This window comes from Cupressus sempervirens, chromosome 9 (assembly GCF_028749045.1).
Source record: "Cupressus sempervirens isolate cs-2001-9-10 chromosome 9, ASM2874904v1, whole genome shotgun sequence".
Classification (NCBI taxonomy): Eukaryota; Viridiplantae; Streptophyta; class Pinopsida; order Cupressales; family Cupressaceae; genus Cupressus; species Cupressus sempervirens.
The window spans coordinates 563,170,238-563,242,326 of NC_143126.1; positions in this window are offsets into that span (position 1 = coordinate 563,170,238).

Sequence of the window (72,089 nt, forward strand, 5' to 3'; positions counted from 1 at the left end):
AGAGATGCTCAAGTACTGGACACCAATGGAACTAAATTGTTCTAGTACTTTTACAAGAATAGGGTGCACAAGGTTTCCATCTCACTTCCATGGACGAAGAACCTAGGGAAGTTGATAATTCTAGAGGTATACATGGATGTTGACCTTATCAAGGCACTGGTAAATGCATATAATCCAAACACTTGGTCCTTTCATAGAAAGGATATGAGCATTCTTTGTACATTAAGTAAGGATGCTTTTGCTAAAGCATTTGATTTGCAAGGTCCCATGTTAATTCCTATTGACTTGCAAAAATTAGAAAAATTGGAAGCAACATTTTAGAGATAGAAAGGTTTCTATACAAAATAGACAATGTTGTGACGTATCTCGAGGGAAAACAAGATGAAAGGAGAATTTTCGAAAAAGGTTATTGATTTTATACCCTTGTCATATTTATGTTCATACTTATAGAAAATAGTTTTTGAGTTGAACAAAGTATTGGGATTAGATGGATCCATGGATGCCTCCCCAACATTATATGTGATAGCTCTAGACATTCATGACCAACATACTAATGTGGGGTATGGTTTTGGAACATTCATTGCTAATAGTATTCATCAGGAGATGGTGACAGCTCAGCAAGGTGAGCTTGGCAATTTCAAATTTCTACATTACTCATTGCTTATGCATCTCATCCTCTTCTATAATGTGGGCCATGTGGATTCCAATTTCATTGAAGCTTTGGATGAATTTGGAGAGGCATTTCCTATTCAAAGATGGACAAGATTAATGGTAGAGATTCTACTCTTTTTCTAATTCCCTCTCTTTTTATAATGATTTTGTTGCAACTATTCATAGAATGTTAGGTTTAGAATTGGAAAGATTAACTAGATTAATCAGGAAGATTGTTAGACCAACTATGTGTTTTGATGATGAGGGACCAATTGATTATGATTGGGGTAGTTCCTTTTTGTTAGAAAAATGTACATTGATTAGAATTTTTAGTTGTTCCCAATCCCCTCATTTCTTGCCAAGATATGTACCAAAGAGGGTGGGTGTAGTGGACATTTTCTGGCAATTGTTATCCATGAATAGAGAATATCTAGGGCCAACCATCAAAAAGGGGTCTTTTCTATGTAGAAATTTCAAAGTAGGGGATTTTGAAATTGGTAAAGAGGCCATTGAGGAAGTTGATGCCTTCCTAAGAGAGTTAAATTTCCCCACTACTCCCACTAGGGTTTATGACCCATATAACATTGTTAGAAGTGCTCTTAAACAAATGAGGGGTTATAATGTGGTTATTGGAAGGAAAATTTTGGAAGAGGATGTCATTAGGGATAAATTGGATGAAGATGTTTGTGCTGATAGGATGCAAAAGTGGAGGGAAATCATCTTAGTAGAGGAAGAAATGAAGAAAGTAGACACTAATTTCCAGGGATTCTATTATGATTTACCCTATTTTTAAAAAATTGATAAGTGTATTGAGGAGTTTGATAACATTATGGCTCAAGTTCCTCAAAATGCTAGAGATAGGGTAAATCCTTCTTCTCTAGAGGCAAATGCTGTATTGGAAATCAATGATGAAGAATATCAACTTGGCCCTTCAGATTGGGATAAAAGGGGCATGAAGAAACAAAAATTGATTAAGGTTCTAGAAAAGGCTAGAGAGAAATCCTTACAAGTGCTTCCAAAAGGAACTGGGTATTTTGATGATGCCAAAAAAAAGTTATTAATTGATCAAGCTACTCAAGAGGAGAGGAGACCCAATAGATTAGAACTATAGTCCATGATGCTGGATGATAGAATTATACAGGCTCAGGAATTCATGAAGGATGATGATTTTATCAAGACTAAAGAATTCAAAAGTTTTTTGTATAAACTCAAACAAAATGAATTTTTTTGCATGTAAAACTTGGAGAAACAAATGAAAAAGTGTCTAAAATCGTGTAGAAGCCCCAAGCCTATGATCCTAATAGTGAAAGCCTCACTATAGAGGAGGCTAGGGAATTGGTACAATGGAGTGGTATGATAGTTTTCCTAGGATGGAATATTAGTTCATGATTCCTACTTGATCAAATGAGGAGACAAGAAAAATCAATCTCTTATGAGGAGATTAATCCATTTGGTCAGTTGCAAGGGGTAGGATTTAATATAGATAATAAGACAATGGCTATTTGGTGTATATCTCTTGAATCATAGAATCCTACCTTGATGGAAATTAAAGAAACACTAGTAGATAATGCAATTTTCTAGAATGCACACTCAACTTCTTCAAATCAAATTTACAACCTCCAAACCACTATTGCTATTCTAGGCAAGAACACGATTGATATTCTTCAAGAACAACTCGTGCAGACATATGAAAAGTACCTTGATGCCAAGAAGAAGTATGAAGAGGAAATGAAAAGAACATATGTTCTATAGCAAGCTTTGGAGGAATAAAAAAAGGAGAATGGAGATTTGAAAAGAGAAGAAAGGTCAGTAAGGGAGGTACAAGACCGAAATATTCAAACTGACTAGATAGTAGAAGAACCACATCCAGAAACACATATGGATGTGGATGAGTTTGAGATTAGCTAGGATGTAGAGATCAGGATAGTGAAATAGTTTTTGATTCATAGAATCACCACTTTAAAGAGAGCCTCTATAAATGTACATAGTATGTACAATACTTTGCAAAGTAATGAATACCAATGCTCTGAGGCATTATCAATATTATCTCCATTATTTTCCCAATGGGGGCCATACATTCAATTATTTGATAGGTTAGTTCCTTTACTCACATAGAAAAAGGAACTACCTAAGGAGATCATTGTTCTTATAAGGAAAATGATAAATCAAGTTAAAGAATTGAATTCATTCTTCAATGGTAAGATCCAAGCAGTAAGGGGAAAATTCAAAAGCATATCATTGGGTATCGTAGATTACATTCCAACAATTTTGAATAAGGGTATGTCAAATCTTGGCAAGAGTGGTCTGAATCTTTTGATATAATATTAGACCATCCAAGATTTCTAGCATTTTCAAGGGGTGAATCAAGTGCTCAAGTTGTATATGATATGATCGATATCACATACAAAATTGAAGCAAATATGAAAAAAATTAATAGAGAGGGTAAAGCCATCATAGATGCAAAATGGACTAAAAACATCAATGAATTAGAGGTAGTTAGAAATACAGTGCGGCCTATTGTGGATATAGATATTGCCATCTGGGAGGTTATAGCAAATATCAAGGCAATCCCTTCAGTAGAAGATGATTAGCAGAAAAGATGGTGGCCCTGGGGAATCAATTGGAGGACAAGTGTTGCAAAAGAGTATCAAAGAGAATTTTTTCATCATAACAGATTACCTTGCCTTTTCAAAACATTCACTCTGAGTAATGCTATAGTTAGAACTGGAAGACGGGCTTAATGATCATTTGCCACTTGTCACAGTTTGTAATTGTTTCCCCTTTTTCTGTTAAAAGATGTTACAAAATGTTTCAAAAAATTGTAATGATTATCTTAATTGTTGTTATCTTTTTTCTTTTGTAATGATGTAACCTTTCTAAGCCTGAAGCTTGTTGCAACTCAATTGATATAAATATGAATTCCCAAGGCTTAGAAATGGTCTGATCTGTTGTTATTTTTTAGATTAAGTATAATTTTCTTTAAGCACACAGATCATTCCAACTCTGTGTATTTCCATTATGTTTTGTAGTTCTTTGTGATGTTAATGTAGATGAAAAGTTTCATATTCTAAGCTGATATTATGGCCTTTACACACATCTCTATTATCTCTTTTTTTATTATCAAACAGCTAAATCAAGAGAAAGATACAGTGCCCAACTATTTATGGAAATCATTCACCCAATGCCCTCATCTCACTACCAAAATTATAGTCAAAACCAGGGAGTAAAATTTTCTCAAGCCAATTACAAATGAGGTGTTCTCAACAAAATTTAAGATAACCATACCATGGGCTGGAGTGAAATTAATTAATAGCTTACACTTACTTTCCAAATAAACAAGCATTCCATAATCCACATAGAGGGAACTCCCATCCCCCAACCTATATACATTTGATCTGTTGAAGCAGTTTAATGTCAATAATTGCAAACCATAAGCTACCATAAGATACTCCTTAAAGTTGAAATTTTTTTTTTCTTTCAACAATAGATTAACAAAAATCTTGAACTCAATTTTTGTAAATTGTAATTGCAATATGAGTGAATATGGAAGAACTGAAGTAGAGTATAGCTATAAATTCCTTAAAACTAAATGCTACATTGCTAAATCACTTCATTGACTCAGTCTCAAATGTGATGCTTCTATATCCCATATGGAATCCATATCCTAAAATTGACTAGTACTAATAGGTTCCTCTTCATTTTTAATCGGGTATTCAAAATTTGTAAATCTTAATCTTCATTCTAACTTTGAGACCTAAATTCATCATTTATGTTGGAATAAGTAGTAGTGCCACCATATTTTGAAGTGTTTCAAAGGCCTCATCTTTCACACATGGAATTCCAAATGGCTGATGACCTATCATAAGGAAAATCTCTAACATTGTATTGAGTTACAAACAACCTCAAGCAAGTTTCCAAATTTTTGTCTAGTTTGTTTCTAACCTTTGATTTCAAAAACCCCAATGCACTGAAAACTCTCTCATCTTCTACTGACCCTAATATCATTGTTTGACATAAATCAAAAAGTTTGAAATATTCTGATATTGAAGTACACAATACTTTACTCTGACTTATCCCTTTCCAAAGCCTTTTTATTGCACTAGGATCGAATAGATTCTCAAAGTTTTCCATCTAGTGCTTCATACACAATGTCAAAATTTTACATTGTTTTTTAAGATTACTTGAATCTAAGATTCCTTATATTAGTTGTCCATTGCAATTTGTATGCTTTGAAAATTGTGTTATCAATTTGTTACGTTTATTATGAAATAACTTTGCATCACTTGGATTATGTCCAAAGTGTTTCCAAAATTGAGGAACTACACAACTCATGGCTTTAAGAATTTCTTCTCGAGGGAATCTTTCATGAATCTCACTTGAAAGTTGGTAGGAAAGAGACTTCACATTTTCACTAATAGATTTAATAATCTTGTCAAAATCATCCTTTCTAACTGGTAGTACTCTGCCTCTCTTGGTTGTTTTAGATTGGTGCATTGACATTTCAAATCCTTTCACAAACACACATAGCTCATTTTTTCCATTGAATCATAAAAAATTCTTGGCATGATTCAAATTTGTAATTATCTCTCACCTTGAAAAAAGTGGGCTATGATGTATGAGATTTGAATACAAAGAATCCAAAGCCATGCATGTGATTTTATGTAAATCACTATACTCATGAATATACATAGTTCTATATTGGGCTTTCTTAACAAGTTTGTTCATGAAATCTAGCATGGGGAGAAGACTAGCTAAAGTTAATAGGCTCTCTATATCACTTAACTTATTTAACAAATTAGTAGTTTTCTCTACTGTAACGCATTGCTCATATATAACTTCAATCAAGCATTGATATTCTGCTAGAACTTGTTCTGCTAGTCCATTCAAAGATATCCATTTGGTCTCAACATCCTTAAGAATCTTATTTCCTATTGTTACTCCCTTAGAAAAAATCTTAAATTATGTAAAGTGTTTAGGACTTCTGCAAAAGTAGGAGTGGAGCTCATGGATTAGATCTTAAACTTTTGACATTGTAGGAAAACTACTTACAATCTTATATACTAAATTCATTTAGTGGTCCATGCAATGTATGCCAAGCATGTAAGGTGCAATACTGGTATGTAATCTTGCACAAAGACCAATCCTTTTCCCTTGCATTACTACAACTCCATCAGCTTCGACACACACTAACTTGTTTGCAATTGTCAAGTCATCCATACCAGCAATTTCATTCAAAGCTTTCTTAACTTCTAAATATAAATTTTCTATAGTTGAATTGGCCCTCATTTTACAAGCACAAGGTAGATTAGCTTGACGAACATGTTCTTTTATAGTGTATACATGCATACAGACCCAAGTAGTGTTATCTACCATAGTGACTTCATCCAAGGATAATGAAATGAACTTGGATTCTTTTACTCTCATGTACATTTTTCTTTTCCAACTTATCAAGGTAGCTTGCCATTTCCCATCCAGCATATATTGACCAGTGTGACATAGAATAGTGAGGAACTCTCAAAAAAGATAATGAATTACTATATTCTAAAAAGTCTCTCATAGGATGCCCTCTAGATGGAATATGAAAAATAGAACTCATCTAAATGGTCTTTGCCAAGTTTGCATCATTGGTTGCATGTTGAAGCCAATCCTTGATTGGATTGCCACTACTATCACTACCAATTACCACTATTTTCTTGAAATGCTCTTCATATTCAATGGCATACTTAACATAAAGGCATTCTTCCTTTGATTTCCATCTCACTACCACTACTTCCTTTCCATCTATGATTTTTTTTCATAAACCTTACCAATATGTTTTTCTATAGTGTCGAGCTTTAGCTACAACTTTTTCTCTCTTTTAGGTTTCTAGGGACAAACCGTACACCTGCATTCTGTTGGTGGTTTATCATTTTTTGTGACTGGTTTAATAAACTAGTACTTTGCTACCCAATCAACCTAGAAAGTCCTTTTCATTTCCCACTCCCACCCCATTTTTACATTCATTTTTCTTTTCTTCCTACCAACATCAATATTATCTTTTGTTACAACATCTTCTGTTGTTCGAACATTGTTATCCTCATTTGATGCATTTTGATTTAATTGAATAACAACTCAATCTTCTAGTGGTGGTGAGCTATTGTGATTTCATTCTGCACTTGTAGTTGCACAAGTTGGTGGACTAGAAACATTGTCAATTCCAAAGAAATCCTTTATGGTAGTATCTCTAAGTTTTGGGCATTTTGATGTAAGATTAATCCCTTCACTACCCTTGGGGATCTTACCCTTGTCAACATGTAGCCTTCCATTGACAACCCCTTCAATTTCACTTCCTTGAGACTAAGTAATATTAGTTAGAGACTCACCCTCTCTTGACATCTCAATCCACTAACAATCCATTTACTTCCCTTAGAATAAACTGTATTAGTTTTAGACTAGGAATTGAAACTTAAAGAGAAAAAGGCAAATTTCAAATCTGATTTTCAATAGTTGTTGAATTGACATTCCACAACAAAGGAAATAAAGGTGGTCAATATCCATACATGCAAGCTTTAAAAACCATTAACATTGCCACCAACTTGCAATATTGCATCCACCTTTTGAAGAATTTCTAATGAAAATGAGATACGAAAGGAAATTGTAGATAAGCTTCTTATTAAATTAAACTAGATAAGCTTAAGGAGAGTATTTTATAGCACATACCACCACTTGTGGAAGCTATCTCTGGAGTTTGAGTCATGCCTGTGATGCGTCCTATGCTGCTTTGAAGGAGTGCTAGTGGTATTTAGTGAATGTCTCATTGCTTGGGTGAATTCAGATTTATACAAACCAATTACCAATTTACACACGAAATGAGCTAACTCCTCCACAGAAAATGAAAGTGTGTTGGCAAAATTAGTTGACTCCTCCACTTTCCATAAGGCAAAATGAGCTGGCTCCTCCATGATAAAATGAAAGTGTGTTGGAAAATTCCCCCATACTGCATGAAATGAAAACTTGAGACTTGGTGAACATTACTCGATTAGCATTACTTGGTCGGCTATGTGAAAGGTGAATACCACTAGAAAAAACTCAAATGTAAAGTTTTCCTTGGTGATTACTAAACTTGAAAATGCTACACAACCAAGTAAACTCGACAAAGCTTGGAAACTAGGGAAACCATGGAAGGGCTCACAAATCGCCAAAAATAACACCAGTAAAACCTCAAATTCGCCAAAATATGAAAATTTTCCACTATATTATAACTTGGTCGAAGCCTCATCATTTGTTCAAGGTGTCATGTTTTCACAAGTAGTATTGCATCGTGTTGATAGTATTTGGTCTCTCTACCAAGAATATCTAACATCAACAAGTCCATGTTCTTTCCCTGATATGTTTCAAAGGTGAGATCACAAGCTCTGCACATAAAAATATATAAACAAGAAGTCACTATTCTAAATATTAAAGGTAACCCTGCACTTGTAATTATTCAAGATTATTGGCTTAAATGGTGGAAAGCTCAAAGCTTTGAGCCATGATCATTCAACTAAAAGACTCTAAACCATACATATACAAATGGATGCAAAAAGAATGAGATTGTCATCAAATTGCCCAATAGTAAGTAGTGTCTCTTGCTTGATGCTTGATGCTTGATGATTCTCCATATCCAAACCCATGGAGTCAAAGCTCATGACATTTAGATAGGAAGGTGGCTATAATTCTTGACAAGAGATCACAGTCTAATGGATATCAGGTGACCTCAATTGAGAGAGAATTCATGCATAATAACAAGACAAATGAGAAACCACATATATGCTTGAAGATTGGTAGTGACAGTGATGTTGGATCACATATGAACTGATGTAGAATTCAAGGAAATGACATTCATAGGATGATATTATGTTGATGTCATGGCATGTCAAGAGTTAGAGCTCTCGAGAGCATGAGATAAGAAAGGTTTGATCAAAACAAGAATTTTTCATTCAATCAAATCACCCAATCTTGAATGGTAGATGTCTGTGGTTCCACATTCAAGCCACTACATACAACCTTGAGAGAGCCCATGCCACAAACTAGTATGTAGAACACATGAATTATTTGAGAGCCTAATGGAGTATTGGTATGGCAATGGAAGCATTGTGTGACTGTGACATTGGATGAACATTATAGAACCCACATTTAGTATTTGAAAAATGATTGATATGGGCTTTCTCCACATTGGGAATTAACAACAACAAACCAAGAAACAACTAAATCCTTCAACATCCTAAAAGATTCCATGTATACAAATGGAGAGTCATCAATGCCACCTTAGTAATTTTGAAGATGATGTATGTTCAAAAGGTGAGAAGAATTTTAGTAAAGGGATTTAATCATAAAAGAGAGAAAATGTGAAATCAATTTGCAAATGTTAGGGGAACATCTCTATTTGAGGAGGTTGATGAATAAAAAAGGAAGGAAATAACTAAAAGAGTTCCAAGAAATGGTTATGGGAACTGAAAAACAATCTAGAAACATTATTTATTGCAAGAGTTTGGATGTATGAGGGTTCCACTACTTTTGATAGATTGTATGCTGCATGATAGGGGAAAGGGCAGATTTTTTGTTGTGTAGTAGATTGTATAGGTTAGCAGTTTTTGATTGTTATCATTCTATAGACTTTAAAGTTAGTATCTCTATAAGTATTTTGAATGTTTAGTAGTATATTTTGTTCAAATGGATTTTGAATGAATGAAAATCTTCATATCTTATTCCAAGGTTGCATACCTTGAATCCTTTTTTGTGGTTTATATTTGAATCAAGCTTAGATTATGGGGTCATCTTATATTGTTGGATCTATATATTGGTTAGAGTTCTTGTTCATTTAATCATTTTTCAATCTTTCTGAATGCATGTGTAGAAGGAATGTATATTTCCATTACCATATGTGGAATTTGTTTCATTTTATTTATGTTTTAATTATTCGGCCCCTATCCAAGAATAGTGAGTCTGGACTTCAATTTCAAGTTAAAAGGATCTATTAAACCCATTCCTTGTATATCTAATCGAGGAGTTATACCATATAAAATTTAGAGGGCATTTGCACAACCTCATTGCAATGTGACCCAACTTATTGGTAGCTTTTTGTGTCTTTATTTGTGGGAAAATAAGGGTTATTTTGGAAGTTTTATGTGAAGATTTTTTTTTTCCAACACCAATCAACAAAAAAATAACCTTAGATGCCTCCTTAAATAAGAAATTATGATCATTTTCCACTTAAACATCACTTTTGATCTTAGGGTTAGGTCAGATTCATCAAATTCATCCATCTTTTTGATCTCCTTCTCCTTCTAGAAACTTATGATCAAATCCTTTCCTTTGATCACATAAAAAACTTTCCTCATGCATTAAATATGTCATATTATCAGTCCTTATCTTCCACACACTTTGTAAAAATCAAAACTTCAATTATTTTGGCCTCAAAATCAATTCTTTCTAAAAAACAACTTTTGGTTTCACTTGGCAATCACTATGTTCTTCTTGTCAATCATCACTATGTAGCTAGGAATACACTATACTATCATGCTCAACATCAACATGATCACTTAGTCATTACTATTCTTATTTGCTACTAACACTTCTTCATACATTTTCTTGCCAATAACTAATTCTCAACTTGAACTATTTTTTTTTGGCTTCTACACAAGTTCATTAATCTTCTCCTTCAACCCCTTGATTGACCAACTAACATTGATACCTAGTCAATCTTATCAGTATGAATTTTTGCAACTCTAAGCTTCATCCAATTATCTTCTTCACTTCATGTATTTATTGAGAAAAAAATTACCTTGTCAAGGACTAACTTGTCAAGTACCCATTCTATTCCATGATAATTTTCTTCTTATCACTCATCAATACTCGTTAGCTCACCTTATTATCACTTTTTTTCAAATCCTCTTCATAAATCAAATGATATGGCACTCTAAATTGTTAGTAAATATCTCTCTAGTAGGTTTTACACTCTATCTTATGAATAGGTTTGACATCAATGACAGCATAGTGTTTTTTCCAATTATAGTTTCCAACAATCTCCCTCTTTGGCATTGGTGGCAACACTTCACTAGTTACCATGCAATCCAAAATCTTCAATACTTGTACTGTCAACTCCCTCTTTGTTTGTGTCCTCTCTTTCTTAGTTGTACTTTGATACTCATCCAATGCAGTGTCTATAGAAATACCTTAACATATACTCTTTCTCTTTTCAATAACATTTACTCCATATAGAATCTCCCTCTTACTAATAGGAATGGTAAGTACCATACCTCTACACTAACTTGGTCACACTCTCCCTCTTTATCTAGTAGCTTATTGGTAACTTGATAACCTTCTCCCTCTTTAATAACAATGCCAAAGACATCATTCATGTGCATCATCATGTCACTAATCTTACTAATATAGAAATATCATTTCATCATCCTTGTAGCTTCATCTACTCATAGTGCAGTATCTTTCTTTTTACACCTTTAGGAAGATCCTAAAGTGTAACCTCCTACATCAATGTATATGATATACTGATTCCCAAATGTTTTCTATAATACAACATCTCTTGTTAGTTTTCTTTAGGTAGGGGATAACCCCTAACTTACCTCTTAGAAACTCAAAAGCAACAGTAGGTAGTGCCTTAGTGAATATGTTAACTAACTTCTCCTTTGTGTTTACATATTCAAATCTTACTTCTTTGTCTTGTACCAAATCTTGCAAGTAATAATACTTGATCTCAACATGCTTTGTCTTTTTATACATCACATGATTCTTTGATATGTTTATAGCACTTATGTTATCACAATATATCACAATAGGTTCAATGATCTCTTCTCTCATTCCTTTCAAAAACTACTTGATCTATACAATAATTGAACAATTCACTATTATAGGAACATATTTAGCCTCTTTTATAGATTGTGAAATATAGTTTTTCTTCTTTCTTGTCCATGAAATCACTCATCTTCCTAAAAAGAAATCCCCTTCACTTGTTTTTCTTCTTCTTTCATTTATTTTCAAATTAGCATCTATATAAACCTTCAACTCAAATTTGTCACTTTTCTTGTACCATAGTCCATAGTCTTATGTTACTTTCAAGTATCGTAGTATCCTTTTCACTACCATCAAATTATTTTCTCTAGGATTAGTAAAGAACTAGCAAAAATTCCAATAGCTAATGCAATGCTAGGCCTTCTATGTATAATATATTGTATTTTTCCAATCATTAGCTTGTATAATGTTTGATTCACCTCAAAATAATCATCATTCTTTGACAATTTGTGTCCACATACCATAGGTGTTCCAACTAGTCTTGAATCTCCCATACCAAAAGTCTTTAAATTCTCTTTGATATACTTGGATTGAGTAATGAAAATACCATTATTCATCTGATAAATTTGCAATCCAATAAATAATTTAAGCTCTCCAAACATTGACATTTCAAATTCCTTTTTTAGTTCATCAGCAAAAGATTTTCTCAATGAATATTTTCCTCCAAATATAATATCATCAAAAAATATTTCAGCTAGAAATATCTTATCTTCATATTGACTTTTTAGATACAATTTTCTATTGTCACTAATTCTTTCAAAACTAATTTTCACCAAATATTTGTGTAACCTTTCATACCATGCTCTAGGGGATTTCTTCAAACCATACAAAACTTTATGTAACTTACATACCATATTCTTTTTTCTTGGATCAAAAAATCCGTTAAGTTGTTCAATGTATACTTCTTCCTCAAGAATTCCATTCAAACATGAAAATTTAACATCCATATGGTACACTTTGAATCCTTTGAAAGTAGCATATGCAAGAAAAGTTATCACTCCTTCCAACTTTGCAACTATGGAAAAAATTTCACCATAGTCAACTCCTTCCTCTTATGCACATCCATTACAAACTAGTCTTTCCTTGTTCCTTGTGACTTCACCTTTCTCATTCAACTTATTTCTAAATACCCACTTAGTTCCAATAACATTCTTATCCTTTGGTCTGGTTACCAATGTCCAAGTCTTTTTTTTTCTATATTTGTTCAATTTCATCATTCATTACTTCCTTCCAATATTCAATCTCCAAAGCATCTTTGATATATTTAGGCTCAAACTCACTTAATAGGCATGTATCATTCATCAATATTCTTCTTTTCATGACTCATGAATTTTTATTTCCACCGATTTGATCTGGTGCATGATGTCTTATCATACTTTTCCAATACATGTTCAGGTCTTGTTTCTTCTTTCTATTGTGTTGGTGTTTTGAAATGTTATGATTTCAAATTACCCCAATGAGAATAGAATACATCTAGGGACAACTACTTCCCATCTACAACATATCCTTTTAGACACCATACCAACTATAAGGCTAGACCCTTCTTCTACTTTAGGCTCTGCAAAACCTAGGTAGATGGATCTATTAGATTCTTCATATGGTACCAACATTAAAAGCATACACTAAATCTAAAATAAAGTAGATAAAAACCCTTATATCTTCTATAATTATGCAAAGATCATAGACATGAAATAGGTAATGACATGACCTAAGAAATTGATAAGCTAAGTGAGGCAATCCTTTCAGCTCTTAAATGGAAAGGGAAATGAATGATTATAATTTTGATTTCAAACAATCCCCAAATATGCAATAGTAAAAACAAATTGATGCTATAGTTAATCAATGCCTTATCTATTAGGCAATTCCATAAACCACACACATACATTTATGATACCAGTGACATACTCCATACATCAAGATATTGGATCTATCTCAGCACTTTGTGAATCAGACATCGATGTTCTTAAAGACCTCATTCTCTTGAAATATCCTTCTCAATAACCAACAACCCTATCAAATACATCAAGCATTTACTTGGCTCTTCATTCCAACAACAAAACATCTTAGACATACAACCTTAAGGGGATGCAAATGGGTCTATTTATATTAGCTTAACTACTACTATTCATACAAGAGAGAAAATATGCTGAAGAGAATGGTATCATAGTAATGAAAACACATTGAAATTGGAACCCTGGTCTCATAATACTGAGAATACTCTCAAGAATGGAACCTCTACAATGAATTAGAAAGAGAAAGATATAGGAAAAGAATAAAATCCTAAATCTGATATGGAAGTGACATGTGTCCACTTGAATCTTCATTCCTTGCTATTGTAAAGAATCTCTCATCTTTCTATAATTGAAATCTAATATGATCTTCATCATTATTCTATAATAAACTTGGAAATATCTCTTCCTTAATGATGAAAACCCTTATTTTTGCAAATATCAGATAAGCATTTGAAATGCTAGTAAAATATTTATCTAAGTGACTTGGAAATGAGAAAAACTTCTTTGAACTACATTCTAACTATCTTTGGCACACATTCAGTCCATTATATTGCTAGAAATCAAATCTAAACTATTATACTTGAATGAAACTAAAAAATGGATACCTAAGACAAAATCTTGAATAGATTGAACTAGTGGCTTCTTGTGCAAAAAATACTCCAAAAATGGAAAGTTCATTCTCTCCTAGTTTTGGTAGTATATAATAATGCTATATTTTCTTACCGAAAATGCCTAGAATCTCAAAATGAAAAATAGGCTCCTATTATGGCTCTTTAGATTGCATTTTAGCAATATTTAAAACTATTTGAAAGTTTAAACTATAGGTTATATACTATTTTGATTTAAAACTAATTGCACATTCAGGAAAATAAAAATAAAAAAAAGGTATCAAACTCAACATGTGTCATTCGTTGATTTGTTGGCCTTCTACATAGTCATCTAACACCTACCACCCAGGCACCATGTGTCATACTACTACTTGTCCTCATTTTTCCATGCGGTGGCCTTTGATTGGGTCACCATGTTGCAATGCTTATCCTCCTTACATATTTCCTTAGCGACATGGCAACAACTATCTGATCTGCCACGTGGTGTGATCTAGTTCATTTAATCTACTCACTGCCACATGTCACATTGTGCTTGTGTCACCATGTCACTATGCCATCTCAAAACTGCCATGACACTAGCAACATAATGGCCTTGCACCACGTGTCACTGTCTGCCATGTCACTACCTTGATTTTTGTGCAACATTTGTAGTCCTCTACCATGTATTACATTTCAGTTTGTTAGGAGGATCCACATCATTTGCCACATCATCATCCTGTTATGCATATCCATTCAAAATTTCCTCCTAGTCAGCCATGGGCTCCACACAAAGAGTTGCTTTGGCTTCAAAAGCCATGTCTCAAAGATAACTTAGGGTGAGAGTACTTTAGTATTTAAACACATGAATATGAAGCTGCCCACCCAATGTGGGATTAAAACAATTATATTTTCATTTACTGGTCTTGCACCTCCTTCTCATGGCATCTCCTGAGATAATGCACAGACCCATTAGGGATGGAGTGGAAAAAATGGGAGAAGGCCTCATATGGGATGGAGCTATGATTCTCTCCAACCATGGATGCCCTAAAAGTCTTCAAATGTAGGTGTTCTTCTCCTTAACATCGATTGTCCTATTCATGGATTTCTCCCCTCTTGCGTGGACATTGCCTTTGCTATAGATGCTTGTCGTCTCCCTTCACTTGCCATTCTAGCACTTTAATGTGGGTTATTTTATTTATTTATGTGAATGCTCTATTCCTTTCCATCCATGCCCAACATGGACCTTGCTCCACTAGTCATCTCCTTCATGTGTAGGGCTTCACTCCTCTTCTCATGCCATCAGAGTGCTTCTACTTTGTTCTTGTTGCGTGGGTGTCCTATAGATCTCCCATGGGCAACTCTATGATGGTGTCTCTAGCTATGGGCTCCTCTCATGGATTAGTACACTAGAACCCCCTCTTTCTTTGCATGGATGACTCTAAAAATGAATGAAAAAACTCCATACAAAGTCCTTCTATTTAAGTTGTAAATGTCCATCTTTGTTGATGTTGCTAGTTACTGAGAAACAATTTGGGGAATGGTTTCTTCTTGTGTCATGGTCATTCATATACTAGTGGATGTTATTCCATGGCATCCTAGTATATTGGATTTGAGATTACGAGCATGAGCTTCCATATTTTATTTATCACCTTCCTCTATCTTTCTTCTCAAGATAACATCCAACTAGCATGGGAATTTGTATTTGTTTATACACAAAATGTCTCCCACTTGCCAACAATGACATGGGTATCTATTTGATCAAAGGTGAATGCCAATCTCAAGAACAAATGTAGGGTAAGTGCACCAAATTGTGGTGCCAAAAGGGAGGTATAATTGGACTCATTTTTTATGAAATCAAAAATTTTTGAACTTTGGCAAGAATTTGAAGATAGTTATGCTCAAAATTTTAAGATATGACAAAAACAAAAGTAGTAGTACTTTGAATCTAGTTTCTAAACTACTAATTTTTTTCACAAGGTTTAGTTTTCGGTCCTCAGAAAAAACATAACATAGTACAAAGTGTTCCCCCCCTAAAATATTAACTTTTTTTTTGAAATTCTTTAATTGCTTTGGTCAAAAGTTACCTAACACTATGTAGTTTATCCCAAATTTTTTGGGTAATTTTATAATGTGTATTTTTTTAATGAATTTTTTAATTGGACACATCCAAAAAACATTAAATATCTGTGCTCCTAGAAATGATTAAAAACTAATCTAAAATCAATTTTTTTTTTCAAAGCATGCACAATGGAGTCTAGTTTCTAAAAAACTAAGTTGTTTCATAATTTGATGAATGAGCTAAAATCAACAACCCAATTAATACATGTTGGTTTTTTGATAGAAAGTGGACATACATTTAAAAGAAATTATAGTTGAAAGGCTTGAAATAGTTCAAATAAAAAATAAGTTATATGTTTATATAGCTAACACAAAGACCTACAATGTCATGTAACTTGATTTTATCGATGCTCAACCACTAGGAAACTTGAAGGAGAGCACAGAAGAAAAATCAATCATTTTTTGTAAGTTTGCAGCAAAACATGTCTCAGACCAGTTTAGAGACTCCAAACCTTTAGGTTGGATCCCAAAGGCAAAACCAAGCCTTAGGCTTGGTAGAATATAAAGCTTTAAATAGCATGTGCATGCTATAGCATGTACACATTATTTCAAGATTTTTTAAATCTAGGCCTTAATAATACGTATGCACTGTAGTGCACACACACTTGAGAAGCCTAAATTTCAATAGAGAGGGAAGGAGAGAGGTAGAAAGAGTAGAGAATGAGAGAGATTAGAGGATGGGAAGAGAGTAGGAGGTGGGATAGGGAGAGAGTAAGGGATGGGAGAGGAAGTAGGGGGTGGGGGAGACAGAGATAGAGAGAGAGTAGGGGATGTGAGAGAGAGTAGGGTATGTATGAGAGAGAGTGGGTATTGGGAGAGGGAGAGAGAGGGAGAGAGAGAGAGTAGAGGATGGGAGAGAGAGTGAGAGAGAGATAGAAAGTAGGGGATGTGAGAGAAAGAGTAGGTAGTGGGAGAGGGAGTGGGGGAGGGAGAGTGAGCAAGAGAGGGGATGGGAGAGAGAGAGAATGAGATAGAGAGTAGGGGGTGGGAGAGAGTAGGGGATGGGAGAGAGAGAGTAGGGGGTGGGAGAATGAGAGAGAGAGTAGGGGATGGGAGAGAGAATGAGAGAGAGTAGGTGGTGGGAGAGGGAGTGGTAAAGTGAGAGTGAGAGAGAGAGGAGAGGAGGGATGGGAGTGTGTGTGTGTGTGAGAGAGAGAGTAGGGGATGAGAGAGGGGAGAGAGGGGGATGGGAGTGTGTGTGTCTATGAAAGAGAGAGCATGGGATGGGAGATAGAGTGTGGGAGAGAGTAGGTAGTGGGAGAGGGAGTGGAAGAGGGAGAGATGGAGAGAGAGAGAGGGGCAATGGGAGTGTGTAAGAGAGAGAGTAGAGAATGAGAGAGAGTGTGTGAGAGAGAGTAGTGGGTGACAAAGAGAGTAGGGGATAGGAGATAGAGTGAGAGTAAGGAATGGGGGAGAGAGAGATAGAGTAATGGATGTTAGAGATAGTAGGTAGTGAGAGAGGGAGTGGGAGAGGGAGAGTGAGGGAGAAAGAGAGAAGGGATGAGAGAGAGAGTAGGGGATGTGTGAGAGAGTAGGGGGTGGGAGAGAGAGTAGGGGATAGGGGAGAGAGTGAGTGAGAGAGAGAGAGTAGACATTGGGAGAGGGAGTGGGAGAGTGAGAGCAAGAGAGAGAGGAGAAGGGGGATGAGAGTGTGAGAGAGAGAGTAGAGGATGGGAGAGGGGAGAGAGAGTGAGAGAGAGTAGGGGATGAGAGATAGAGATAGTAGGTAGTGAGAGAGATAAGGGGATGGGAGAGAGAGTGTGTGAGTGAGAAAGAGAGTAGGCCGTGGGAGAGGGAGAGGGAGAGTAGGGGGATGGTAGTGTGTGTATAAGAGAGAGAGTAGGGGATGGGAGAGAGAGTGAGAGATAGTAGGTGGTCAAAGAATGAGAGAAAGAGAGAGTGAGAGAGAGTAGAGAGGGGGGAAGAGAGAGTAGGTGGTGGGAGAGGGAGATGGAGAGAGAGGGGGGGATGGGAGAGTGTGTGTATGAGAGAGAGTAGGGGATGGGAGAGGAGAGAGAGAGTATGGGATGAGAGAGAGTAGGAAGTGGGAGAGGGAGTGGGAGAGATGGAGAGATAGAGAGAGAGGGGGGATGGGAGTGTGTGTAAGAGAGAGCAAGGGAAGGGAGATGAGAGAGAGTAGGGGATGGGAGAGAGTATGTGAGTGAGAGAGATAGAGTAGATGGTGGGAGAGGGAGAGCAAGATAGAGAGAGGGGGAAAGAGAGTGAGGGGATGGGAGTGTGTGTGAGAGAGAGAGTAGGGGGTGGGAGAGAGAGTAGGGGATGGGAGAGAGAGAGAGAGTAGGGGTGGGAGAATGAGAGAGAGTAGGGGATGGGAGACAAAGAGAGTGAGAGAGAGTAGAGAGGGAGAGAGAGAGTAGAGGGTGGGAGAGGGAGTGGGAGAGTGAGAGCAAGAGAGATAGAGAGAAGAGGAAGGATGGGAGTGTATGTGTGAGAGAGAGTGAGAGTAGAGGATGGGAGAGGAGGGAGAGAGTGAGAGAGAGAGAGTAGGGTATGGGAGAGAGAGAGTGTGTGAGTGAGAGAGAGTAGGTAGTGGGAGAGGGAGTGAGAGAGGGAGAGTGAGCTAGAGAGAGAGGGAGAGAGAGTGAGGGAATGGGAGTCTATGAGAGAGAGAGTAGGGGGTGGGAGAGAGAGAGGAAGAGAGAGAGAGAGTAGGGGATGGGGGAGAGAGAGAGAGAGAGAGTAGGGGATGGGGGAGAGCTTGAGAGAGAGAGTAGGTGGTAGGAGAGGGAGTGGGAGAGGGAGATAGAGAGAGTAGCATGAGAGAGAGATTAGGGAATGGGAGAGGAGAGAGAGTGAGAGAGAGTAGGGGATGGGAGAGAGAGAAAGAGAGAGAGTAGGTGGTGGGAGGAGTGGTAGAGGGAGAGTGAGAGAGAGAGTGAGGGGATGAGAGTGTGTGTGAGAGAGAGAGAGTAGGGGACGAGAGAGGAGAGAGAGAGAGGGGATGGGAGTGTGTGTGTGAAAGAGAGAGAGAGTAGGGGATGGGAGAGAAGAGAGAGTATCCCAAGAGAGAGAGAATGGGATGGAAGAGGGAGAGGGAGAGAGAGAGGGGATGAGAGTGAGAGAGAGAGAGAGAGAGAGAGTAGGGAATGGGAGAGAGAGAGAGAGAGAGAGAGAGAGAGAGAGAGAGAGAGTGAGAGTAGGGGATGAAGGATGGTAGGATAGGGAAAGATTATTTTTCACATAGTGCGTATGCACTATAGTGCGCATGTGCTTCATAGTATTTATGTGCTATAGTGTGTATGCACTATATGAAAACACCAAAAAAAAGTCATAATGAAAGTAGGGGTTCCTACTGATCCATATTCTATTTTTTTGTCTACTGTGTATTCTATTTCTCTGATAGAAAACACGGGTTTCATACTATTGGAAGTTAGTAAACACTATATTCAATCATTGGATACACTATTTGAAAGCTTTTTGAACATTCTTTCATTCTATTTGAAGCTAGCAAACACCAAATTCAATCTTTGGATACACTATTTAAAGGCTTTTATAATATTCTTTCTATAGAATAGGTTAGTGTAGTCTTTTTTAAATATTCTTTGTTATTATATAAAGACAAATTTGATTATAATTTGACAAGTTGTTTAATATATAGTGAATTCATTGAAATTTGTATGTTTGAATGAATTGTTATTTGGAAATGGTTGGAAATTTGACAAGTTGTTTAGTATATATTGTGTATTCATTGAAATAATTATAATTTGTATATGTATTTGAATGGTTTGTAATTTACAAATTGTAAGTAATTCAGATGTTTTAATAATTTGACATATAAAAATCATCATCATGCCAAGGAAGAAACCAAAAACTAAAACAATGGAAGAGAGGGAGAGAGATTTGGCAATTAAAAGAGATAAAATTAAACTACTACATGAACAAAAAAAATTGCAAAGAAATAATGAAGAATTGTCTCTCGAAGAGGAACAAGAACCATCGATACAAAGAAACAAAGAGGAAGAATTGGAAAGAAAATGATAATGAATGAGACTGTTATGCTCAAGAAGACAATTGAATTGTGAAGCTACACAATCTTCCAATGTTGAAGTCATATCATCATCTCATGTTGAAGAGAGGATAATTTGTACATCTGAAAATGTACACACTCCATCATGTTATGTTGAAGGCACAACATCAACATATCAAGTAGGTGATATTCCATCTTTTGCATCTTATTGCAAAGGAACATCATCTTCGGTTCATGGTATGCAAAAACACTCAACCTTATGTTGATGTTCAAAATGTTTAGGGAATGGAAGAGATTATAAAACATTCTAGAATTCATTTTAGAAGATCAAAATATTTGATTGATATTGATACTAACATTTTGGAATCAATGCCTAACAAGATTAGCAAGCATACTCGTCAAAGAAAATTTAATCGTATGTGGGGATTATTCTTTGAAGAATTAAATATTGCAAGTCAATTCCAATTAATTTTTGAAATGATGATGAATTTGAAATGTAAGCCTATCATGAAGATTAAGAATGATGGATGATTCAAATGAAAAGAGCATTGTAAAGAATCTAATGAGTGCTTATGACAAAGTGGGTTCTAAATTGCACGCCAAAGATAGTAATATCAAAAGACCAGTACTTACATCAATAATAGTAAATACCTAAATGAAGAAAGTTTGACTCATGAGAAAGACAAGTAAAACATTGAAAATCGATAGAGGTACTCTAAGGAGAGCCCTGCTAAGGTGTGAGAGATTGGAAGATCCAACAAAAAATGAGTTATGGACATTTAGCGGTAGACTATCGCGAAAGTATAAAGAAATAAGTGAAGCTTTGAAATCATTGATCAAATATTTTTTGACAAATAACACATGTGTTTTCCCTAATCAAAGAGATGTTTTAAGAAGGAGGCTTGGTAGCCAAAATCATGACCCACATGCAAAACATTTTTTAGACTCAACTCAGACACAATTTTTTGCAAAATTTATTGGTATGTATCCTCAAATTTGAATTAGTCAAAGATTTTTTGAGATAGGTAAACCTTTTTATGTGAAGATAAATCACACATACACCACTTTTTGTAGGATACATATTGAATTTTCTAACCATTTTGATGTTATTAGGCATATATGTGTGTTTTTGCATTCTAAGTTTGTTTTGCAGGATTATGCCATGAATGAGCTACCTAGATCTTCAAGGGAATTCATATCCAATATTTTATGTGAAATAGGGGATGACCAAAATTTTTAGAAGACATCATGCTTGGATGGTACATGCTTATTTTTTGGTTCTTTGCAACTTTTAACAACTAGTGAACATATGGATAGTACACATGTAATTGGAAATGAAATAGTATATTATGAAAAAATATAAAATAGTGACATGTGCTCTAAAAGACAAGAAAAAGGGTAAAAGATGTGACTTAGTCATTGAAAAGATTCCAATGTATGAGTTCATGAAGATTTTTCATGAAAAGATTATTTACAAGTGTGCAAGGCATACACATAGAGCTTGATGGCTAGATTTGGAATTCAAGTTGTGCAAGGCTATGTTTCCACTAGATACCATTGTTTCAGCTGTAGATTTCATAGAGAACAACACACAACAACCACAAAATGAGGTGCAAGAAAAGTATTATACTTCTCAAAAAGTTTCCATATTTGTTCACATAACATTCATTTATTCACCTACAAGTACAAAGGATGAATGAAAGATTATGAGGGAGTACCATTTTTACATCAGTGATGATCGATCATATTCTATGGAGCTTGTACATGGTTGTTTTCAACTATTTTATGGAGATTTAGCTAATAGGGGCATACCATATTGTCAACACATTATTTGGTTAGACAATTGTGCATCTCAATTCAAGAATGCACAAATATTCTATTAATTGAGCAAGATGCATAGGTTTTCTAGAATTCAATATATGTGAAATTTCATAGAGGTTGGCCATGAAAAGGGAGAGCACAATGGTGTAGGCACATGCATCAAAAGAGCCTTAGCTCATGAAGAACTAAAGTACAAAGATGGAGCAATATTGATAGATGCAAAATCCATCATCCAATGGTGTAACACTACAACAAGTCTAGGTAAGGAAGGTGAGTCTACGGTTTATAGATTTTTTTGGTTGATAGATAATACTAACATTGCACCATATGAGAATTGTTGCACACTAATAGGATCAAGTGAGCTGCACTCTTTTAGAAGTGTTGATGCACGTTCATGGAGTATCCACACATGAAAAATGGCATGCTATTGTCCATCATGTGTAGAGGAAAATTGGGATGAGTGTGAGTCGACTAAATGGGTGGACAAATGGGATATATAGGTTTTGGACCTAATTGACACCTACCATCTGCCACAAGCACTAGAAATGGTAGAGATGGATTTGTCCATTGACTTTGACTGCTTGTTTGATCTAGTGCAACCTGGTAATATATATATCTTGTAATTTTAATATGTAACTTTATACATTTTACCTAAGTATTTTTTGAATTAATGACTGCATTTTGTACATTTATCACTGCATGGCATGTTTTTTTTGTTATTGCACCAGAAGAAAATAAATAAGGGACAAATTATTATTTTTCGTTGTGTCCAAGCCAAAAAAAAATTAGATCACTTGGTTATAGATGGTGAAGGTTTAGAGTACCATATCGGTGGGGTGGTTGTAACTAGCACATGGCTTAGATGATATTCTATGAAGAACCCTAACTTGTGGTTATTCTAGGATTGGCAAATAGAGAGGAAGATTCTTCATTATTCAAACCTTTTTGTCAAATCAAATGTCCACTTGATAAAATATGGTGGAAAACCACATAATAAGATTCTTTTAAAAGTTCGCGAGTCAGACCATGAGGGAATACTTGATACATTAATATGTAGAGCAGATCTAGTTGGTTGATTAGATTGAATAGAGAGAGAGAGAGAGAGAGAGAGAGAGAGAGAGAGAGAGAGAGAGAGAGAGAGAGAGAGAGAGAGAGAGAGAGAGAGAGCTTGAATCATAGAGCCCTCACCTTTTCATTTTTGTTGTGTTATGATCCAAGTGAGCCTTGTAAGTAGAATAAGGGTGTGGTAGTTAGGGTATTGGATGTCATTTAATGTCTGTAGAAAAGTCAATATTTTGGCCTAAAAATCAAGGCATACCTTGCCATAGGGCAATGAGTAACCTAAGGGATGAGTCATTAGCTTAGAGAAGGGTCCCTAGCATAAAATTTCTAAGGGATAGCCTAAATAACAAGTTAGTGTTAAGAAGAGCAAGCAAGAAAAATTGCAAAAGTTGCTATATTGTAATTTTGCAATTTTTGCAAAATGTTGATTTTACAAGAAATTTTGGATTTTCCTTTTAAAACTTGAAGGAGGCTGATGCAAACCATAAGGATGAAGGGAAATAGCTATGAGGAGATATAGATACTTTCTAAACCCTAAAATGAAAGAATTTAATATCACTATGTATGGTCAACATGCTATAGCATGATATTTGAAGGTAAAATTACTAAGTTTATGAGTTTTAAGGAATTTTTGACATTGTTTTTGTAGATTGTACTAGTTTCCATGGTCGATTAGGTTGTTTAGAACAAGTTTGTTTTAGGAAGTTTGGTTTGATTGTCTTTCTTTTTATAGTTTTAAAAATCTTTCTCTTTTCACCAGTTTGTTGTCCTATTTTCAACAACTTGTATAAATAATGGTGTAACTCACTATCCCATTGTTGGATTTGTATGAACTCTTGGGGATTGTGAGCATACACAATGTAATATATTGTGGAAAAATTAGGGCCCTTCAAAAAGTTGGCAAGTAATTTTAACCTCTTGCCCTAGGAAAGCTAGAACATGTTCGACAAGTGCATCCAATAAAGAAAAGGAACATCATAATCTCCATTACAACAACATGGAAGCTTTGTGATTTTAATATTTATATTCTTTAATCCCAAAAATGGATATTATAAATATTTCTCACTAATCCTTTACAATAGAATTTTCTTGCAAAAAATGGCATGTACTTGTATGAGGACATTATATATATTATAGAAATCCCACACTGAAGTAGCTAGCTAGCCGCTCAAAAAATAATGACTAAATATAAATAGGATCATAAGGATACCTTAATAAACTAGTATCCCATTTATTCAAGCAAAATCTTGGCCATTGATGCAGTAGTAGAAGTCTTTAGACAATAAGGAATGGTAGAAGTTCTCAAATTCCCTCGACACCCAAGGTGAAGGGTCCTAGTGCCAAATACCTATCATAGGTATGGAGATGGGCTTACAAGAAGGCTACCACAACCCCACAACAAAATCTAACCTAATCACTAGGTCTACCAAAGTTCTAACCACCAAAAGCTCAAAATGCACTAGTGGATTCCCTTAGCCAAAGAGGGATCAAATCCCAAAAATTGGATACAAAGACTAGGGGTGGCCTACAATCACTGATATGGCATATTCAAGTCCTAACCAACATGAATCAGTGATTCATTTCATCAAAGACAACTTGTAGCATCAAGTTTCTTTGAAAACCAATTAATTGGCTTATAGCCCTCCTAGAATGAGAATGAGGCATAAGTTTGAATTCTTCAAAACAACATGGTGACTTGACTAAGCATTTGGATAACCTTTTGGGTTTTATAAAACACACCAAAGTGCCCAAGGACTATTGCAATGTTAGAAAAAATTCTTAGGCTTGATTAGGGCTCTATTTACTCTACAAGTGCATTTTCTACAAAGGATAAACTAAATCCAACTATTAGGATATGGGGGGGCATGCAAAAGAAACAATAATCCAAGGTTTTAGCCTTTGATGAGTCCAAACCAAACTAGAAGGGACTATTACAAATGTTGTATGATGTACTCATGGTGATGCAAACCTAGGGTATGGTGGCAAACTCAACTCCTTGCCCGTCCTAGAAAACAACTTGCATAATTTGAAAGCACAATGTTACACCTTGCATTCCACCAAAGGGCATCAATTTACCATGGTTGAATGTGTCAAAATGACCCAGTCCTAGCAAAGTGCTAATTTCTAGGCTAAATCCTATGCAACAAGAAAGTAAATTTGATAACTTTAAACCTATGAAGAATTAGAACATGAGATTTGATGCAAAATGAACTCTCCAACTTCTAGATCCACTAGCACATTCCATTTCATCTATACAGTTCTATACAAGGGTCTAGAACACATGTTTTGCAAGAAAAAATGTTGATTTGTATTGATTTTAATGCCAAATTATGGTTGTGCTTCCTATCATCAGCCTATAAGGCTTTATAGGAATTCTCTAATGTTTACATGGTTAGTTCAAACTACCTAGCCATTGGAGGAAAGGATTTGAAAGTATTTGACACTTTTTTACAAAGTTTCTCAAAAATTACTAACTTGGTCCAGACATAAAGTAGGTGATGCAACATGGATCTAGTTATTAAAAATAATTAAAAATCTAGAATCCTATTCATTTTTTAGGCATATTGATCATATTTGGTCGTACTTACCCAGGGCTCATATTTATGCCTAATCTTGGAACTAGGTCTTACAACTAGATCAATGTGCCAACCTATCCTAAATGAACTATCTAGGATCCTTAGGTACCTTCTTTGATGAGTCTAGTGTGGGTGCTCCTACACGAGTCATCTACTTGACTGGGACATGTTTGGGAATTGACAATCTCCATTTGAACTCAAGTCTCCATTTAAAGGTGACAATGAGTTTTTTGTTGTTCTATTAAGATCATTAATATATTTTGATAAGAATTTTGAGGGATCATGCCCAAGTTGAGTATCTTGACTTCCCAAGTCTTGTAAATGCAAGGCCATTGATGAATAGGCATTTCTAATTGAAACATATATGGTTTTGGAATGAAGTGTGTGACCAGATTCTTTGCCTACTCATGAGCCAGTTTGAGGCCTCACTTCACATTGCTCTATGGATAATTCTATAGTACTTGTTACTTCTTTATCTAAAAATTGTGTCTATGTACATGTGTACTCTTTCCTAATAGTTTTAGGTTTTTTCACTTCATCCTAAGTAATTGGCATACCCTGGATGGTACTAAGATGAACCCATTTGACCTAAATATGTAAAGAGCAAAAGTTGCTTAGAAGTTGCAATGTTGTTCAAAAAGTTTCTTGATCAACTTTTGCAATTTTTGCAAAAAATTTGCAAATGGAAGTTTGGGAAGTTGTAATTATCCATGCTTGGTTATATGAGCATGGGAAACATATTTTTGAAAATTAGAAGGTTTCCAGTCAGATTTGCATTTTAAAACAACTTTTACAACTTTTGCAATTTTGCACAAGAAGTTCAACTTATGCAAAGTTCACTAGATTTCACTTCTAGGACTTGGAAGAGGTTCTAAACTATTAAAAAACAACTAAAAAAACCTAATCATAGGCTATCTTGACCAAAAACTCAAAAAGACACAATTTTTTCTAATTAGCATTTTTTGCTCATATCTTGCACAAAGTGGCCTAGGCATACATATCTTGCTGATATCTCTCTCACCATTCATCGTGGGATCAAACTATCTATTTTGTTAGCTCTAGGTGGCCAGGTAACCCTTAGCAAAAAGCTTTCATATCCTGTTGAGCACTTGAACGTTCTTAGGAATGCCAAACCAAATCGTCCCTAAGAGTCACTAAGTGCCATAGGAATATGATCTTTGATGGGGCATAGCTTGGAGCTCGTGCAAGGTATGGATGTGATTATAGGTACTATAGGACCATGTTGTGGAGACTTGCAATAACCGCTCTCACTTTTTGGAGATCTTATTCCATTTTGATTTTGCAACCCCATCTCAGGTGATGCTGAAACTTGTAGTATTGGCCAGTACAAAGTTGCCAGCTACCAAATCTCCCACACCGTTCATCATGGGATTGAACTATCTATTCTATTATCTTTTAGTATCTAGGTAACATCAAGCCCCAAGCTCATCCTATCCCACTAAGCATTTGAACATTCTCAGGCACACCAAACCAAAACATCCCTAAGAGTCACTAAAAACCATAGGGCGACAATATTTGATGGGGCATAACTTAGAGGTCGTGCAAGGTATGGATGAAATTTTAGGTGCTACAAGACCATGTTGTGAAAACCTACAATAACCTCTCTCACCTTTTGGAGATCTTATTCTCTTTTAATTTTGTGACCCCATCTCAGGTAATGTTGAAACTTGTAGTGTTGGCCAATACAAAGTTTTCAACTGCCAAATCTCTTACCGCTCATCATGGGATCAAACTATTTATTTTGTTAGCTCTAAGTGGTTGGGTAAAACCTAGCCCTAAGCTCCTCCCATCCTATTGAGTGCTCGAACATTCTTGGGCATGCTAAACCAAATCGTCCCTAAGAGTTACTAAGTGCCATAGGCCAATGATATTTGATAGGGCATATCTCAGAGCTACTATGAGGTATGGATGTGATTCTAGATGTTATAGGACCATATTGTGAAGACCTATAATAACCTCTCTTTCTTTTTGGAGATCTTATTCCATTTTTATTTTGGGACCCCATCTTGGGTGATGCTAAAACTTGTAGTGTTGGCCAGTACAAAGTTGCCAACTACTAAATCTCCCTCACCATTTGTCATGAAATCAAACTATATATTCCATTAGCTCTAGGTGGATAGGTAAACCCTAGCCCCAAGCTCATCCCATCCCATTGAGCTCTTGAACGTTCTCGGGCACACCAAACTGAAAGATCTTTAAGAGTCACTAAATGCCATAGGGCAGTGATCTTTGATGGGGCATATCTCAAAGCTCGTGTGAGATATGGATGTGATTTAGGGTTCTATAGGACCATTTTGTAGAGATTTACAATAACCTCTCTCACTTTTTAGAGATCTTATTTCATTTTGATTTTTCAACCCCATCTCGTATGATGTTGAAACTTGTAGTGTTGGTTGGTATAAAGTTGCGAACTGCTAAATCTCCTTCACTATTCGTCATGGGATTGAACTATATTTTTGTTACCTCTAGGTAAACCCTAGCCCCAAGCTTTTCCTATCCCATTGAGTGCTTGAATTTTCTCAAGCATGCCAAATTGAAACATTCCTAAGAGTCACTAAATGCCATAGGGTAGCAATATTTGACGGAGCATATCTTGGAGCTCGTGTGAGGTATGGGTGCAATTTTGGGTGCTACAGGACCATGTTGAAGAGACCTACAATAATCTCTCTCACTTTTTTGAAATCTTATCCCATTTTGATTTTGCAACCCCATCTCAGGTGATGTTAAAAATTGTAGTGTTGGCCAGTACAAAGTTGCCAATTGTTGAATCTCCCTCACTGCTCATCGTGGGATTGAACTATCTATTCCATTAGCTCTAGCTAGTTGAGTAAACTCTAGCCCCAAGCTCCTCTCATCTTGTATAGCACTCAAGAATTCTCAGGCACACCCAACCAAATCATCCCTAAGAGTCACTAAATGCCCTAGGGCAATGATCTTTGATGGGGCATATCTCAGAGCTCATGGAAGGTATGGATGTGATTCTCGGTGCTATAGGACCATGTTGTGGAGACATAAAATAATCTCTCTCCTAATTCCATTTTGATTTTGTAGCCCCATCTTGGTTGATGCCAAAACTTTTAGTGTTGGCTAGTACAGAGTTTCCAATTGCTGAATCTCTCTCACCATTTGTCATGGGATCAAACTATCTATTCCATTAGCTTTGGGTGGTTGGGTAAACCCTAGATCCAAGATTGTCCTATCTCGTTGAGCACTTGAATCTCTTAGGTATGCTAAACTGAAATGTCCCTAAGAGTCACTAAATGCCATAGGGTAGCTATCTTTGATGGGGTATATTTTAGAGCTTGTGCAAGGTATGAATGTGATTCTAAGTGCTATAGGATCATGTTGCAAAGACCTACAATAACCTCTCTCATTTTTTGGAGATCTCGGGTGATGCTAAAACTTGTAGTGTTGGCTATACAAAGTTGCCAACTACCAAATCTCCCTCACCGCTTGTCATGAGATCAAACTATCTATTTTGTTAGCTCTAGGTGGCTAGGTAAACACTAGCCTCAAGCTCCTTCTATCTTGTTGAGTGCTCAAACATTCTTAGGCACACTGAACCAAATTGTCCCTAAGAGTCACTAAATGCCATAGGGCAACGATCTTTGACAGCGCATATCTCAGAGCTCATGTGAGGTATTATGTGATTTTGGGTGCTATACAATCTTTTTGTAGAGACCTACAATAACCTCTCTTTCCTTTTGAAGATCTTATTCATTTTTGATTTTGCAACCACATCTCAAGTGATGTTGAAACTTGTAGTGTTGGCTAGTACAAAGTTTCCAACTATTAAATCTCTCTCACCAGTTTTCATGGGATCAAATTATCTATTTAGTTAGCTCCAGGTGGTTGGGTAAAACCTAGCCCCAAGCTTGTCCTATCCCATTGAGTGCTTGAATGTTCTCAGGCATGCCAAACCAAAACATCTCTAAGAGTCACTAAATGCCATAGGGTAGTGATATTGGATGGGGCATATCTCTAAGCTTGTGCAAGGTATGGATGCAATTCTAGGTGATACAAGACTGTGTTATGGAGACCTATAATAGCCTCTCTCATTTATTTGAGACCTTATTCTATTTTTAATTGGCGACCCCATCTTGGGCTATGTTGAAACTTGTAGTGTTGGCTAGCAAAAAGTTACCAATTGTTGAATCTCCTCACCACTCATTATAGGATCATACTATCTATTCTGTTAGCTCTAGGTGGCTAGGTAAACCCTAACCCCAAGCTCATTCCATCCTGTTAAGCACTCAAATGTTCTTAGGCATGCCAAACCGAATCATCCCTAAGAGTCACTAAATGCCATAGGGTAGCAATATTTGACAAGGAATATCTTGAAGCTCATGCATAGTATGGATGTAATTCTAGGTAATATAGGAAAATGTTGCATAGACCTACAATAACCTCTCTCACTTTTTGGAGATAGCATTATTTTTTAATTTTGTAACCCCATCTTGGGTGATGCTGAAACTTGTAGTGTTGGCTAGTACAAAGTTGCCAACAATCGAATCTCCCTCACCATTCATTGTAGGATCTAACTGTCTATTCTATTAGCTCAAGGTGGCTAGGTAAACCCTATCCCTAAGCTTCTCCCATTTTGTTGAGTGCTTGAACATTCTCAGGCATGCCGAACTGAATCATCCCTAAGAGTCACTAAATGCCATAGGGCAATAATCTTTGATGGTGACAACTAGATATGTCCTCTCATCCAATGATGGAGACTCATGATAGAAGGTAAAGGGGTAATCATACACCTCATTTTGAACATGTTACTTTTTATGGTAATAAGATAATCCTTGTTCGTAAGGTCAAGTAACTTGAGGTCACCTATAAACCCAAGTTGCCTTAGTCCTAACAACTTTTCTTTTTTTGTTATTTTTGTTAATAAGTTGACTTAATAAGTGTTTTGAGAGTCATTACACCTTATATAGGTCCAAAGTTGGTGCAAAAATTGCATTTTACAATAAAAGTTTCTGATAACTCTTTGGTAGTTTTAGCAATTTTTTGGAAAACCTTGAAATTAACCTTGTAACCAATCAAACCAATTGGCAATTAGCTGGAATGGATGTCAAATAATGAAAATACCCTCTATGAATTTAGAGGAGGCATAAGGTATTGGTGATTATTAAGTTTTTTTATATGGAAAGGAATCACTACTGATGTTAAACTTGTATATAGGATCATTGAGTTATTGTCAAATATCATTACTTCCTATTTGGAACAACAAACTCATACTTGGTCAGAATGAAACACTACTTTAGCTACATGTTATCACTGAATGGAGTTAGTGGAAGATGTTAAGGATCTTCTTGGTTGTCTTAATAGGCATTTCATGGGTTTGAAACATAATCACTTCCCTTTGTGAACAGTTGTCCGAAAAGTAGCAAATTACATGTTGTTGCAAAGAAAATAGTCATAGGATGTTGGAAGATTGTTTTCACTCATAGGATGTTGAAGAATCTTTTGGAAGGATGGAATAGATGATAGAATAAAGTTTGTGAGATAGTTATTAGGTGTTCTTTGAAGTGTCTAAGGTGTTAGTTTGAAGCAAGAAGTTGATTATTATCCATTTCTCAAATTTGCTCATTTTTTCCTTATTACTTCCCAAGTCTTGAATAGGAAAAATGATCATGTAGTTTTCCTTAAAAGTGTTCTTGTTGGGAATCCACTAGCTTTTGGTGGGAGCACTTTGCATCATTTTGGACAGAATTTACATTAAAATGAAATACATGAAATGTACTTAAAATATAAACAAGAAAAACAAGATATATATTATGATAACCAATAATGCCATACATGAACAAACATATAATATATAATGATAACCAATAATGTCATTCATGAACGAACATATAATATATTATGACAATAAATAATGTAATACATTAATAAATATATAATATATTATGATAAACAATAATGTCATACATTAACAAACATATAATATATTATGATAACCAATAATGTGATACATGAACAAACATATCATATATTAACCAATAATGTCATAAGTCTAATAATTTCATGTAACAAATATATGTCATACATCAAATATAAAATGTCATATATACATCAAATGTATATCAAATATGTAAACTAACATAAAATACAACATATATGTCCAATAATGCCTATACATGTGTGGCTATCAACTATATCTTTTCCTTCCCATGAGGGCAAGGAAACAAATCCCTACAGGTCTTCAGTCATTGTGTGGAGGGAGATAATGGGGATGATGGGGTCTTCCTCACACGCTTGCTTATCCTCTTGTTCAATCTCTTTTCTAACTCAAGCCGATACAAACAAAGTAGATATGAATCAATAATTATTATACATTGAAATCAAATACATGTACACAAAAAATCAATTATTTTCTTAACACCACCAAATAGTCACTCTGTACGTTGACTTCAAAGGCTCATAGATGATCGAGTGTAATAATGCCCTAAAACAATTAAATCAATATAATCACCTATAAATATCATTTGAAATTTTGATACTAACTATTATAAACAACAACTACGACTAATAAAATTCTTTCATACCTCAATCAAAGGCTTTGAACAAGCCATTGCTATAGCAAGTCCATGATTGATGGACTGGCATAGACGAGGAGTCTCAAACATCAATAAATTCATGTCATACAATACAATTTACATGTAACATGAAACATGAAACAAATATAATCAAATGAATTAAATTAACATGAAACAAATGTACCTCTATGAAGCTCGTATCACACTTAGACTCAGAGTCCCTTGTGAATGTTGATGGTCTAGTAGAGAACTAATGTACATGGATAACTTTTTTTGTCAATCCTTCATATGATTAATAAATATATGTATTAATTTAAATGATTAAATAGATACATACCTCTTGACTCATCAACGGTGTTGGTCTGAATTTTTGCATGATAAAATTCCTTTGTCCAGGTATAGAAAATTCAGATTGTATCCATTAATGGTGCATAGGGTTTCTAGCTAAGTCATTTTTTTGTTAGCCTTTGAAATTTTTTGTGAAAACCCTACGTCTCATTGCATTTAAAAAATTTTAGGCCCAAAATATTTGAAAAATGAACTTGGGCGAATATTCTATTTTCTTTTTATTTTTCAATGCCCCTGAGTTACCTTTCCTCTCAGATTCCTTACCGTTCGATCTAAATAGATCTACTATTGTTGTTACCTTGCTATAAGAACATGATCACATTTTATGTATAGCGAGGTAATGAGTGCCAAAAAGTTAATAAAATAGGATTGTAAAATGAAGATACAGTGGTCGAAGATTTATTTTTTGGCTGACTTTTCAGTCACGTACACCTTGCAAGTACTATCAGAATAGGAAAAGGGACCCAGTAGAAGTAGTCAGAAGTTGATACTGGAATGAGGGTCTTTATGATGCCTCACTACCTTGCTATCAAAAAAAATTGACATCTCATCATTAGCGAAGTAGCGAGGCACCACGAAATCAAAGACACGATGGCCTCAAAATTTCTCGGTAACCATGGTTTGTCCAGGTGGCATGACAAGCAATAACTACTTTTGTCATAAGAAATTAGTAAGAGTAATGGTGATTCAATGGGTTATTATATTTCAAAGCGCCGAGTTTTATTAAAGTTACTAGAGCTTGCTACCTCGCTATTGGAAAAATTTGACATCTCACCATTAGCGAAGTAGGGAGGCGTTGTAGAATCAACAACCAGTGGGACCTCAAGTAATGTGGATGGGTGACCAGGACTAAAGTAAGGTCTTGTTGGGTGCTAGCAGTGTAGAATTTCCTATGTAATCAATACCTCAGACCCACGCCCCATTCATAAAGTGTACAACAAATCTTGATCGTCAGATTAAATTAGAATCAACAGTCCTTAATATCTCACTATGGAAAGTTGCAAGTTGTTTACTTTATGTGACATAGTGAGTATGGGACCCACCACTCTTTAGGGTACTTGGTACAGTTTCTCCACCTTTGATTTAGTCTCAGATCAATGAACGTCACTATCTCGCCATGAAGAGTTTCTCAGACGATATGTATAGTGAAGTAGCGAGTTGTTGACATGTGTCCTCAGTCACCAGTGGGTCTAGACAGAAGTGCCATCAAGGAAGGAGCTGTGTACATGGGCAATTTTTATTGGATCGACTAGCCAACTTGTCAAGTGCAACACCAAGTTGTCTTTCTCCATATCCTATAATCGTAGGATTTTCAAAGATCAACGACACAAATTTAAACGCAAAAGGTGGTGCCACTCTATGTATTAATTAGACATTAAAGCTTCACATGTGAGGAAAAATAGAGTATAATATAGAAAATTTTATCAGCTTCACCTTATGCGAACAAAGATTTCAAACCTTTCCCGAGCAGAAGCAATTACTAAATAAGATCGTGCTAAAGTTTGGCAAGATTGTTAAGTAGTTTGTTCGTGAAAAAATTGCAGAAATAGAAAGGAAAATGAGGACTGAATTCAAGTAAGTAATCCTACTATAATTTTTGTAAGTATCTCAGTTCTGTAAAGCATAATCAAAGATGCCTCCAAAGAAGGGATTTTCAAATCAAGTTAATTATTTGGATAGAAATATACATGATGATTTGCTCTAGTTGCTTCTTGAGTCTACTGTAGAGACAGTGCAAGTTAAAAAGTTGAACTCATTAAACCCTAGGTTGAGGATAGCTGATGGATTGTATGATAAGGGTAATTGGGTCCAGGACGCTTAAACCTCACAGACTGGTTTAAATTTGTTCAAGAAGTGGTTCGTAGAAAGGAAATTGTTTGCCCCACATGCCAATATATGGAATTTTGACCTAGGAAAGCTAGTTGTTCCCAGTGTGTTCATGGATTATGACCTCCTTAAGGCCATGGTGAAGAGTTATGATCAAGCCACTAGGATAGTGAGAAGAGTAGATGGTGAAATTCTAATCACCATTAGTCTAGAAGAAATTAGGGAAATTTTTTATTTGGGACCTCTTAGTAGGTATCATGTGCCCATTAATTTGACAAATTTAGAAAAAGAATATATGTCAAAGAAGGATGTAGTTAGACAAGGTGCATTGAAGGCCCACAATGGCAAAATTGGAACCCTACTAGCAATACCATCATCCTCTAAAGAACCTTTCAAGAAATCATGCTTCAATGCCAGGGCAATAGAGATATATAGGACCCTTTGCAGAGTTTTTGGAGAGGGTGAAGAAGATTTTATGCCCGTGAGTTTCATGTATATGATTACTCAAATATCCTCTTTTGGTGTGGATACAATTTTTGATTTTGCTGCTCACTTGGCTGATGAGATTCACAACGAATTGGTTGGGATAGCAAAGGGCAGGGTGGAAAAGGTTTGGGGCCAATACTCCCTATTGATGTACATGTTTTTGTTTAAGGGGGCTACATACTTTGGTAAAGAAATGGTTCTGAATAGAGAACAAGAGGGGGAAGCACTTCTCGTTCAATTATGGAGTGCAGATATGACCAGGGAAGCAGAAAATGCTAGTTTTGTTAGATTTGACATGCACTTTGCCTATGGACAAACCCCATCAATCTAAAAGTTTCACATAATTGGGGAGATATCATCCCATATTCAGTTTCAACTATCATTAGAATTTATGGATTCAAGAGAACACCCCATGTACTACCTTACCAAGTACCCTTAAAGGTAGGAGTAGCTAAATTCTTGTGGTAGTTGGGAGGAGTAGAAGAAGCCTTTTCACACAAAAGGTGAATAGGATCAATTTTTCCCACTTGTACAGTAGCCCACTAGTTTGTAATAACCAAGGAAGGGTGGGTCTTCCTATACAAATTTTTGGACTAGTATAAAATGGTAGTATCTCACTCTCATTTTTGTGATGCAGAAGGTTTTTTTAATTTGGCTCTTAGGCATAGGATCAAGCTTCATCCAGTTGAACATGAATTTTATTTCCCTGAAGATGTAATAAGGAATGAGTACTCTCTGCAGGAGCAAGAAAGAAAGAAAAAAAAATGGAGAGTCTATTCAAAAGTTTTGGATTTTATTAATTGTTTTGACAAAAATTACAACCCTCTTAGTAATGCTATAACTACTGCAGATAGAATAAATAAGCTTATGAGTACATTCCTTGAAATAATGGAGGTAATGAATGAGAAGAAGCAACATTTCATTGATTTTTTCCAGATAAAGCCAGGGAAATAATGAGAATATTGGGTTTCACTCCCAATATAGGTGTAGGCCCATTAGTTGTGCAAAGGAGGTCAAGATATACTATCATCCAGGATCAAAGGCCTATTGTGAATAAAGGAAAATATATAGTTGAATCTACTAATGCTATTTTTGAAGAAAGGCCTCCTAAACCTTCTCCTAAGAGGAGAAAGATCATAATAAGGGAAGAGGAACCACAGGATGAGAGTTACTCACCTTCCCAAACCCCCATGAGAATTGAGGAGGACCAGCTCACTAATGAGCAAATTGAACAAATTGGATCACAAGGGGGAGATTTTGTTACCCAAGCAGAGATTGATGAAGAGAACCCTTAGGAGCCTCCTATGCCAAGTTTTGAGTTAATTGTAGTAGATTTTAGGGGAAGGGAATTAGACCTTGTTTTGGAACAAGCCAGTTAGTAATTTTTTTTTATGACAATTTTGTAAAGTCTAGGGCTTTCTGTCAGTTTTCTTGGAGGAAAAACATACACATTTTTGAGGAAAGATGTAAAAATATGAAAATAGAGCATCCAAAAATGGATGAAGCCTCCATTCATAATCAAATAAAGGAACAAATTATTCAAGAGATCCATAATATAACCCCTGAAGAAGGGAGATAGATGGTAAAGACTGCAAATATTTTATTATTGCCCAATTGGGACATTGTTGATGCCTTGATTTTTAATTTTGTGTCGAATAATTTGGGATTGCAAGATCCAAATAAAAAAGAGTTCTTGGGAAGCACATTTTGTAATGACCAAGTTACTCTTGTCATGTGGTCATTGAGAAGAGGGTCCAGGGCTACTCCATCAAGCCTGATGATTCAGGACTAACAGGGAGTATCATTGTGAGGAGAGTTGTTGATACCTCACATGTACAAGTAGCTCACATGAATGTAGATTACTCTCAATTTTCCTTGGCTACTACAAAGAGGGAAGAAAAGGAAATGAATGAGTTGTAGAACAAGTATGAGGCAGTTGTGGATGCCTGCAATAAAGAGATAAAGAAGAGAATTGAGCTTGAGAACAAGCTAATGGGTAGGTTAGCAGCACCAAGAATAACATACCCTCACCCCCTAGTTGAACCCTTCAAATCCACCCCCTCATAGAAATACCAGATACACCCCAAAGGCCACATTACTACACTGCTAAGGATTTTGAAGAAGAAAAGGGTAAAATGTGGGCCTTACATGTAGAGTTGGAGTCAAATATGAAGATAAATTAAGAAAAGCTCTCACATATTTGGGGGAAAAAGTTGAATGGCCACTAATTTATGACCAGTTGGCTAGGGTGATTATTATTTGGGAGGAGTTGAAAGCCAATGATGAGGCCTTAAAGCCTATAATGAATAAATGGGTGAGAAGGGAGAAAGAAATAACATTTTTGTGTTTCTCTATCATAAGGAGTTCTTATGATCAAATTGAAAAAATATTTGACATTATTTCTGATCTTGCTAATTTTGACAATAAAAGGATTCATTTATAGAGAATAATAATAGGCTACTTGAACAAATACAAGAGCCAAAAATTCAGTTTATTTCCCTATGCCCTACATAAAAGAAATAATTTGAAAGACAAAGATGAGTGGGCAAAGGAACTTGATAATATTTTTTTGTTTAAGGATGAATATAATTATAAATGAAACAGGGCATGCATGGTGGGCTACCACAACAGAAGAAATGGTGAAGGCCCAAATATTCTTTGATTCTTTAAAATAGGAATTTGTTGTTATTAATAATGAGGCTGAGTATGTTTTAAAAAGATAGAGGGATATTTTGCAATTCAATTGGCCAGATGACACATTGTTTGACAAGTGGATGGTAGAAATAGCTCCTGGTGAATAGTTTTTTGAAGATGAAATTAATAGTGATGAGGTGTAGGGTGAAGAGATCCAAATCATTGGCATCGTCACTACACAAGCCCAACTGGAAGAAGAGGACAAGAATAATTAGTCACCTACAGTTGCAGGCCCGGGCCTATAGGATGCTGATACAACTAAAGAAGAGAAAAAGGTAGAAGTTACCTCCACCATACAGGATAAAGATGATGACAACCCATAGGTGGAGGTTAATGTGCAATCATCAGAACAATCTTCATCGTTGGCTATCTTGGTAGTTGCATACAAAGAGAGATCAAAATTGCATCCAAACCAACAACAATAGAAGATGTAATAGAAAGGGGTCCACAAAAGGAATATCTAATGTATAAGTCTTTTTGTTACTCACATTTTTTCATTTTGTGATAAGTGTATGTAAATATTTTCTGTAAAGGACACCTATTGTTTTCTCTTAGCATGAAGCTTGTTGCATATCACACTATATAAGTGAGATTCTAGGGCTAGAGAAAGGGTCCAATTTCTATTGTTTCTAGGTGATATACTTAGTTTGTTCTCGGTCCAATATTTAAGAAAATTTGTGATGTATTTTCTCTATTAGTTCTTGAGAATACATAAATATAGAATGATCTTTGTGTTTCTTCTTAAGGCCATTCTGAGTTTACTACAAATGTATACATTTTTCAAAGAAAATGAATACAAATTATGAACTGTCCCCATATCAATTCTTTCTGAATTTTGTCTCCTTTTCATTACTTGGTTACTTTGATGTCGTATGAGTAAAAGGCTTGTGCAATTGAATGAAATCCAATTAGGTTGTATATCTATTCATCACTGCTATTAATTCAATGGATTAAGTAAAAGCTTTTGATGAATTTGATAAGGTTGCTACAGTAGTAGAAAGGATTTTTGAATGATGAATTCTAATAAGAATTGCTGATAATATTTGTTGTAAGGCAACAAATTAGATCTAAGGATTTGTAGTAGACTCTAAACCCTAATGGATTAGGCACTGGTCAAATTGATTCAACTGGAAGAGAAATGTGTCATAAATGGTTTTCAAATGTAGAATTATAATCAATTTTACTTTTATTTCCTAAAGATCTTCAACGTTGGCTAGTACTTGTTTGCATGGAATGTTTTAGGTTTAGTTAGCCACTATTGCTAAGAACACTTGCAGACCTATAGAAGAATTTTGGCCAGATCTGTTATATGGGATGTGTTTAGAAAATTGTCATGAATTATGAATGTATTTGAGGATTTGATATGAGAATCAGAATGAAACTAAAATAATCCTCATACAGTGTTTCCCAGTCTTGAATCATCCCTGGGTATACCCACCCTGGTTTTGTAGAGCCTAAAGAGTAGAAAACCACCCTTGGTTTTGTTGAAGCTAGGTCCAAATGGTTTGCACATATAATTGTTAATAGGAATTGGATAATCCTTAGATTATGTGAGTGATGTCATTTTGGTATTGAGCATTTTGTTGCTTATTATTTTTTCAAAACACCAACAAACAGGATGTAAAATGGGGTTGAGAAATCTGTACTAGGGCCATCAACACTCTTACCCTAAATTTTGAACAATGTCAATACATGTTAATTAATTAGTCATTCACTATACAAATGAAATGTGATCAAATTAATTTATTATAATTGTAATTTACCTGTATGTTGTTGCCAAATGTGTCACTTAGGAACTCATTAGTGACTAGGCCATCATCCATACTATCTCCAACATGACTGCCAAATGTGCATAAGGATCCACATGATGTGCACATGTGACTGTGATGCAAAAAAGGCTCCTTCTCAACTAATGAACTAGCATAATGAATGAGGGTCTACATCAAAGCATTGATAGTCCCTAGAGTGTTGGTCTCTACATGCTGCTTCACAACTAATGGAATAATCACATGCTCACCCTGTGGCTTGACAACAAGTTTCCTAACTATATTAGGGTCATGACATGCCCCCACCTCTCAAATAATGGCCACCCACCTTTACCCTGAGATTCAGATATATCAAAATAATTGGAGATCTCCCAAAGGACAAATTCACAATACAATTTCTTTAAGAAATACATTGGAACCTCGTGATTATTGCAAGGAGGGGCATCAAAGATCATCCACTATCTATCTCAAAAGTTATTTCTAATATCATCATGTATGTGCCAATGGATGGGGAACCTTTTAGTTGTATATTTAATAGTGTCTTGATCTCCAAGTTTTTTAAACAATGCACAAATGCTACAGTTTACTATTTCCTTTTTTTTACATCTTTATATGATAATTTGTTTGCATAATATCTTCTTTGTTCATCCCTCTTAACACTCCCAATATCCAACTGACCAGTAACGGAAGCTACATGGTTCATAATGGACTTAAGGGAGGACACCAATTGTCCTCTCATTGGATTGGTTTGTCACAAACTTTCAACCTACCAATGAATCCTTCTAATTTATTTTTCCCTCTCTCTATTTCATTCAAAATGTTGTCTTGGGTGCCAGGAGGAGGTCTTCCAATCGATGGAGGTTGCAGAATTTCTTGCTCTTCTTATGGAGGGTTTTGATTTGGATCTTGTGGAGGATTTTGATTTGGATCTTGTGGAGGGTTTTCATTTTTATTTTGTTGATCTGATTGGGGATTTGGCAGTTCATTATTCACATTTCTAGATTAGAAACTAATTGCAATCTAAATAAATAAACAAATTTTAAAAAAAACTAAAAAAACCTACAAAACAATGTAAAAACTTACAAAACAATGCAAAAACATATAAAACAATGTGAAAACAAGAGTAGAAAACATACTACATAATCTTGATCTTGATCTTCGATGACAAGGAGGCATTTTGAGGAGCCAAGTGACAAAATTCTTCAACTTTTGTAACCTGCGTGGGCACTGTTTAGGAGAAGAATGTGAAAACAAAAAATAATGAAATGGGCATTAGGCTTATAGCCCACATATAAAAATTTATGATTTCAAAAAGCACGTATGTGATATAGAGCACACATGCTTTGGCTTTAAAAAAAAAAACTTTTGTGTGTCATGTTTTTGGCAGCACAACTTGGTGCACTTACTCTGCATGACTATGCTCTAGACAACGAAAATCAAAATTATAGTGAGACACCATTCAATAGACAAACCCTCTCATTTGGATAGTAATTATGAATTTTCTCTACAATATCATGGGGGGAATTCTTCTAAAATATATGGGTAAAAACTCTAGATTTGTCCATGTATCTAACTTTTCTTTTGAGAAAAAAATGACTGCATCTAATGTGAAGAAGAAAAAGTGAAATTAGTATCCTCATTTATAGTCACAAAAATGGGAACTCCCTTGTGTTTAACAATTGCAACTTTTTAGCATCTTCAATCCATGCACAATTTCATCAATTTGATGTAATCAGTCAGGCCCCAAAGTGGGTCTAGCTAAAAATGAATTCATTTTTAAATAACTGACAATTAAAAATTGATCCAATGAACATTAGGTATTGATCAAGATCAAACTCGACCACTTAAAACATCATTAAAAGTCATTTTATCACTTATCTGCAAATTGTGATTTGTTGACATGAAGGTCTATAGGATGGCCTTAAAAACTCACCCAAACAGATAATTGAGCTCTAAAAACTTAAATGTTGATACTTTGTTCTACATTCTTGTACCTTGTTAGATCTCATCTCATGAAAAATTTGGGGTCACAAGATATTGACTGTCAAAGTTGCCTTCTCAGAATTGCTTGCAAGAAAACATGTTACAAAACCATAAATTGCATTTGGTTTTGGTTTTGAAAATAGGTCAAACTAACACTTGAGGGCTTGAAAAGTGAGGCAATAGTACATTGTTAGAAGGAGAATATAAATTTGTAATTTTGACTCATGATGAATAACAGGGAAATTTTGGCAAGCGATCAAAGTGGGCTACTTGAATTTGTAGAACCAAGAATAGAGGCAAAAAAGTGATTTTTGCAAATGGAATGGACCTAGAAAAGTGTACAAACAGATTCATCAAGACTTTTAAATTGGCATACTTAAAGAATTTTGAATGTAGAACACAATGGTAAAATCCATTTGATCTCACCTATCACAGGTTCAAACTTATGACATCCTGAACATGGGTACTGATCAATCTACACTTCATGACACTAATAAAACTTTAAAAATTACAAATGGAATCATATTTGAAAATTTAACAAATATATTTGTCATAAGCTCAAAACTGAAAGATAACAAGTCCCTAACCTCTAGAATGCAATGCAAAAGGAATCATCTTATTTTGGTAAACGGGGTTAAAGTTATAACAAGTCAAATAGGGCCTCCCAAAATTTTGAACAATTTGCATCAGCATGACAACAATAAACAATTGAATTTGAGGGATTCAAAACCTAGTTGAAACATGTCGAAACAATTTGAAATATAAAACATAGGTTTTTTGATAGGCATACTAAACATTGCCAAAGGTGTGAGTCATGAAAATTACTAGGCATAAGATATTCACATGCAAACTAGGCCTCCTATCTCTATTTGACACTTAGTCAAAAATGAAGATTTAGACATTGCTCAAAATGAAACTTCACATAATGACTTAGAATGGTAATTTACCTTTATGGGATGAGTGGATGTACTGAATGCAAGGTTTTAGAAACATTAAACACCTCTTAGGCCTCAAACAGATAAATGGGTACACATGCATTAAAATGTGCTTTAAGAGGCTCAAAAGCTTGGAATGGTACTCAAATCAGGAAGGAAATTTTGAGTCCCAATAGTGGCTCTATTTGTGGATCCACATCCCTTGTGGGAATGGCAAGCATCTGAGATTCACTTGAAGAAGCAGACCACACTCTTGATAGAAAAATTTCTCTCGGACAACTTTATTGAAAGAAAAAACAACTACTGCTAAACTATACAAACAATGGCCCCAGGCCACCAAACTTCAACAAAACTTCTTACCTCTATAATAAATCTAATTTTCATCTACACTTTCATAAGGTAAGCTAGAAACATCTCTTCTATCAATTTCACCAATTAGATTAGCATCTTGAATCAAATCACTCGGCAAAAAAAATCTATGTCTTCATTCTCATAGTGCATTACAAATCAACATTATCTTAGACATCATGCTCACTATGAGGAAACAAATTATAATGCTAATGTAAACTAGAATTAATCTAAAAACTATGTTCTACATATGACTTCTACATGCTATCAACCAGAAACATGAATGATTCATATTCTACTTTGTTTAAGAAGTTGCATGTGTTAAAATTTTGCAACTCACCTTATGTAACCAGATGTGAGGAGTACATGAAATCTGATTTCTCTACCTCATTTGTACTCTTTATACTCATCAAATCAAATTATTCATTTGCTAAAACTCCTTCACATTCTTCAAACAATAGATTAGTTAGCAATTCTGAAAACTTATCATTGAGGTGCTCACACAAAACTTGCTGATCATAATTATTGTTTCTTTCCAAAAACATGTTGGAATGAACTTAAAATCTCTTAAACTCATCATCACTAGACTCATCAGCTAAAAAATGGAAACTAAAAATTAGAATTGCATTTTCTATCATTCTCCTTTTCATCACATGAAATATCAAAACTTATTGCAGCAACCCCAACATGAGAAGAATCTAAAAAAATTGTAAATTTCCCTTCACTAACATCCCCTACATCTAGCAAGTCATCATGTGAGAAAACAAATGTTTAATTCACACCAGGGATTCTTGTCCTTTTAACAAGGATTATTTTTCATCATCTCCCCAGCAAAGTCACCATTTTGTTGGTGTTTTGAAGCATTATGATTTCAACTTACCCCAATGAGAACATAATACATCTAAGGGCAGCTAATTCCAATATGCAACATATCCTTTCAGATACTAGGCCAACTATAAGGCTACACCCTTCTTCTACTTTAGGCTCTACAAAACCTAGGCAAGTGGACCTATTAGATTCTTCATATGGTACCAACATTCAAAGCATACACTAAATCTAAAATAAAGACAATAAAAACCCTTATATCTCACTAATACATTTGGTACCAAATTGCAACGGCAGTGCCGTTGCAATTTTTCCCGTCGCAATTGCGATGACGACAAGGTTGTGACAGAAAAATTGCAACGACACTGCCGTTGCAATTTGGTACCAAATGTATTAGTGTCTTTTGTACTTATGCAAAGATCATAGACATGAAATAGCTAGTGACATGACCTAATAAATTAATAAGCTAAGTGAGGGCATCCTTTTAACTCTTAAATGGAAAGGGAAATGGATGATTATAATGTTTATTTCAACAAATTCCCAAATATGCAATAGTAAAAACAAATTGATCTTGTAGCTAATTAGTGCCTTATCTATTGAGCAATTCCATGAATCACAAAACTACATTTATGATCAAGATATCATATCTATCTTATCACTTTGTGAATCAAATATAGGTGTTCATAGAGAACTCATTATCATGAAATATCCTTCTCAAATAACCAACAACCTTGTCAAATACATCAAGCATTTACTTGGCTCTTCATTAAAATAGAAAAACATATTAGACATACAACATTAAGGGGATGCAAAATGGTCTAAGTTCTTTGTCCCTAAACCTCAAAACATTGTAGATTATAGAGATAGAAGACTAGAATCAGAATGAAACTAAGAAGAGTCTTACTCATTGTATTCATTTATTTGAAACTATACATTCAAGATGCATGTAAAGAATTCATAAAACCATTAAATAGATCAGAACTATTTGTATTAGCTTAACTACTAATGTTCATACAAGAGATAAAATATGCTAAAGAGAATAGTATCATAGTAATGACAACACATCAAAATTGGAACCCTAGTCTCACAATACTAAGAAAACTCTCAAGATTTGAACCTCTACAATGAATCAAAAAGAGAAAGATATAGGAAAAGAATGAAATCCTAGATTTTATCTAGAAGTGACATGTGTCCACTTGAATATTCATTTCCTTCTATTACAAATTATCTCTCATCTTTCTATAACTGAAATCTGATATGATCTTCACCATTATTCTGTAACAAACTTGGAAATATCTCTTCCTTAATGATGAAAACTCTTGTTTTTCCAAAATACCAGATAAGCATCTAAAATGCTGATAAAATCTTCATTTAATTGACTTGGAAATGAGAAAAACTGCCCCTAACTACATTCTTACTACTTTTGGAACACATTCAGTTCATCGTCTTGCTAGAAATAAAATCTAAACTTCTATACTTGAATGAAACTAAAAAAGGGATACTTGAGACAAAATGTTTAATAGCTTGAACCAGTGGCTTCCTATGGAAAAAAAACTCTAAACATGCAAAGTTCATTCTCTTCTAGTTTCAGCAATATGTAATAGTGCTATATATGCTTACCAAAAATGCCCAGAATCTCAAAATGAAAAACAAGCTCCTCTTATGGCTTTTTGGACTGCATCTTAGCAAATATTTAAAACTACCCTAAAGTTTAAACTACAGGTTATATACCATTTTTATTTAAAACTAAATACACATTAAGGAATAAAGGAAATAAAAAATAATAATTAATTTCAAATTTTTTTATTTTCCCTCCATTTTTTCCTCCAAATCAAACTGGGTTTGAGCGAACTTGACATGTGTCATGCTCTAATTCGTTGGCCTTCTACACTATCATTTGAAACCTACCCCCTAGGTGCCATGTGTAACACTACTATTGGTCCTCATTTTTTCATGCCTTTCTTGGTCTTCTGCTATGTGATGGCCTCTAATTGGGTCACAATTTTGCCATGCTTATCATCCTTACATCTTTCCTTGGCAACATGGTGACAATTGTCTGATTTGTCACATGGCATGATTTGGTTCATTTGGTCTGCTCATTGCCACATCAATTTTGGATGCCATGTGTCATTCTATGATTGTGTTGACATGTTGCTATGCCATCTCAACACTACCATGTCACTAGTGACATAGGTACCTTGCACCATGTGTCACTATCTTTATTTTTTTACCACATCTAGAGTCCTCTGCCATGTGTCACATTTTAGTTTGTGAAGAGGATCCACATCATCTACCATGTCATCATGCCATTATTCATATCTATTTAAAATTTCCTCTTGGTTGGCCATCGGCCCCACACAAATAGTCTCTTCACTTCAAAAGCAATGTCTCAAAGACAACTTGGGGTAAGAGTACTTTAGTATTTAAACACATGCATATGAAGCCACTCACCCAATGTGGGATTAAAAAAACTTACATTTTCTTTTACTACTCTTGCACCTCCTTCTCATGGCATATTCTGAGATAATGTGTAGACCCATTGGGCTTGGAGTGGAAAAAGTGGGAGAAGGCCTCGAACAGGGTATCCACTGTGAAGTTTTGCATTTCTTTGTCATGCCATGGAGCTATGATTTTCTCCAACCATGGATGCTCTAAAAGTTTTCAAACATAGGTGGTCTATTTCTTAATGTCGATTGTCATGTTCATGGATTGCACCCCTCTTATGTGGACATTGCCTTTGTTGTAGATGCTTGTCGTCTCCCTTCACTTGCCATTCTAGCACTTTAATGTGGGTGCTCTTTTTTTTATTTGAGTACTCTATTCCTTTCCATCAATGGAAAATGTGGACTTTTCTCCACTAGTCATCTCCTTCATGCATGGAGCTTCACTCTTCTTCTCATGCTATGGGAGTTCTTTTTCTTTGTTCTTGATATGTGGGTGTCCTATAGATCTCCCGTGGGCTGTTGTGATGGTGTCTCTAGCTAGGGGCTCCTCTCATGGATTGTATGCTAGACCCTACTCTTCCTTTACATGGATGACTCTATAAATGAATGCAAACACTCTAGACAAAGTCCTGTTCGAGTTGCAAATGTCCATTTTTGTTGATGTCAATGGTTATTGAGAAACAATTTGGGGAATGATTTCTTTTCATGTCATGGTTATTCATATGCTAGTGGATGTTCTTCCATGGTGCCCTAGTACATTGGATCTGAGATTAAGGGCATGAGCTTCTATATTTCATTCATCCCTACCTCTGTCTTTCTTTTTGAGATAACATCCAACTAGCATGGCCATATGTATTTTTTTATATATAGAATGTCTCCCACCTACCAACAATGACATGGGTATCTATTCAATCAAAGGTTAACGCCCATCTCATGAACAAATACATGGTTGTACTCTAGATGGCAAAGATCGACATTATAGTGAAAAAAAATTCAATAGACAAACCCTCTCATTTGGATAGCAAATATGAATTACCTCTCCAATATCATGGGGGAAATTCTTTTAAAATATACAGGTAAAAACTCTACATATGCCCATGTATCTAAGTTTTCTTTTGAGAAAAAAAACACTGCATTTGAAGTAAAGAAGAAAAAATGAAAAATCCTCATTTATAGTCACAAAAATGGGAACTCCATTGTGTTTACCAATTGCAACTTTTGAGCATCTTCAATCCATGCACAATTTCATCAATCTGATGTAATTAGTGGGGCCCTAAAGTGGATCTAGCTTAAAAGAAATTGTTTTAAAAAACTAACAATTCAAAATTGATTCGATGAACATCAGGTATTAATCAAGATCAAACTTGACCACTTAAAACATCATTAAAACTCATTTTATCACTCATCTATAAACTATGATTCACTGATAGGAAGGCCTATAGGATGGCCTTAAAAACTCACCCAAATAGATAACTGGGCTCTAAAAACTAAAATACTAATACTTTGTTCTGTATTCTTGCACCCTTTCAAATCTCATCTCATGATGACTTTGGGGTCAAAAGATATTGACCATCAAAGTTTCCTTCTCAGATCTACTTGCAAGAAAAAATGTTAGAAAACCATAAATTGCATTCAATTTTGGCTTCGAAAAGAGGTCAAACTAACACTCGATTGCTTGAAAATTGGGGAATTAGTACACTTTCATAGGGAGCATATAAATCTATCATTTGGGATCATGAAAATTAACAAGATAATTTTGGCGAGTAGTCAAAGTGGGATACTTGGATTTATAGAATAGGAAATAGTGCTAGAAAAGTGATTTTTGTAAATGGAATAGACCTGGGAAAGTGTGCAGATGGACTTGTCAAGACTTGTAAATTGGCACACTTAAAGAATTTTTAGAGTAGAACATAATGGTACAATCCATTTGAGCTCACCTATCATAGATTCAAAGTTATGACATCCCGAATAGGGGTAATGATCAATCTGCACTTCATGATACTAGTACAACTTTTCAAATTGCAAATGGAATCACTTTAAAAAAAAATGGATTTTTCATAAGCTTAAAATTTAAACACAAAAAGTCTCTAACCTCTAGAATGCAATGCAAAAGGAATCATCTCATTTTGGTCAACTAGGTCAAAGTTATAACAAGTCAAACAAGGCTTCCCAGAATTCTAAAATATTTGCATCAACATGACAACAATAAACAATTGACTTTGAGGGACTCAAGACCTAGTCAAAACATGTCAAAATGACTTGAAATTTGAAATATAGGTTCTTTTATGGGCATAACCAAAGTAGTTATTCCTGAAACATTACTGAGCACAAGATATTCACATGCAAACCAGGGCTCCTGTCACTATTTAACACTTAGGCAAAAATGCAAACTAAGACATTGCTCAAAACAAAACTTCATAAAATGACTCAAGATGGAAATTTATTTTCATGGGATGAGTTGATGTGCTAAATGCAAGGTGTTAGAAACATTAAACACCTCTTATACCTCAAATGGATAGCTGGGTACACATGCATTAAAATGCACTTTAAGGGGCTCAAAATCTTGGAATGGTACTCAAATCAAGAAGGCAATTTTGAGTCCCAACATGTTGTTCACTAGATTCTACATGTTCAACTTCTTTTATTGTCTCTATATGCAACTCTTCTTCAACTATCTGATGGTAAAAAATAACTCTTTGTGACTCAACTCCTATAGCCCAATGCTTGGTAGAATTCTTCTACAGAACCTTGGCAGTGCCTGGCTATTGATGCTTGGTAGTCACTTTGTTTGGTTCAGGTAAGGAAATAGGTTCACCATTATAGATATAGAAAAAAAATTTAAAAAATTTAGGTTGTTTATTGCATTCTTCTTCATTTTCTTTGAAAATTCATCAACTCTAACATTTAAACATTCCATAGTTTTGTTGGTGTTAGAATCCAAATAGTTATAAGCTTTTCTTTTAGTGGAATAACCTATGAATATGCCTTCATCAATTTTCATATCAAGTTTACCTTTTCTTGAATCCTTTAGTATGTAACACTTGCTTTTAAAAAAATTTTAAAAAATTTATATTTGGTGTATAACCATACCATATTTCAAAAGGTTTTATTTGTTCCTTTCTTCACTTGAACTCAGTTTAGAGTGCAAACTATAGAGGTCACATCTTCTCTCTAATACTTCTATGAAAAATTCTTCTCCATGATTAGTGTCCTTGTACAAGTTATAATTTACCTATACCTTCTCTCAACTATACCATTCTATGGTGGAGTCATTGGTGCACTCATTTGTCTCAATTTCTTTGTCATTGCAAAATATGTTGAACTCATCTAAGATGAATTCACCAGCTCTATCTGATCTCAAACATTTCAAACTCTTTCCTATTTCTTTTTCAACTATATCTAAATACCACTTAAAAATTTGAAATGAATCATATTTTTCCTTAAGAAACATCATAGTCATCATTATAAAAGTCATCAAAAAAAAAAAATGAAATATTTGTCACCATAATAGCTTTGTACTCTAATAGGGCCACACAAGTTAGCATGAACCAACTCCAAATATCATTGGAAGAAAATGCCTTGCTCTTAAAACTAGACTTAGTCATTTTTTCCATTTGACATTATTTTCACATCACCTTATTAGGTTTTCTTAGTCTTGGTAACCCTCTAACTATTTTCATCTTACTAATTCTTACCAAATTATCAAATTTCACATGGCATAACCTCTTATACCATAGCCAAACATCTTCACATTGTGCAAATATGGAAGTATCTTTAGATAGGTCTAGATAGAAAAAATTACCTCTTGTTTTCTCTCCACTTCCAACTAGTTCACTAGTAACATCATAGGCCCTTGCCTTCTTGTTTTGGAAATCAACTTTTTAGTCTAAACTTATAAATTGTACCACACTCAACAAGTTATATTTCAAACTATCAAACCCAATATGCATTGTCACATTTGATATTTTTATTCATTTTAATTGATCCTTTACCTTTCACATAGCATGGTGCATCATTACTAAGCATAAAACTACTTCATTATAATGTGCTAGCTTCTCAAACTTACTTGTATCACTAGTCAAATGATATGAACAACCACTATCAATTATCCATCTATCATTCTTACTCACATGTAAAATCAATGTAGTTTTCTCATCTTCATCAAAATCATCTTTTATTACAACATAAACAAATTCTTCATCATGATCATCAAAATTACTGCTTCAACAATATAGAAATATTACTTACCTTTAACCTTGTAGTCTACGTTACCTCTATTGTATCTAGTATCTCTCCTTTCTTTGTACTTAAAGTCTTTTCTTTCTTCTTCATCTCTGTCAAGACATCTAGTAGTAATATTACCAACTTTGTAACATTTAAACTAGATAATAAGAATTTTACCTTTGAATTTTCCCTTTCCCCTAGGTAGTCTTCTGGCCAAAAATTCCTCAAGCTTGTCAAGGTCATCATCTGATCCATTGTCACTTTCTATATACTTGCTCTTATTCTTTTTCCTAGATCCCTCAAGGGTTAGTTGTGCTTTAATGTAGATTCAACACTAGTAGGGGAATAATTATCAAAATTTGATAATTCAAATGTAGCAAGTCTACCAATCATACTATCCAAGTTTAGATTATTACCAAATGTATATATCAGTTCTTTTTCCTAGATCCATCAAGGGTTAGTTGTGCTTTGAATTTAGATTCAACACTAGTAGGGGAATAATTATCAAAATTTGATAATTCAAATGTAGCAAGTCTACCAATAATACTATCCAATTTTAGATAGGAATTAAAGTACTCAATACCTTACTTATCATAGTCTCATTAGTTATGTCAGCTTCAAATCCTTTGATAGTATTCACCACTTATTTGATTTAGCCACAATACTATGCATTAGGTTCAACCTCTTTCATTCTCATGTCATCAAATTTCTCTCTCAAGATTTATGCCTTAGCTCTCAATGGATTCTTGTCTCCTCCATGGATTTTTTCTAGCTTCATTTTCTTAGTAGTGGTGCATTCCTTCACATCATCAGATTCTATAAAAGTATGGCTACTATAAGTTCAATCATCATCTAGTTGTGCTTCTTTTTCTCTTTCATTTATTAAACTGTCATAGGTCTAGGAACCTCTATTAGCCAAAGTTTCCCTCCCACCAAAAAATAAAATTCAAATAATAATATATTTTAAGGTCACCTGAAGTTTCTTATGGAATGATTGAGTATTGGCCATATTCCATATTTCATATTACACCTTAGGACATTTTTAAAGTTGTGATCATGCAATTCACATAGTTACAGTTAGTTAAGCGCCAACTAAGGTCATTATGGCAAAGGTGTGCTTTACTTTGTTTTGCCTGATCACATGGTTATATTGACATGTTGTGGTTTAAGTTGTGATAGTGAAAAGGGGGCAAGCTTTTAGCATTCAAGATACATTTCACATTGTTAGATCATCCAGATCTATGACAGGCGCATGATCACAATAGGTTAAAGGATGAATAAGTTTTGAGTTGCAATCAAGTGATTCTCTTTATTTTTCTTGATTACAAGGGCTAGACAGTAACATCAATTTAAGGTGGTGATGGGGTGGATGCAATCAAGGCTCAACTTTTCCAATGTCACAACAGGTTAAATGATGGCTAAGTTTTGAGTTGTAATCAAGTGGTTCTCTTTGTTTCACCTGATCATGGGGGCTAGATACTAACATTAGTTTAAGGTGACAATGATGTAGATGCAGTCAAGGATCAACTTTTGAAAGGTCATGATAGTTAATGAAGAATGCTAAGTGTGATTTGTGAGACAACGATGAACTAATGATCACAGTTTCACAAGTAGCAGTAGTTATTGGAGGAAGATGGTGGTGAGGTTGTAATCGCAAATGGTCAAACACAAGACATAAAGGTTGAACTTCTAACAGAGTGGCATAATGGTGAGAAATGTTTGGTCCATGTGGTAGGACGTGATAGTTAAACCTCAGTTAAACAAAAAATTATGATTGATTTTAAAGTCAGTGGTAATGGAAGTAGCTCCTTGAATGATAAATCCAATCTTTTCAATCTCTTGTGACCACTTTCAATTGATCCCTAGACTTGATAGATGCAATATATACTCCACAACCATCTGTTTATCCATTCATTTGGTCAAAGATTAAACAACCATTATTCCTAACCTCTTAGAGATTTTCTTGGTGAAGAAGTGATCTTCTTATTCATGGATTTACACAATGGTCAGATCTTTTCAGTTTTGCAATAATCATTCTCTGAAGATTTGATTGTAGTGGTTGATTTTTATCTTATAAGGGAAGTTATCCAAGTTATGCTAGTGCTATAAAGGAAAATATTGTACTCTTCCTTAGGGTTAGATCTTCTTTATTTTCTCTGGTATTGTCTTGGCATGTGACTCTAAATTCCCTCTTTGCCTTTGAGATATATGACTTTCTACCTTATCTCTTTCAATTTTCATCATATTGTGTAAGTTTGTTTAACTCTCTTCAATGTACTGTGAATATCTTTAATTTGCATTCTTTATAACTATTTGGCTCATGAATGATAAGAAGTGAAGCATTTTCCTGTGTTATTCATGTGGTTGCCTAATTTTTTTTTAGTTTATAGATTAAAGCAAGTTTGAATCCATATATCTTTGACTATCATAATAATAACACTATGCATGTATGGGAAGAGACTGGTCTGAACACCCTATTTTGGTGCATCACCTCTTTAGAATAGATTAGGTACTTACTTTCATGTATTCCTTCTCCCTTTTCTCTTTGAAATAGTTTAAAGTGCATCTTAATAGTAGAGGAAGCCAACCTTCTTCAAAGACTTAGCCTCATAGTTCAAGTCCCATAGCTTGGAGGTTGTTTCCATGTTTCACAAGGTTGTCCTTACATAGGACTTTAGACAAAAACCTCAATATATTCATTGTCTAGGTAGTATGATATGGAGTCTCTAATATTAGATAAGTACAATCTCATCAGTCTTTTCTATGCTAGGAAGTTCTCCATATTCAACTTGTACATCTTAATCTTTGGCTTGAGTCCTTCAAACTTTCCTTACAAGAATCAATGCTCTGATACCAATTGTTATAATCATTTAGAATAACTAAGAGGGGGGATGGGAATTAATTATCCTTAGGTCCATATGTACCAATTCAAATTTCACTAACTTCAAATAGATTAATCAACCTCATAAAACAACTATGTCTATATAGAAAATTAACTTTTCATGCAATTTCTTAATTCTATGTTTCCTATATGTGTCAAGTACAAGTAAATAAACTAACAATAATATCCACACTTGTAAATAAAATTTTGACACCATGATTTAATGTAGAGACCCAAACTGGGAAAACCACCAAGTAACATACTACCAATTGTTCACTCTTTTGAAGTGATCTCAATTAATAGCCAACCCTATTAAAGGTTATGTAACACACCTTTAGATGTGATCATGTTAAAGGTTTTAATCACCCTATTAGGAGTGGCCTTGTTAGAGTAATTTAGATCATTCCATTGAAATGTCACATTGATTAAAGGATTTACAAAATGACTATCAAGTCAACCTTGATTAAAGGATTTTGACTGATACAATGGTTATAATGTAATAGTAGGTTTGATATGTAGAATACAACTCACTTTGAAAATTCAAATCTCCATACCCTCATCTACTATTTTATTGATTAGACTCCATTCACATCTCCATCACTGATCTACTTGGCATCTCCACAAGAAATCACTCTTCACAAAAATCTTTCGACTTTTCCTCTTTTTTTCTATTCTTCACGACTTTTAAGATTGCCAATCGACCAAAAAATAGCCTTAGAAAACATCTCCTATGCCTCATCCTTAAATAGATAATTTTGATCTTTTACTACTTAAAAAACACCATTGATCTTAGGGTTAGGTCAAATTCATCAAATCATTCCATCTTTTTGGTCTCATTCTCCTTCTAGATGTTAGAAATAAATAATACTAGGAGAGGGGGTGGTGAATCAGTATTCTACAAACTTTTAACCACAACTGGATGTTGTTAATTACTTTGAAACTTGCATAAGAAAGTAAACCAACAATGCTAACTAGTAAATAAAACCATGCACATAGAGAAATCATAACACCATTATTTGCTAACTAGGGAATCCTTGGCTGAGGTAAAACTCTAATGGGCATAATACCCACAAGATGATCCACTAAACCAAATAATTATGTTAAGGATATTGACGAAGTTAGGAGTCTATCAAATACATATAGTGTCTTGAGTCCTTGTTTGAGGACTAGGACCTATTAAAATCCTCAACCCTATTAGGAGTTGGTAGATCAGATTTAATGTGTGCAAGAAGAGCCCACTACCCTAACATGCAATATACAAATAAGTTCCTTCATAAGAATAGATATACATACAATACTGTCTCACTATTATACTCTATGAATCCTCTTATCATATACTAGATCTCGCATCATAAAAAGCTCACATATCATATAAAATTCCTTCACAATAGTTCACATCACTTATTCACTTCTCCTTAGTTGCACAAGATATGATCTTTAATTATACCTTACAATCAAGCAAAACTATCTCACTGCTATAATTTGTGAATCCTCTAATCATATACTAGATCTCACATCATACAAAGCTCACATATCATATAAAATTCCTTCACAATAGTTCACATCACTTATTCACTTCTCCTTAGTTGCACAAGATATGATCTTTACTTATACCTTACAATCAAACAAAACTATCTCACTGCTATATTTTGTGAATCCTCTAATCATATACTCTATCTCCCATCATACAAAGCTCACATATCATATAAAATTCCTTCACAATAGTTCACATCACTTATTCACTTCTCCTTGGTTGCACAAGATATGATATTTACTTATACCTTACAATTAAACAAATCTTTGATCAGTCGGCTTTACAACTTCCAAATGTTTGGCTAATTATAAAATGGCTTTGGGGTTTAGATATAGGATGTCATCCCATCACGATTAAGTAAGTTTTTTGTTACCAAAATAATTCCTTAAGTCATAAAATTCAATTTACTAACGTACTCTGTTCTTCTATGTTAATTACCTGTACTAGAAATTCCTCTATAACTAATGTCATATTGTTCATACGAACCTATGCATTTACATATGTCATCATGAAACTATCATCAACCATTCTCAACTATGAAAGAGATAACTCAAACTTAGTCATCCATACATACAAAAAGTATTTTTGTGTTGTTGCAAACTGTCCAATACTTAGACAATTTTCTATCCCTAATTTCATAATGAAATACCAAAATATGTATGTTTCCATAAATAAAAACACTACTAACCACATCTACCTAGTCATATTTCCAACAATCTCCCCTTTTGGAATTGATGGCAACATTTTGGAATATTGGCTAAGTCCCAAAATTATGTCATACAAAACAACAATACGAAAGTAACTACTAAAAATTTGGCCTTCAAAACTTCAAAAATTTATTCATGTTTTGATGGATCGTTACATTCCTTATCACTCCTTTACAATGATTTCCTACATAAATAGCTAAGCTCCCTCTTACATGTATCTGTACCTTCTATACAATTTTCCTTTACAATCTTCTCCCCTTTTGACATCAATGAAAAAGGTGACACAATGATTAGACAAAATATTGTTACCTTCTATTGTTCAATTTGAAATTTTACATATACAATCTACAAAACCAAGTTTTAAATTTTTAATATCCTTCTTCTAGTTCTCTTTAATAGTATCTAAAATACTACTGAGTGCAAAAAGTGCATAATATGCCACTTCAACTACACTTAGGTCTATATAGGCAATTTTTTCATAGGATTCATTTTTTGTTAAACGCTCCTCCAATTGCCTATACAAAATGCTAAATATTGGTTAAAAATATTCTCTATAGATAGAGAATCTCTTGATTACCTTCTCCCTATCAGATTCAATGCCTCTGATAGCATTGTGAATTTTCTCCATCTCTACTCCAATATCTTCAATTGTTGTAATCTAATAGTGAGTGTTTGAAGCTCACTCATTTGATCTCTAATTTTTACATCAAATTATGTCAAGTAATTTTATGAAAATGCACATTGTCCATAAAATTTCTTCCCTTCATCTATGCTCTTCCTTAGCTCTTTTATGCAAAAACTCAGTCTATAAATCATTCTTGACATTAGTGCATACTATGTGAAATAGTGATGCATCATGCTTGTTTTGTGCTTGTACTAAAGTAGTATTAGATAAGGTGGTGAACTCTGCATCAAATGATCTTATTATTTATTTTTCCTTCTTTTATATATCAAGTTCTATAATAATCGTTTGCACTATCTTTTGCATCCTTTCCAGAAATTATGCTAGTGTTCTCTCCAAAGCCTTTATTGACTTGTTCTTCTCCACTAATTTTCTCAAAGAACTCATTAGACCCTTTTGATAATCATCATCATTATATGTTTCTAGCTTTGGGGTAGTTGCTACAATAAGTGAGAATACCTTTAATTCAATACTTTTCTTCTCTTCCTCTTGCCTCTTCTTCTTCTTCTTCTTTCCTTCTTCTCTCAATCTTTCTTCCTCATCTTTCTTTCTATCTTCTTCTATTCTTTTCTTTTCCTCTTTTCTTTTCTCATCGTCAATTCTCTTCATTTCTTGCTCTTTCCTTCTTGGATCCTCCCTTTTATTTTCTTCTTCCTTGGTTTACTCTTCTTTCCTCTTCTCATCTTCAAATTTTTTATTTTATTTTTCTTGTTCTACTCTCTTCTTCTCTTCCTCTTCTAATTTCCTTTTGTTTTCTTCCTCATTCTCTTCTTCACCAGAGCTAGAGTAGGTACTAATATTGCCAACAATGTTGGTCCCATATCCTACAAAAGGATTATCTTTAACATTGCTAGTTATATGAGTATTCTCCACTTGTATGGATTTAGTCCCAATAATTATGTGAGGAGGTGAGTTAGTTTGTTGAGTTTCCTCAACCTCTTCTTCACCATCAATAGGTGTACTAGTCTCAAAATACACAAGACTTGATGTCTCTGACTGCACGCTTTCCTTAGTGGCCTTAGGCATGGAATTCATATACTTAAATATGGCTTCTTCTATTTCCTTCTTTAATTATTCATAGTTACCTCCCATAAGAAGAATTTCTCTTCTTTTATTCCACAACAAAGTTTTAATACCTTTCAAAAAAAAATTAGTATCCTCATCAGTGTTGACTTCACAAAATTTCTTAATCACATTTTCTTTCATTTTTTGCATCTTCTTCTACTGCTCTTCTCTTTCTTTTTATTAGCTTGTTATAAAAATCTTCTAGTATCTTATTCTAAATACTATCAAACCTCTTATTTCTCAAAATCATGCTTCTTAGTATATCATTTTCTAATTGTATTCTATCCATGTTACTGTACAAACTATAATACTTATTTAATTTATCAAAATTATCATTATTAATAATCTACATGTTCATGTTCTCAACCTTGGGTTTCCAAGCTTTCTTACTAGTTGAAGTTATTCCTTCTCCAACTACCTATTCCACTTCTTTGTCTTCAAGCTCTTCATCAGACTCCTTAGAATCACTAATCTCTAGTATCCTTCTTCTCTTTCCTAGTCCACTAGTGGTTTGATTTGTCCTCTTTGTAGGAGATCATGTAGGTTCTTTCTTAACCTTCACTAATCTTTTAGACTTCCTCTACATAGATGTTATAATGACATCCTCATTAGGCTTCCTCTTCTGCTGACCCTTGATTGGTTGAACTTGCTCAACTACTGCATAAGGTACAATAGATCCTGCTACTACCACTTCCATAGATGGTGCTACAATGACAATAGGAGTAGCTACCAATACCTATGTTTTCTCACTAGCTTTCATTTACAGAGCTATATCTTTGATCTCATAAAACTCTTTTCTTGTCATGCATGATTCCTTTAGATTGAATTCTATCTTTTTCTCAACATTTTTCTTGATTTCTTTGCTATGAAGTTTAGAATGAACTTTCTTCATCATCTCATCATATGTTCCCCATCTAGGACATTCAAAATCTTTCTATGATTGTAGTATAATGTTTACATATCCTTCTATGAGTTCTTTACTCATTTCATATCCCATAGGTTCAATAAATTTCATTCTTGGTTCTACTACCTCCATATAGGTTGTATTAGTTTCTACCATAAAGCACATTTCATTTTGTACTTCTCTACCATAACAAGAGGGATCTTGTATCTTTTCTTCATTTCCACTTGAAAACTCTTCACCATCCTATCACTGTCTCTGTCTCTAACATCATCAAGTCTTTCCTAGTAGCATTGAGTGACCATCTTCATAAAACATTCATTACTATCCCAGCTTGTCATTCTGGGAAATTATTTCGTTGAATAGAAAAATTGATGTGTCAACAAATATTCAAATTTGAAAACTACATTCTTAGATTTCTTAAATTTAGCAATGTTATCCAACAATTTTACTCTGAAAATTTTGCACATGTTTAACTTCAAATTTAAAATGCCATCACATATGTTGCATGTAGAAATTTGGTTGGCATAGAATTTATGCTTGAATTGTGATTTAGCTTAAATCCTTCAATCTTTTTTAGCACTTTGACTCCAAATTCCTCAATTAGTTCAACTCTCATGTTCCTTCCATTAAACTCTATCTTTAAGTTTGATTCAATAGTCTTCCTAACATTCTTATGATTCATAGGATACAACCTTCATTGTTTAAACCTATGACCATATGAATTAGGTCATTATCAATTATAATAGGTACATCACCTACCAAAAATATTTCTTCATAAACTCTACTTAGGATAATCCTACTCCAATCATGATTATATACTTAATTAGGTTTAGTTCATTCAAGTATGCCTACTCAGATTTAAGGGTTAGGTTCCCATTGCACACAACTCCTAAATCCTCATAAATATCTTAATCACCAATACTCTCAAATTTGCAATGAATGTAGCTTCTAATGTCTTCTACATGAAGTAGATTAGGCAAGATTTGAGAAAATGCTCCCAAAGGATCATCAATGAGGGACACAAATGGATGCTTCTTGAACTTATACCTAGGTCTCTCATTAACATCATATTGGCTCATGATTTAATAGTTTTGAAAACAACCAAGAAACTAGACCAATGCATCTAAGGCTAGCAAACTCCTATGACAGACACACTTGACTATAATCTTGGGCCTACTATAAGGCATAACTCCTTCTTCACTTCAGGCTCTACATGACCTAGGCGGGTTAACCTTAAGGTTCTGATATATGGTACCAATGCAATTTAAACATAAATATGAACCTAATAACAACAGATGAAAACCCCTTTTATCTTCTAACACTTATGAAATGACATAGGAATGAAATAGCTACAGATCATAACCTATGAAACCATAAGCTAAGTGAGGGTCAATTCATTTCAGCCCACTACAAAACGTGAAATATTGAATTGATTTGTGCAAATAACCTTCATATCAACTTGCATCTAATTTAGTGATCAGTGCCTTATCCATTGCAACATAGAGTCATTACAAGCAAGATGACACAACTTGATTGCCTTACAATTAAATTTGTCAACTAAAATCCCCAAATCCTATTCTTACGAAATATCCCCTTCATACACCAAGAAACTCTATCAGAACATTGAAGCATTTACCTAACTTCTTCAGTTAGAAGCAACAACAAATCTGATACACAACTCATCCAAGTTGTCTTAGATTGAATAAACCTTATTCATTTAATCTCAAAGCTAATAGCATATGAAGAATTAGGAGACAAAATAAGAAAACCTACATAATTCATTGTAAATCCCCTTTGATATTCATCCTTGGAAAGACTAAATACGTAAACTAGTAAAACTAAATGTAACTCAAGATACTTCACATGATCTAGCATCAAATACCATTATCTCAGAGAAACAATACATGAAATGAAAAGACGATCTACATAAGAGTGGATTTGTGGCCTTCACTACTAGAGCACAACTCAATAGATAGGAAACAAAACCATCATCAATCTTGGTTTCATAGTAGAACACTGGAACCCTACTAGTTTCCCCAAAGAAAACTACAAACCAAAAACCAAAAGAGAAGAAGAAAGAATGATATAGGAGGAAAGAATCCCTAGATTTGATCAGAAGATGACAAGTGTCCCCTTAGAATTCCCTCCCAAGAAGCTGAAAAAGCCTCTCTCTACCTTCTCTCTATAACTGCATATCAAATCCTCATCATTTTGGCTCTTAAAGGAACAATATCTTAGTAAAAGACAAAATCTGATAACTGAACCCAAATATGTGCCAATTGACCAATTTAGAGCCAAAACACAACAAAGCCTCAAAATAATTAGATACAAGGGTCACTGAACATGTTTTAGGTTTTTCTCCACTAAATTCTCCAACTAGCAACTCAAAACACCTGATGAAACAAATAAATCAATCAAAGAGAAAAAACCTCATATAGCATGCACCAACAACCACCTATGCAAAAACCAACTTCATATTCAGAAATTTCATCTTTTCTTGGTTTTGATGGTATATTGGAGTGCCCATTTCGGTGAAAAAATGCCCCTGTTATTGCCCCTCTGAAGTTTAAGCTTCCATCTCATGGCTTTGCATAGCACTTTATTATTTCAAAAATTTATCCTTTTATATAGTCAAAACTATACGATAAATTTAAATCAAATTCAAAACTTAGTTCTGCACATACTTTTGGAAAAAAAACATAAAATATTAATTTTATGATTTTTCTGTTTTCCTCCACTTTTCTACTCATGTCAAACTTGGTTTAACCACCTCATGACACGTGTCAGCATCTGATTGGTTTCCTTTTTTACATAGTTAGCTGACCCTTCCAACTGGGTGTCACATGGCATCATTCGATTCATCCTTACTTTTTTCCATGTTAGCACTCCATGTCATCATGCCACATCATAGTCGCTATGTCACTATCCAAGTCAATACTTCACCGCATCATCAACAACATAGTGACCTTGCAACACATGTTGCCCTCTACCATGTCAGCACCTCAAGAAGCATGCCACATTAGAAACCTCGACCACGTGTCACTGTCAAGTTGGTCCACCTTACCACCACATTAGCACCATGTGTCAACATCTTATTTGGTTGCTAAGTTGCTATGTTAACTGGCATGCAACTTTACCTTAGCAACATAGCGACATCCGTCAGATCTACCAAGTGTCCCAATATGGTGCGTTAGGGATATTTGCTCCCCACATCACATCCTTCCTTAAGATCTATGCCACATGACACCTTGTGGTTGGTCTAGAACTCCACATCATTGCTGAGTCATTCTATACCCACTACCCAGCTGCCACTTGTCAAATTTTGGTTTGTAGTCAGATTTGAAAGTGGGACCCACATTCTCATTTTTCCTTTGCCAAATTTTTGAATTTCCTTTTGGGTCGCTAGCTAGAATCTCCACTTTTCGAGAGGTCACCATGTTGCTACTAGTGAGACCCTCCTATTTTCTAGTGGTGACATGGCAACCACCGAAAACTTGAACTTTTCCAGCACCATTTCCAACTTTCTGATGAGCTTTTCTATTAACTTTTTCATTTTTCATGCTCATCCAAAATTACCTTAGGAAACCTACTAGCTGGCATCCATGTTTGGGGCCAACAACGTAGTCCACGGCTTGCAAAAGCCTTTTTTCTTATTGACAACATGTAATGTGAGTACCTTTGTATTTAAAAAACAAAATATCCCTTTGTGGTATGAATGTGGGATAATTGTTTTTATGCCCTCTTCATTGCTACGACTTTCTCTTCATTGCTTGTTGCCTTTGTATGGCTTCCTCTTCATTGTGGGCACCTTTATTAATTGTGGAAATTCTTAGCTTCTTCAAACAAATTCAAAATGGGATGAAATTAGAACACATGTTCTTTGATATGCATACTAAACATCCCCGAAGTGGCCGATCATGACACATTCCTGGGTAAAAGATATTCAAAGACAAATTGGGCCTCCTGTTGCTATTTGACACTTAGGTAGAATTGCCAATTTTGACACTAGCTCAAAATGGGACTTCACAGGATGATTTAGGATGGCAAAATAACATTGTGGATCACATGTATATGTCAAATGAAAGTTGTCAAGCCACTCAAACATCATCTAAGCCTCAAATTGACAACTAGATACATATGCATTAAAAAAGCACTTTAGGGCATTGATTCTTCAAAATTTTCACTCCCAATAGTGGCTTTATCTAGGGATGCATGTCCCTTACGGGTATGGCAAGGATTCAGATCTCTGGAAGAAATAGACCACACACCTAAACTTCAGAAACTCCTCTTGCACAACTTTATTGAAAATAGAAAACAACTACTCCTACTATATGCAAGTGATGACCTTGGGCCACCAAACTTCAACAAAATTGTTTACCTCTGTCGTAAAACTGATTTTCATCTAAATGTGAATGAGGTAAGTTAGAAATATCATTCATTTCAATCTCACCAATTAGATTAACATCGTGAATCAACTCACTTGGCATAACTGAATCTACACTTTGACTTTCATAATGCATATACAAACTAGATTCACTCTCCACAACTTGCTCATTATGAAAATTTTGATCAGTATGCTTACAAATATTAGACCCAAACTAAAAATCCTCTTCATCAAATGAAAATTGCATTCTATCAATCTTAAATACAAAAGCTTCATACTCAACATGGGGAAAGGGATCACACATACCTTGAAATTGTGTATCCTTATGCGTAACTGGAGAGTATTCACATGAGTAATTAGGTTTATACTCACACATGTCATCAATGTCAGAATTTGAAACTAATCCAGAGTCCTTCAATGATTCCTCACAATCAGCAAATGGATTAGTTATCTCAATAGAATTTTCATCATAAAACTCATTAGAAGGTGCATGCTGATTTTCAACAACTTCATCAAACACCTTATCATCCATCTCATCAGATGCAACATCATCATCTTCACCATTATACTTGGAAAAAGAACCATCTAACCTCTTACAGTAGTAGGATAATGTATCATCATTAAACCCATCCTTAATCAAATCTGAAAATTCCATGTCTTCTTCAAACAACGGGTTGATAACTCCATGTAGTGATCCTTTTTGAACATATTGACAAAATATAGGTTGATCATTATTAGGATCTTCATCCTATAAAGCATTAGTATACACTTTAAACTCACTACTCATTTCATCTTCATGGAGGCTTTTAGCATGTGAAGAAAAATCAGAATCATCACCCAAAAACACACCATTAGCTCCATCAACAAAGCATATAGAATATGAGTCAATATTACTTGCATTTTCTTCATTAAGGTGATTCAAATGTCTTATAAACTAATCATTTTTCATTATATCAATAGGTGATGATGCATTAACCTCAAAATCATTTGTGTACTACTAATTATTACTACTTACATCCTCGGGACATTCTTCTACACAACTAATCAATTCATCTTTATAAACAATCTTTTTATCCTCGTATTGTGTAGACAACTCTTCTCCACAACTTTCAACCTCAAGCTGATTCACATGACTCTGAAATGGAACTCCACTTTTAGATTTAGAAATAGAACTCATACCTTTACTCACGTAAGAGTACTCACTTCCATCATTGCTTTCTTTTTCCCAATCTACATCAGAATCACATGAAGACAAACATATACTAGCACTATCCTCTTCTTGACTTGAGAAACAAATCTCACCATTGTCTTCACATGATGCTTCTTCATAATATGTTAGATCAGAAAATTTATCTTTATTACTTGGAAGATGAATTTCAAATTCTTCGTACTCACATTGAGATAAATATCTTTCAATTTCAGATTGATAACATTCTCAACATGATGCAATCTATAAATAAGAGAGATCATTTCTTGCATATTTGACTAATCAAGTGAATCCATCTTACCATCCACTGCTAAAACATTACAAAAATATGTGCTCTATTTTGCTAATTGTGACTGAGATAAATGTGATTCACACTCTTCATCTTGTGTTATCTCTCCATGGCATGTTGGATCAACAATATCAAATTCATGATGAGAGGCATAACTCTCAACCTCCTCACTTGCAAAAGACTAAGATCAAGGTGCAACAACCTCATGTCTAGAAAAATTAACAACATCATCATGTACATAATCATCATTACAAGAAATCACTATTGTGGCTAATCCTTGATCTATAATATCATCATATTGCTCATTGCTATCAAAGTCTAAGATATATCTTACCGCTATAACATCATGAACATATGTGTCTTCAATTGCAATAGACTCATTCTTCCCTACACACACACACACACTCTGATTTGAAATTTCAATCTGATTACACATTACACTAGGGGTGTTGATATTCTGATTTGGGATTAAAGTGTCAACACTATGTTCCACTTTTCTTTTACAACCATTATACCAACAATCATTCATAGAAAAATGACCTCTAATCAATCTGTACTTCAAATTATTTTTAATATCCCCAGCAGTCATAAAAGCCTGATATAATGTCTGCGGTTCTTTATCCCTTAGTAGATAATTCATTTTTTTTCAAATGCATCAAAGTTAATAGCTAAACACCTTTGATTGTTGGGTCTATATCTCTCAAGGATCTCATTCAAAACTCTTTCAAAATTGATGTTAAATTGAGGGACAAGTTCATCGCACTCAATGTGAATCCTTAAAAAATTATCATAAGAATCATATATGCTTACCCTTTCTCCAAATTTCTCCATGAAGGTGGAATGCAACTCACCCCAAGATGAAATAGAACACATTGGTAGAAAAGAAAACCAGTCTCTAGCATCACCTTTCAAAGTTTGAACAAATAACTTCATATGCACGTCCTCATGAGCAATCTCATAGTCACCCATCAAATCACTAAACAATTCAACATGATGACTGGCTGAAACAAGATGGTTCCCACTAAACTTAGGAAATTTACTTCTAACATCATTAGGAATGACATTTTGGAAACCATGAATGCCATTGAAATTTAATGGCATATACCGCTTGTTAGAAATAGGTCTAACAATTTCACTAATAGGCTACATACTAGATGAAAGGAAACTTGACATTCTTCAAAGATCTAAAACTCATTCAACCATAATAAATTCTTATTTGTAATTTGCATCAAGCTTATAACCTTCAACCAATGAATCACTTCCAACACTTCACAAAACTTTACAAGCTAAAACTTATTCACATGAAGTGTATAAAACCTATTACACTACTCTCCTCCTCCTAGTGCTGAAAATTACTTGATGGAGAACACACACATATACCACTTTCTTTCATGAAAAGAATAACATCATAAAAATAAAATACTTCAAGTGTTGATGCTAAAACCATTGATCTGTTGTTTTGGCACCGGTGCTAACATGAACTTCGTCAGACCTCATATGAAATAATTATAGAGCCACCACCTCCTTGATGAGGAAAACTAAATCAAAACAATAATTTATTCTTGAAATAATTCCACTTGCAACAGATACACACACCACACAACACTATAGATCCAAAATGCGCCTCTCTTTTCCAACAAGCTAGATCTGCCCACAACTACTAAAAGCCTTTGATATTGAAATAAACCATGCACTGGTACAGAAATTTAGATCAAAGTTGCCACTCACACTTAGTGAGAAAAGATTTGAAACAATTTACCACTTGTAAATTTTGAACCAAACTTTCTATATAGGAGAAACTTGTAGATCATCAACATCTTGAAAAGAGAATATACTTCATAAACAATTATGACTCTAAATTTACAACAGTACTTTGGAAACCACAAACGGTTGAATTGACTAGAAATAAAACTTAGTAACAACACAATCTGCATTTAATCCTTGAAAGCTATTGCTGCAAATGGATAAGACTTAACTAGGGAACATGAAACATTGCATACAAAACTAAATATGCGCAATATATCAGAGATTTCTAGCTCCATAATTTAGGCATTTACAACCTTTGTCCCCATCAGAGTCACCATTTTGTTGGATCTTGACTTAACAATTTTGAAAACAATGAAGAATCCAAACCAATGCATCTAAGGATAGCAAACTCCTATGACAGACACAATTGACTGCAATCTTGGGCCAACTATAAGGCATAACTCCTTCTTCACTTCAGGCTCTGCATGACCTAGGTAGGTTAACCTTGAGGTTCTAATATATGGTACCAGTGCAATTTATTCATAAATCTAAATGTAATAATAGCAAATGAAAATCCCTTTTATCTTCTAACACTTATGCAATGACATAGGAATGAAATAGTTATAGATCATAACCTATGAAACCATAAGCTAAGTGCGGGTCAATTCCTTTCAACCCACTACAAAATGTGAGATACTGAACTGATTTGTTTAAAATGATTTGTGCAAATAACCTTCATATTAGCTTGCATCTGATTTAGTGATTAGTGCCTTATCCATTGCAACATAAAGTCATTACTAGTAGGATGACCTAACTTGATTTCCTTACAATTAAGTTTGTCAATTGAAATCCTCAAATCCCATTCTTATGAAATATCCCCTTCATACACCCAGAAACTCTATTAGAACATTGAAGCATTTACCTATCTTCTTGAGTTAGAAGCAACAACAGAGTTGATACACAACTCATCCAAGATTTCTTAAATTGAATAAACCTTATTCATTCAATCTCAAAGCTAATAGCATATGAAGAATTAGGAGACAAAATAAGAAAACCCAAATAATTCATTGTTAATCCCCTTTTATATTCATCCTTGGAAAGACTGAATACATAAACTGGTAAAACTAAATGTAACTCAAGATACTTCACATGATCTAGCATCAATTACCATTATCTCAGAGAAATAATACAAGAAATGAAAAGACAATCTGCACAAGAGTGGATGTGTGGCCTTTACTGCTATTGGTTTAGCCAAAGAAAACTACCAACCAAAAACTAAAAGAGAAGAAGAAAGAATGATATAGGAGGAAAGAAATCCTAGATTTGATTAGAAGATGACAAGTGTCCCCTTAGAATTCTTTCCCAAGAAGCTAAAAAAGTCTATCTCTACCTTCTCTCTATAACTACATATCAAATCCTCATCATTTTGGCTCTTAAAGGCAAAATATCTCAGTAAAAGACAAAATCTAATAATTGAACCCGAATATGTGCCAATTAACCAATTTGGAGGCAAAACACAAAAAGGCCTCAAAATAATCAGATGCAAGGGTCATCAAAAATGTTTTAGGTGTTTCTCCACTAAATTCTTTGATAGGAAACTCAAAACACCTGATGAAACACACAAATTAATCAGAGAGACAAAACCTCCTATAGTGTGCACCAATGACCACTTGTGCAAAAACTAACTTCATATTCAGAAAGTTCGTCTCTTCCTAGTTTTGATGTTATATTGGAGTGCCCATTTCGGTAAAAAATTCCCTTGTTATGCCCCTCTAAAGTTCAAGCTTCCATCTCATGGCTTTGCATAGCACTTTATTATTTCAAAAATTTATCCTTTTATATAGTCAGAACTATATGATAAATTTAAATCAGATTTAAAACTTAGTTATGCACGTACTTTTGAAAAAAATACATTAATTTTATGATTTTTGACTTTTCCTCCACTTTTTTACCTGGGTCAAACTTGGTTTGACCACCTTGTGAAAAATGTCAACTTTTGATTGGTTCCCTTTCTTGCATAGTCAATTGACCCTTCCAACTAGGCACCATGTGGCATCATCTGATTCATCCTTACATTTTGCCATGTGAACATGCCATGTCATCATGCCACATCATGGTCACTATGATACTCTCTGAGTTAGCACTTTGCCATGTCATCAATGACATAGCGACCTTGTGACACATGTTGCTCTCTGCCATGTCAACACCTTAGGAAGTGTGCTACTTCAAAAACCTTTTCCATGTGTCACCATTAGACTAGTCCACCTTGTTTCCATTTCAGTGCCATGTGTCAACAACTTATTTGGTCACTATGTCACTATGTTAACTAGCATGCAACTTCCACTTAGCGACATCCATCAGATCCACTAGGTGTCGCAATATGGTGCATTGGAGATATTTGCTCACCACATCACATCCTTCCTTGAAATTCATGCCATGTGGCACCTTGTGGTTGGTCCAAAACTCCACATCATCGCTGAGTCATTCTATACCCATTGCCCAATTGCCACTTGTCAAATTTTGGTTCATCATCAGATTTGCAGGTGGGACCTATGTTCTCATTTTGTCTTTGGTAGATTTTTGAATTTCCCAGTAGGTTACTAGTTGGAATCTCCACTTTTTGGGAGGTAGACATTTCGCTACTGGGAAGACCCTCCCATTTTGTGGTGGCGACATGGAAACCACTAAAAAATTGAAAATTTCAGCACCATTTCCATCTTTTCGACAAGATTTTTTGTTAACTTTTTCATTTTGCATGCTCATCCAAAATTACCTTAGGCAACCTACCAGCTGACATCCATGTTCGAGGCCCACCTTATAGGATACAGCTTGCAAAAGCGTTTTGTCTTGTTGACAATATGTGATGTGAGTAACTTTGTATTTAAAAAACAAAATATCCCTTTGTGGCATGAATGTGGGATAATTGTTTTTATGCCCTCTTCATTGCCTACTACCTTTGCATGGCTTCCTCTTCATTGTGGGTACCTTTATTGACTGTGAAAATTCTCAGCTTCTTCAAAAACATGGGTCTCCTTGAGCCCTATTTATATTATGCAAATGGTGCCTTTTCCCTTTTACATGGGCTTCATGAATGTGAATGTACCTAGGGTTTCTTTCACCATTCGTCCTGCCACAAATCTTTCACCTAGTGGAAATAGAGCACATGCTTGAAGAATGCAAAGAACTGGTTGTAGATAAATATTTATTCAAATGCTATCCAAAAGGAAATCCACCAAATCATTTCCTATATTCTTCCAAGTTTGTCATCTTCCATCCAAACTCTCCAATGGCTTGTTACGATCAACAATTGCATTCAGCTCTTTGAGGCTTGCTAAGCTTTTAATATTGATTTAGCAGCATTATACTTGTTATCATGGAGCTCCCCATTATATTGAGGTCATCAGTTCTTGTAAATGTATGAATCTCTTTGACATAGCTATTATTCTCTTGCCCTCATATTTGGCAGGTGGATCCTTGTCTTACAATGTGCCATGAGCCTTTTTTTTATGCTACCTGCCTGTACATGGTGTTTCGTTTTAAACTTGGGATGTTCATTTATTTTTAATACAAAAACTATGTCCCAGTCTCTTTTGTTTGTGTGGGTGTTCTGGTCTATATGCAACAACTTCAATTTGCTAATTACTTCGGAGCTTATTGCTCCCCTGCTCCTACCGCTATCCTCCTTCTAACATGTGACTTCTTCTAGCTATGTTGTGGCTAGTTTCTTCTTCATCCTAGAGCTCTTTTTTATTAGATATTGAAACTTAAAAGATAATATGTTTCAAGCCCATATTATATTCTATTATTAATAAATGATCCTTCATTTTATTATATTCTTTGCACAACTCCTCATGGTGCCTTCCTTAGTAACTTATAACCTTCAATAAAGTTCCCAATTTTTTTCAAATGATACGGTAAACCTCAATATAGAGCATAGGAAATTAATCTTTCATAGTAGCTTGTAATCTTTTCCAAACCATTCATTGATGCTCACCCATGAAAGATGTGAAGATGATGTTTGAGGATATTAGAGGCTTCAAAATACTTTCTCATGTTCCTTAATGCCCCATGTATCTAATTTGATTGTTAAATTATCACTGTATGATCCATAATAATATGATGAATTTAGCCGAGCCCAAAATGGGTTCGACTAATTTTTTTTTTTTTTGCTTTCAGACAACTTATGCTCCAAACTGATACATAGAACATCTGATATTGATTGGAATCAATTTTGAACATTATTTGATCATTAAAATTCATTTTATCACTTCTTGTTTGCAAACTATGAATTTGTGTCTGGAGGCCTACTAGCTAGCCTTAAAAATTGATTCAATCAAGTAACTAGGCCACAAAAATTAGCATGAGTGTTCAATCCTACACGCTCTATCATACTGGAAGTTCTTAGACCATGAAAAATTCCCAGTCAAAATATTTTAATTGCTAAACATCCATACTTCAATTATCCTGCAGGTAGACAATTTCAAAAAACATAAATTAGGGTCGAGTTCGGCATTATAAACTGTGTTGTTGATCACTTGGGGTTTTGAAAACTAGGATATAGGTTCTTTTTCATTCAAAGGATAAGAATCCATAATTAGGGCTTATGAAAAATAACAAGATGAATTTGGCTAATTTTTGAAAACAAGCACTTGGAAATTTTAAATTGGGAAATGTGCCAAAAAGTAATTTTTGGTAAATAGATAGACATAAGAAAGTATGCAGATGGATTCATCATGACTTAAGAATTGGCATACTTCAAGAATTTTTAGGACACAACACGATGGTACAATTCATTTAGGCTAACCAATCAAAGGATCAAAGTTATAACATTCTGAACAGAGGTACAAATCAATCAGGATACCTTAGCCATAACAAAACAATGTAAACTAGGTTTTTAATCATGTTAGCAAACTAATCAAATGGATTCTTCATGATCTCAAAATTGGAACTCTGTGCTGGAAAAATGTGCAAATTGCTGAAAGCCTAAAGAATCAAGCTAATCTAAAAGAAATTCAAAAAAGCAACCAACAAACCAAAATTCCAACCACCTCTAATACTCAACAAGGGCAGCTATGTGTAGCCATTGTTGGTGTATCCTTGATGGAGGGTATGTTTGGTATGCTCCCACAAACACAACAATAAGTAAATCCCTTGTGTGGAAGTGCAAATGTGAGTGTGAGTGCAAAGTGAATGTGCAATATGATCCTAGACTATATGAAAAGACAAATACATTCAAGATATGACTACGGAGGAAGTCACACTCAAAGGTACTCTATGATGCAATGAACATGAAATGATGAAAACTATCAATGAATGCAAGGTATTAACTAGAATGAAATCTAGAGCTAGAATGTAAACTAAATATGCAAAATGCAAGCTACAACTAGAATGAAAGCTAAACTAAAAATGTAAAATAAATATGCATGCACAACAAAAACTAAGATGCAATACAAGATGTAAATCTTACCAACTATCAAATCACTAAGATGCAACCTATGAACTCCATATGAAAATGTACCTATAATGCAAGCTCTCAATGTGATGATTCTAGACTCAAAGCGACGACGTATCAATGCAATCCAATAATCCTCTATATGCAATGCTTGAGACAAGGCTTCTATTTAAAGACTCTCAGGAAACATCTAGAGGGTGTCTAGAAGATAAGGATAAGGATAAGGATAAGGATTAAGCACCTTATCTCCTTATCTCATATCCTTAGTTGGGAGGATAAAATGATGAGGTGGCACATGTGTGTAGAAAGTTCTCAAGTTGTAGACACCATGTGCTTAAAAGATGTGATGACAACTCATATGAATGCACGTACCTCTAGGCAGTTTGAATAAAGATTAAATTAAATAAAATTTAATTTAATCAAGGTCTAGAAGAATTAATGGAAAATGGAGAATTTTAAATAAATAAGATTTATTTAAAAAAGAAAATGTGGAGAATCATGTGTTAATTAAAATTAACACAATAGAGCTAGGAAGTATTTAAATTAAATTTAAATACTTAGACAAAAATGAACTTATTTAATTAAAATAATTTAATTAAATAAGTAGAGGAATGTGACTTTTAATTAAATTAATATAGTCATTCGGGACAATTTTTAGTGTATACATTTTGCCCCTCTTTGATGTGATGTCGGCACGACATCATATCAAAGAAAATATAATGTGGGCTGCCCCAGAGAAAGAAGGAGAATCCTAATGCCCCCTCACGAAAATTGCGCAAAAAATACAAATTTGGGCAATTTGCGTGAAAAGGTTGTGGAACAGAAAGAAAGGAGAAAAACAGGGTGAGGATGTGGAGAAATCATGAGACAAACACGGCGCGGAGTGAAGAAGGGCACAAACGGGGTCCACAGGGCCTACATAAGTCACCAAGGGACCCATAGGAAGGTCATTGTCACACCACAAGAAGAGCATCCAGAGCAGCTATGGACCCAATCGAGAGATTGTAGCTTGGTGAGCGTGTTCGGGAGCACCAGAGGCCAGCCGCGATGGGGGCACCGGTGAGTCATCTGATCCTCCTAGTAATTTGATAGGTAGATTAGGTTAAATGCATTTATGATGCCCTAAATGTGGCAAAAACCTATCCCGGGCGGAGAC